Raw genomic sequence first — 72,089 nt, 5'->3', positions numbered from 1 at the left:
CAGCACATCCTTGTAGAACTTGTCATTGTAGCTAACTGGAAAGATGACCTGGTTTAATCTCTTCAACAATTTAATATTGTGTGGTGTCACATCTCCCGGCTCGATCTGGCCACCTTTCATCTTTCCTGCCTGCTGATGCCATTGTTCCCACTGCTCTCAACACTGCCGCCGCCGCCACCGCTGCCCTGAACTCTCGGCGCCCTCAGCCGTCCTCCTTGCCTCAGTCTGGGCGCCAAGCGGGTGATGGAGGCCTCGAGAGCCTAGCGCAGCCCTGCGCCTTCCTTGCAACTCGTCTTAATTTTATTCTGTTCTCAGTAGCTCTTACTCTGCCGCTGAGACCTTCAGTGATTATTACATTTCACCTACCAGGTTTTTCAGTTCTTCTATTTGTTTGTAGTTTCCTCATTTCTCCTCTCGTATCCTCTTGTGCTTTATTGGTAGTCTATTCCATTGTTTCTTTGAGCTCTTTATACGTCCTTAACACTTCCTCTCTTCAATCGTTTCAGAAAGGTTATACTGCTCATTATTATTGACTGAGCTTTCCGGCTACCATCTTTACTCACTAAACCTGCTGGTGTTCTTCATTACTTTCCTATTGTGAAGTTTACAGTTTGGAATTGCTTCCTCTGAGTTTTTATGTTGCTAGGTGACAGTTAGGAGCTTTTTTATTCACACTGTGAGTTATGGAGAGGTGATGAAATGTACAGCCATGGATTGTAGCATAGCAGCTGTGCTCTTTGCAGGCAGGGCTAATCCTCACCTGGGGTGTGGGGCAAGATGGTGATTCTAAGTGCCAAGCCAGCCCGGTCCTGTGTGCTTCTGGGCTCGCCTCAGTGTCCTGGACCAGGAGAATTTATCTTTTGATTGGTATCTTAATTACACGAAATCAAAAAAGAAGAAATCTCCATCCAACCCAACAGTTAGGAAATGGGATGTTCATACTAGAAGTTGCTTTCAAAACATGGATCAGTTTAATTAATTAATTATGGATTTAATGTATTTAATTAATCCATTAATTGTTGCATAAAATAAACATCTCTCTTGTGTTGTATGATAGTCATACAAAATATGTTTGTATAACCAAATCACAAAGGTACCTTCAGAACCAAAGTTCACAAAAATACATGTCTCAAAGGTTCTACTAAGTGCTAACATAAAATTCATGAAATAGAATGACTAGAAAAATTATGGTTTGAAATTATTTCTTTAAAAACTTTTTTATTGAATTACCATGAGATGCAGTTACAAAATTGTGTCATTGGGTTTCAGTCATACAATGTTCTAGCACACATCACCAGTGTACATTTCCTACCACCAATGTCTTCAATTTCCTGTCCCCCTCCCTCAGCTTGCCTCTATGGCAGGCACCCCTCTCTCTCTCTCTCCTCTTGGCATTATGATTTGCACTACAGGTACTGAAAGGTTATCATGTTTCTCCCTTTATCTACTTTCTGTTCTTATTCAAAGTTCATTTCCAATATCCTTGTTGCATTGGTCCATTCTCTATCCATATTGCCCTCCCCCCCACAACACTTGTGGCAAGCTTTCAACTGTGTACGAGTTCTTCTAGTCCTTGTTGCTTTGAAATTATTTTGAAGTATTTTAATATCTACTAGTATGTGCTAATATCATCTCTGTAGCTAAAGACCGAATTTTAATCAGAAATTTCCAGCTCTGTAAGCCTCTGGATCGAAAAAGTCCAGTACTTTTTTTTTCACCGTTCATGCTCTTACTGTACAAGATTCTGTTAACAATCTTTATTTCTTGTATTACACACACACACACACACACACACTCTCTCTCTCTCTCTCTCTCTCTCTCTCTCTTTGGCCAGAGAGATAATACAGCATGTAGGGTGTTAGCTCACAAACAACTGATGTGAGTTTGATCACTGGCACCACATATGGTTCCCCAAGTACCACCAGGAATTACCCCTGAGTACAGAGCCAGGAGTAAGCCCTAAGCACCAGCAGGTGTGCTCCTCCTACCCCCAATACCCATGGTTGTAGGTTAGCAATTATCTTACTCTGTTATTATTGCTACAACAACAAAACCATAGACTGGATGACTTAAAAACAATAGAAATTTTTCTCACAGTTCTGGAGACTTGGGAAGTCTAAGATCAAGGTGCTAGCTGATTTACTTTCTGTTGATGGCTACTTTCTTGTTCTTAAAGGATAGTCTTCACAGGGTGCGAGGAACTAGGGAATTTTTTTGGGCTCTCTTTCCTATAAATGCTATTCTCAATTGTGGAAGCTCCATCCTTATTACCTACTCCCCCCCACCAAAGATGTTACTTCCTACAACTTTCATTCTGAGGTTTAGGATATCAACATATGAATTATGGAGATGGGGTGATGCGTTTCATTAAAGTGGCTAGGCAAACTGTATAATCCCTTGGTGCAAGTCTGTGTGTGGCTCCTCAATTCAGTTTTGTTAATAATTAGGAGTTACCTAGAATGCCCATGAGTAATGTTTTTAAATGCCTAAATTCAATGGCTTGCTGTATACGGTCTTCAACTAAAAGTAGAATGGGAAGATTTTCACATTAAATCAGGAGGGGGGAAATCAAAACAGATAGTACCATTAATTAGAGAGAGATACTATAGTGGGTGAGGCATTGCCTTGCTTGCAGCCTATCCAGGCTCAATCCCCAGTACCCTATATGGTCCCCTGTGTCTGCCAGTAGTGATTACTGAGCACAAAACCAGAAATTCTTAGCAACACAGCTGGGTGTGTCAAATACAAACACACAGAAACTCAAATACAAAATAATATGCAGGAGTCGGTCCTTGATGTGAAATCAGATGAATTAGAATTCAGGTTTTTTTACATTTAAGAACACTGTATACACTTTCTCTTCATGTAATGGTGGATGGAATCATCTAAACCCTTACTCTTGATGGAGACAATAATGAGAGGAGTACTTGAATTTTGAAGAGTCTAGGATGACTAGATCAGTCCCATGTTTGCAACCACATTTTATTCTGGATAAATCTGTAGTTCCAGAAAGATAGTCAAAAGTCAAAGCCACAATGATTCTGGCTGGTTCTTAGTGATTTGATTTGGACATATATGTATTAAGGTCCCTTGTGAGAGCCACAGGTGTGGCAACTGTTATCCACAGTGAAATCAAGGCCATAAAACACCAGCATTGGTTTCATGTTTCACTCCTCACACATGTTCCCAGAGTCATATTACTAAGTGAACCGGATGCCTGTAAGTCTGGTGTCAGGGTCTGCTTTCAGTCAATTAAGCAAAGCAGTATGAGAGAGGAAAAAAAACTAGTTTGAAGTCAGAAGTTTGAATATCTGAGAAGCATGAGGCCCTCAAAATAGATTAGGCAAAAACTATATTCAAAGAAGATACTAATTTTTAAAACTGAAGAACAACTTCAAGATACACATCGAAGGAACCTTACAGAGAAACCCAACAAGAGAAGCACAGAGTCAGTAAAACAGCACTGCAAATATAAAAAATCACTAGTATTCAGAGAGCCAAGAATGCTCTATTGATTATTTGGTTGAATAGTGTTACATGGCAAAGATCTCCAAACAATAATAAATGAAAGCTTATATAAATTGGACTAAAGAAATTCATGACAGCAGCATAGAACCGCAGAGATGCCTTCAGACCCTGTGCCAGGTTTTTTATCTGGGCAACTTAGGGGTGGGTGTGTTCTCACCACCCCAACAGAGCCCCAGCAGTTGAAAAACTTCAGAACTCAATCGCCACCATGCTCACTGTCCACAGGCTCGGACAAGCCTCACCTATAAGTGAATCTGATGTATAATAGCATTTTAAATTTTAGAATTCCTTGAGCACACGATTGTTTTCATACTGTCTACCACTGATGTACCAAGAGTAGCGCACCAGATTGGATGTGTTTTAAAGTAGAAGGCAATAGATCTCATGAGGGAAAAATATCTATCTATCTATCTATCTATCTATCTATCTATCTATCTATCTAATCTTTCTACCTATGCACACAAGGCTCAACCTTTAACAAATGTGTTAGTAGTCTCTTATACAAGGGCTGAATGGCTCCAGGGTGAAATGCAACAATCTTCACACTCCTCTAAGGAAACTTTATCGGACCATTTTAGCAGGTTATTCATAATAAGCAATACAAAATTAATTATTTCGGTTCTGCTTTGGGGGCACAGTTTGGGACTTGGGGTGGAAACATTCGAAATGTGGTGGTAAGGTGCAATGGTGTTGGGGTTGGTATTTGAATATTAAATGTAATGAATTATTGTGAACAACTTTATAAAAATAAAATAATTTTTTTAAATTAGTGAATCACCGTGAGGTACTGTTACATGCTTACAAATGTTCGTATTTTTGTTTTAGTCATACAATGATCGGTTACCCATCCCTACACCAGTGCCCATTCTCCACCACAAATGATCTCAGTATCCCTCCCACCCCTCCCCCACCCCACCCCAACCCACCTCTGTGCCTGGGCATTCTCTTTTGTTCTTTCTCTCCTTTTGGGTATTGTGTTTTGCAATAGAGGTGTTGAGTGGCCATCGTGTTTGGTCTACAGTCTATTTTCGGCAGCTCCCAACCCTAGTGGGTCTTCCCAGCACTCAATACTTGGTGTTTCCTTCTATGTCTGAGCTGCCTTTTCCTCCAGCATGTGAGACCAGATTCCAGGCTGTAGGGCAAACCACCTGGTCCTTATCTCTACTATTCTTGCGTGTTAGTCTCCTATTCTGTTACTTTATATTCCACAGATGAGTGCAATCTTTCTATGTCTGTCCCTCTCTTTCTGACTCATTTCACTTAATATGATACTTTCCATGTTGATCCACTTATATGCGAATTTCATGACTTTATCTGTTTTAACAGCTACATAGTATTCTGGGCTGGAGTGATAGTACAGTGGTAGGGTGTTTGCCTTGCACGCAGCCACCCCGGCCGAGCTGGGTTCGATTCCTCCACCCCTCTTGGAGAGCTTGGAAAGCTACCGAGAGTATCTCGACCGCATGGCAAAGACTGGCAAGCTACCCGTCACGTATTCAATATGCCAAACACAGTAACAACAAGTCTCAAAATGGAGACATTACTGGGCCCGCTTGAGCAAAATCGATGAACAATGGGAGAACAGTGACAGTGACATAGTATTTAATTGTGTAGATGTACCAGAGTTTCTTTAACCAGTCATCTGTTCTTGGGCACTCGGGTTTTTCCAGATTTTTAATTATTACTGCCTTGTAGTAGAGTTTGAAGTTAGGGAGGTTGATTCCTCCCATTTTCTTTTTCCCAAGAATTGCTTTAGCTATTCTTGGGGGCTTATTGTTCCATATAAATTTTAGGAGTGTTTGCTCCACTTCTTTGAAGAATGTCATGGGTATCCTAATAGGGATTGCGTTAAATTTATACAGTGCTTTGGGAAGTATTGCCATTTTTACAATGTTAATTCTCCTGATTCATGTACAGGGGATATTTTTCCATTTCCTCGTGTCCTCTTATTTCCTGAAGTAGCGTTTTGTAGTTTTCTTTGTACAGGTCCTTTACTTCCTTAGGTGATTCCTAGGTACTTGATTTTCTGGGGCACAATTGTGAATGGGATTGCTTTCCATGTCATTGATTTCTGCTCTAAGTTTTATAATCTCTTTCCTTCTGCCTGATTTAGGCTCTTTCTGTTGATCCTTTTCTAAGATCTTGAGCTGTGAGGTCAAGTTGTTTATGTGCATCGTTTCTACAGACCTAAGGTATGCTTGCAGAGCTATAAATTTTCCACTTAATACGGCTTTCGCTGCATCCCATAGGTTCTGGTAGCTCGTGTCTTCATTCTCATTTGTTTCCAAGTATCTTTTGATTTCGTCCTTAACTTCATTCCTGACCCACTCGTTGTTCAGCATTGAGTTGTTTAACTTCCAGGTGTTTGATTTGGTTCTCCGTGTCTGAGTGTGATTCACTTCTATCCTCAGTGCATCATGGTCTGAAAAGATGGCTGATACTATTTCTATCTTCCTGATTCTGTTGAGGTATGTTTTGTGTCCTAGCACATGGTCTATTTTGGAAAATGTTCCGTGTGCACTAGAGAAGAATGTGTATTCTTTCTTTTTGGGGTGTAAAGCCCTGTAAAGGTCTATAAGCCCTCTCTCTTCTATTTCTTCTTTCAAAGCCAATGATTCCTTCCTGGGTTTTGTTTTTGTTGATCTGTCCAGAGGTGATAGGGCAATGTTGAAGTCTCCAAGTACTTTTGTGTTGCTTGTAATGTCCACCTTAAAATCTGCTAGCAGTTGTTTTAAATATTTAGCTGTTCCCTCATTCGGTGCATATACATTTAAGAGTGTGATTTCTTCCTGTTGTACGTATCCCCTGATGAAGAGAAAATAGCCTTCACTGTCCCTTCTAGTCTTTTTCAAGGTGAAATTAACGTTGTCGAATACTAGTATGGCCACCCCAGCTTTTTTGCAGGAGCTGTTTGCTTGCAGGATTGTTTTCCATCCTTTGACTTTGAGTCTATGTTTGCTCTGAGTGTTGAGATGAGTTTCTTGTAGGCAGCAGAATGTTGGGTTCTGTCTCTGTATCCATTTAGCCACACTGTATCTCTTAAATGGTGAATTGAGACCGTTGACATTGAGAGAGAGTATGGTTATGGGGTTTTGTGTCATGTTTCTGTGCGGGTGTGTTGTGGTTGTAGGGTTTGTCTTGTCTTATAGTAGCCCCTTTAGGCCTTGTTTTAGGTTTGGTTTTGAGTCTATGAAGTTCCTGAGCTGCTGTTTATCTAGAAAATAGTGTAGCGTTCCTTCGATTTTGAGTGAGAGTTTAGCCGGATAGAGTATTCTTGGTGAAGCATTCTTTTCCGTGAGTTTTTTTGACTATATCTCGCCACTGCCTTCGGGCTTGTAGGGTTTCCTCTGATAGGTCTGCTGTGAATCTAAGGGGTGCTCCTTTGTATGTGATTTCCTTTTTTGCCCTTGCTGCTTGCAGTATTGTGTCTCTATCGGCAGCATCGATCATTCTAACTATAATATGTCTTGGAGTGTTTCTGTTGGGGTCTCTTTTAGCTGGCACCCTTTGGGCTTCTTGAATCTAAATGGCTGTATTGTGGAGCTCTGGGAATTTCTCGGCGATGATTTGTTTAAGCGTGGTTTTTTCATTGGGATTGTTACCCTGAGCTTCTGGTAGTCCAATGATTCTAATGTTGTTTCTTTTGGAATCGTCTCGTAGGACTCTGATTCTCTGTAGAGCTATTTTGAGGTCCTTTTCCACTGATTGTTGTTGCTTGTTGGCTTGGTGCGGCTGATCTTCAAGGTCTCTGATTCTTTCCTCAGCTGTGGTCATTCTATTTTTGAGGGCAGAGAGTGAGTTTTTGACTTCATCTAGGGAATCTGTGATGCATGCCATTTCTGTGCGAAGCTTTCCAATTTCGGCTCTCATTTCTTGCTGTATTTTGTCGATTGTGCGATCGATTGTTTCTTTCATGTCCTCTTTCAATTTAGCTGATATCTGTCTACTGTTTCATCGAGTTGATTGAACATCTTAATGACTTCATATCTGAATTCCTTGTCAGAGAGGCCCACTTAATGACTTCATATCTGAATTCCTTGTCAGAGAGGTCCCTAAGGTGGCTAGCACCTAGTGAGGCTTCTGGACTTATTTCCTCGTGGTCTCCCTGTGGCGGAGATTTGCGTTGTTTCTTCATGTTGTTGTGTAGGTGTAGGGATAAGATTTCTTGATTTATGTAAACTACCTGCGGCTGCCCACCGAAAATTAGGCCACGCCCACTTTTAAAAAGCCACGCCCACTTCTAAAGTGGCCACACCCCTACAGCTAACTGGTATGTGTCCCGGGAGAAAAGACTGGGTGGGGAGAAGAGACCAGCTCAGCTTGGGCGGTGGAAAGGGAGAGGCAGAGAGGCTCTGATCAACTTTGTTGTCCGGCGTCCGGGGTTTGCGCGGTGCAATCCAAAGTCCCGGGGGTCAGAGAAACGGCGCCAAAACTGACCTGGGGATTTAGGGAGAGAGACCGGCTCGGCTTGGGTGGCGGAAAGCTTGCATCCTCTTTTATTTAGTTTTGTAGTTTTCTCTGTACAGGTCCTTCACCTCCTTAGTTAAGCTAATTCCAAGGTACTTGATTTTCTGAAGCATAATTGTGAAAGGGATTGCTTTCTTCATGTCACTTTCTTCTCTCTCATTATTTGTGTATAGGAAGGCCGTGGACTTTTGGTTGTTGATTTTATAGTCTGTGACTTTACTATACAAATCTATTGTTTCTAGGAGTTTCTTGGTAGAAGTTATGGGGTCCTGAAATATAGTATCATATAATCTGCATGGGCTGGAGCGATAGCACAGCAGTAGGGCGTTTGCCTTGTGTGCAGCCAGACTGGCCAAGCCAGGTTCGATTCCTCGGTCCTTCTCAGAGAGCCAAGCAAGCTACTGAGAGTATCTCGCCCTCACAGCAAAGCCTGGCAAGCTACCCGTGATGTATTCAATTTGCCAAACATGGTAAAAACAAGTTTCAAAAAATGGAGACATTACTGAGCTCGCTTGAGCAAATCGATGAACAATGGGGAGACAGTGTTTGTTTTTGTGTTTGTTTATAATCTGGGAATAGTGAGAGCTTGATTTCTTCCTTTCCTATCTGGATGCCCTTAATGTCTTTTTCTTGTCTAATCGCTATTGCAAGTACTTCCAGTACTATATTGAACAGAAGTGGTTATAGTGGGCATCCTTGTCTTGTCCCTGATCTTAGAGGGATGATCTTTTTCCCCACTGAGAATGATTCTTGCTATAGACTTGTGGTAGGTGGCTTTGACTATATTGAGGAAGGTCCCTTCTATACTCATTTTGGTGAGAGTTTTCATCATGAATGGGTGCTGGATCTTGTGTTGGGGTTGGTATTTGAATATTAAATGTAATTTGTGTTATTATTAAATGTATTTGTGTTTATATTAAATATTAAATGTACTTTTGTTGGGGCGATAGCCCAGCAGGTAGGGCATTTGCCTTGCATGCGGCTGACAGGGCCAACCCAAGTTTAATTTCTCTGCCCCTCTCGGAGAGCCCAGCAAGCTACCAAGAGTATCTCGCCTGCATGGCAAAGCCTGGCAAGCTACCTGTGACGTATTCAATATGCCAAACACAGTAACAAGTCTCACAATGTTACTGCGCCTGCTCGATCAAATCAATGAACAATGGGAGGACAGTGACAGTGACAGTGATTTGTGTTGGGGTTGGTATTTGAATATTAAATATAATGAATTATTGTGAACAAATTTATAAAAGTAAAACAAAATAAAATTTTTTAAAAATTCACAAAATCTCACATTGGTTCCCTTTGGGGAACCCTTTTGGATGGCCTAAGCAACAAGCAAGGGAAGATGGACATGAGAGACATCCTCAAGAAAAGCTTGTTTGGGGGTTGGAGTGATAGCACAGCGGATAGGGCGTTTGCCTTGCACATGACTGACCCGGGTTCGATTCCCAGCATCCCATATGGTATAATCACCTCTATCCCTCTAAAAATTACTATCTCCAGGAAAATTTTTTTACCTGGACTTCAGCAGCAATTTTCCCCTATCCACAGAGCTACTCAGAGCACAAAAGTGTGCTGCACTTGTTAGGCCAGGGTGATAACACAAGTAGGGCACTTGTCTTACATGCAGCCAATCCAGGATTCATCCAGATCACTACATATACTCCCAAAAGCTCTGTCAGGAATAAGCCCTGCGCACATCTAGATGTGACCCAAAAAATAAAGTAAAATAGAGTTTGTTAATGAAATCATAGGCTGAGCAGAGCAGGGAGTGGTCCCTGCTTTCCCCCACGCCATCTTTGTGGGAGAGATTCCTATAATGAATGAAATAATAAAATTAAGTCAAATAAGTTATGATGTTGAGGAGCCAAACCTTCAGTGTAAAGGTGAAGTCAGGGTACAGACTTGACCTTTGCCACTTCCTCCTCTTCTGGACTGTGGAAATAAAATATGCCTCAGACAGTGATGTGAAAATGAAATGGGGTTATGGAGGTGAAAATGCACCCCCCCATCAATAGGTAGTAGAAAAATTTCTGTCCTTGTTGCCAAAGTTGGTTATCACAAGGGAGGGTGGTGGACAGAGTGGTTGCAAGTCAGAATTGACAGTTCATGTAATTCCACAGAGGAGTCTCCACTAGTCCTTGGTACAAGCGGTGGGGAGGCCTTTCTTTACCATAAACTCAGCTTCTGTGGGCAAACCAAAATGAGAACATGCTTATTTAGCTCGGAATTTCCCTAAGGGTAAATACTGTGCAGCTTGACTCAAGGGCTGGGGATGTAGCTCAGTGGACGAGTACTCAGAGCCCTGTAAGTATAATATCCTGGGTTCATCTTCAGCATCCCCCAGAATATAATGAATAGTAGACATGCTATTTTATACTTACATGAATGTAAAATGTTTTATATTTATATAAATATGTGTTTCTCTTCTGGAATTATGTTAAAAGACTGCATCTTACCTTAGGCATGACAATTGGTTCTAGTCATTTTAAAGGAATTTTATTCTTCAAAGGTACCATCTAAGTGCAACTGCTTCTTTCTGAATCTAAGTATTGTTTGTCTGGAGATTTATGGTTATTACAAACTTAACAGGTCACACTTGCAGGAAAAGGTACACAGTGTTCCAGAAAACCATCTCCAAATTTCAGTCACACCCCTTCTCTGTGTCTCCTCGCCAAAAGAGATTCTCTGCCTTCTCTGCTTCTCAGCCACTTTTCGTTGGATCTTCATTGGAACATTTCACTCATGACCAAAAACCCAAAGCAGAAGTACAGGGGTAGGCAGGTCTGTGCAGCTTGGACAAGCCTCCCCGCTTCACCATTTCTTTTTGCCATTTCTTCAAGCAGCCTTGCCCCGAGTAAGTGGGCCACAATCTTTCCAGTGCTGTCTCCATGTTTGTTTCTTAGTGGCTCTGTGACATGACAACACCTTACATGTCACTTAGGCCAAAGACTGGGATCCTTGAATGACCATCATGAACCCTCTAGCAGAGAACGGTGGACCACTGACAGAGGGGACAATATGAGTATGGTTCTCAACAGAAATTAAGGTGGTGTTACTGAAAGAGAAGTTAAACAACCTGTGTTTATACGTGTGTTCCATCTGCTCCTGCAGACACACATTACAGAGGTGTGTGTGACCAGACTATTTGAGTTCTGCGCCACTTCTTACTTCTTTTACTTTTGGAGGCACAAAACCACATCTTTGGCTAGAAAGTGGCCTTCCAGCAAATTTACAATCTATCATAGAGATACCCCTGGGAGTCCCCCCAGCTTCCCTCCCCTTGTCCCAGGGGCACGTAAATGCTATCACTGGGAACAGTCATCCTGGCCCAGCTCAGGAGACAGATTCTGTGGGTGGCGATTTGGGCTTTCACCTCCTGTTGAAAACTCAGCACGTTTTTCTAAATCTTCTTCTTCATTTGTTGAAGGATATAGAAAATCTCATTCTCTCACTTCTCTTGTAGGGATAACCTGCGATCTGAAGTCTCTCCCTCAAACAAGCTGTGCTTTTCATGTCCCCAGGTGGTGGTGCTGCTTCTGACTGCCTTGGAGTCACTACTGTACCCCCATTTCCATCTGTGGTCCAAAACAGCACTGACAGTCATTGGTGGTACTGGGAATGTGCATCTACCTTGTCTATTGCAGTCACCACCTGGGCTGACTGAGCAGGTGGACTTCAGTTCTGCAATCAAAGAACTGAACATTTATCCTCTTATTCTTTATTTCCCACCTAGAACTTTATAGCCACACATGGCTGGTGTGTGGATGAGCACACTAATCTTGAATCAGGCAATTTTCAAAAAATATAGCCCAGAGAATGCTCTTCCACAGAGGCAGAGTGGGATGGGGGGATGGGGGGATGGGGGTGGGTGGGAGGGGTACTGGGATCATTGGTGATGGAGAATGGGCACTGGTGGAGGGATGGGTACTCGATCATTGTATAACTGAAACCCAGGCACAAAAAATTGTAAGTCTACAACTGTACCTCATGGTGTTTCACTAATAAAAATAAAAAAAAACAATAAAAGGTGACCTAAAAGTAACCATAAAATAAAATACTAGTAATAGTCAAAACAAAATAAAACAACAAAATATAGCCCTCAGAGAGGTGTGAACTGATTGAACTCCTATAAGAGGATAGATTTTTTTTCAAGTATTTTTCTTCTGAATGAACAGGCCCCTGCTAGATTTGTCTGAGAATTATATTTCACAAGAAAAGTGAAAAACAGCATTCTAAGATTGAAGACATTGTCGCACACAGAAGAGATGGAATAAAATAAAGCTTTATTTGAAGTGCCATAGGTATAATTCTGAGACCCTGTCACTCACATGATATAAAACCCATTTCACATATAGCACCATGCCCACCGACTGCTAGGCCCAGCACAAACAGGTAGGTCCTGAGGCTACCAAGTATCATAAGCACAGACTATGTTGAGAGCTGTGCCATAATCAATGCCACCCATCAATGCCAAAGGCATATTCAGTTACCTGGTAGACCAGCACTTCCATGGCCCTCAAAGTCGCTCAGCTCCCAACCCTTGTCCCATACTCCTAAACACCATTGCAGGGGCAAGGCCAGGGTGACGTTTCTCTGTCCACAGGAACCCAGCACAGAAGGCCCCCTAGACTCCCCCCACCAGCATGCTTGCCTGAAGAAGCTGCACTTTGTAACTGAACGACTTCTACCACCTAGCTAAATGTTCAGAGGAATTAAGGCACATTAAGACTGAGAGTGAGACTTGTCAGACAGATTCCAAGACTCACATAAAGGTGCTTACCACCATTAGGCAGGATTTGCAAGGACCATGATTATGCTCCACCTAATCACCTGATTTTACACCTCGACAAGCCCACATACTTGGAGCATGCTGTTCTATCAAGAGGAATCCAAGGTGGGAAGGGGGTTATTTATCCAGATAACAGCTTCTAGATCATAGAACAAGCAACTGGAGTCACTTAGGAATGAAAAGACAGTCATATTCATACCACAGTTTTTAGGTTATTAATTTCATGATAAACAAACCAAGGGAGGTAGGACTATACACCAAAAATGGTTGCCAAGAACTTCAAGGTTCTTTCCACAGTTTCCCCAGGTGCAGAGGCAAAAAAGAGGGATTTCCTTAATTCTAAATGTTACTTCGAGCATGTCTAAAATCACATTTTCCTGTGTGTGCTTGGACATTGTTCCTCTGAAATATAAAAATGCAAAAATAACATCTCTGCATTATCTACCTGGAAAATGACTGTGTGCCATTGAAGTCACTGATGCTAAGAAACGCTCTGCCAGCTTTCCCCTTGTTTGGTCAGCCGTGACACTCAGGTGGAGAGCAATGGCTTTTCATGACTTCTCATTTTAAGGAACAAGAATCAGGATCAGGGGAATAGTGTCAGCCATAGCTGACAGAACATCTCTGTCACTTCACAACAGAAGGGGAGAGGGGATTCTGGAGCAGACTTGGCATCACGGCAGTGTGGATCAGATACTGAAGACGACAGCTTCTGGGCTGCAGAGAAGGCCAGCCGCGGGGTACTCTCTGGAAGGGCAAGACAAAGGCATGGGCTTGCCGGTCAGTGGGTCTTCTGACGCTTGTCTTGGTACTTCTGGTAGGCATTCAGAATTTCCTTGATGACGCTGGGGTCCTCGAGGGTGGTGGTATCCCCAAGATCTTGAGTCCCGCCTGTCACTATCTTTCTCAGGAGCCTCCGCATGACCTTTCCAGACCGAGTCTTAGGAAGACGTTTCACGACCTAGCAAGGAAGGGTTGTGTGGGTGTGGCCTGGTGGCTTCAAGTCACCAGTGAAGGGTGAATGAGTGTGCCCACCCCAGAATGGGGGTGGGGTGGGGATGGGGCTTTGTGGTCTCTGGTCCTATTTTCATATAATTTGGATCCAAAGGATAGATTCAACCATGAGTCACGCTCAAACCTTCCACCCAGGATGGCCTCTCGTTTTTAACCTGCTCCTATCATCTCCCTGCCAATACTAGAGTTTCTTCCAGGGAGCAACAGAACCACTGGAATGCCAAAGTTCATCTCCACTCCTGGCTCTGGGGTGTAGTTGGTTTTGTCTTACCTAAAAGTTGAGTGTTCCTTCAGGGAAAAATGTCCTGGTGTTAATTAGCATTTCAAAATTTTACACTGAAGATCTTTTTGGCTCTTTGGACAGCAATGGCAGTGGCAATGCATTAAGAACTGCTCTGGGCTCTAAACTCTTTGGAAAAGCTCAGTTCCCCTGGGGGCAGGAGATGGGGTATCTCAGGTCTCCCTGAAATCTGAGCAACAGAATGTGCCTCTCTGCAGGACTGAACAGCTGGTGAGGGTCTTGCTGCAGCTGGATAGGCTCACTGCAGGGTCCAGCTCGCCGAGGGGACATCTACTTACCAACATCTGGTCAGGCACAGCATATTTGGCGATCTTGGTGGCCACTGCTGACCTGAGCTCATTCAACAACACTTCTGTGTCACCTTCATCATCTTTCAATACAATAAAGGCAAATGCAGCTGGAAGAAAAAGCAAAGGTTTGCCGTCAGCCATCACGGACATCTTCAGTAATCACTACAGACCCAAAGGTCTATTCATTCATATGGCCCTTGAAGCCAGTGGGATTCTCTGGTGACAACCTGAAAGGCCTTTCCCTGTTTCCATTCAAAGGGACAGTCATGCCCTGGGGGCAGGCATGTGGGACTGTGAGTGGAAACTAGGCCAAGTTGTTCTAAAGCCATGGGTGTGGGTCCAGTGTGCAGGACACAGCATTCAGACTGTTTAACTTGATGTGGAATGAAGTTTCAAATGGAGTCCTCCATCACAGAAGCCAGTCAGAGCCATGGCTAGCCAAGGAGAGGAGCCAGGCTGAAGTCAGGGTAGCTGCCAGGCTCTAGCCAGGGGGTTAGTGAGCCCAGGAGATGGGGGAGGAACAGAGCATCACTCAGACCAAGGGTCAGCAGAGGGACAGGACAAATAAATACATAGTGTCACAGTTGGCTCTGGAGTTTATCCTGAAGTGTTAACTTGTAATGTAAGCAGTTAACACAGAAATCAAGGAAATGTCTATTGCCATAGCTACAGCTGCTGAGGATGTGGGGAAAGGAGCCTGGGAAGGCCAGAGGAACAGGAGCAGCCCAGGCCCCTCCCCCTCTCTACAGCCACGCTCCTGAGCTCAGACAGAATAGCCCACACAAGGCACCCCAAGTTATAATTTTTCTCTCTGCTTTTTTTTTGTAGTAGAAGACAGATTTTCCCCTTCCCCCAGTTTAGTGCTCTTTTTCCTTTTTTAAAAATACAGATATTTAAACAAAGGTTAAATTTTATCATGGGTCAAATTAAAGAAAGTGAGAAAATCATGACACAAAAGTGTGGTGGGCAGGCAGATAACAGCTGAGACATGCTAGGATTGGCTGTCTCTGAGAGCAGGAGGAAGAACACACCATCTCAGGCCACTCAGGTGGGCTGTGAGTCCAGTCTCACAGGGCAGGGCAGGGCAGGGTGGGGAAGGGTAGGGCTGGGCAGGGCTGGGCAGGGCAGGGCAGGGCTGGAATGGTCAATAAGTACTTGAATCCGCCTGAGGGAGTGGACGCAGCTTTACAGCACACCCGCGCCTCCCCTTCCCAGGCAAACACATTCAGCACCAGTGAACTTGGAGTGGAGAATAAAGTTGGCAAAAACATTGTAACTGTGGATTCTCAGTGCCCACAGCACCTGACTGTGTCAAAGGACATCAGTTTGACTCCTTTCCAGGGCCCCAGTGCTTGAAGCCAGCATGTCAGTGGTGTAGAGCCGGCCCTGAGGGCTCTGGCAAGCACATCTGAAAAGGCTGTGTATATGGCATTCTGTTTCCATCCTCAGAACTGGGGCACCCAATGAAACTAGGCACAGACTATGGAGAGCCATTGGGAGGTTACTGAGGACCAAGCAGCTCATAGTTGTGTGTGGGTGCGTGCGCTTAACAGAGGACAGTGGCAGGGCTGGAGTTATAGTATAGCAGGTAGGGCATCTGCCTTGCACGCTGCTTATCTCGGTTAGCTCCGAGGTATCCCATAAGGTTCCCTGAGCCCACCAGGAGTGATTCCTAAGCTCCGATCCAGGGGTAAGCACAGAATGTGGCCCCCAAACAAATAAAACAAACCAAGAAAAAAAAGAGGACAAGTAGAGATTGCTCAGAAATCCAAGTCCCGGTCTAACAAGTGCTCTTCAGCATCCTAACCCCAGAGCTCCCCAAGAAAGAGGAGAAAGCCAATAGACTTCCCACGAAAAGCCTCAAGCACTCAAAGTCTATCACCAGTCAAGGTGCTCCCTGGGAGTGTGCTCACCTTCGCCTTTGATGTCATGGGGGTAGCCAATGACAGCTGACTCGGGCACCGAGGGGTGGTTTGCCTGTGCAGAACAGAAGCATTAGTCACAGTTTGATGGTGAGAGGATGAACCCAGGGCGCAGGCAGCTGCTCCAACCCCAAGGCAAGCAGCACCTACATGGATGCACTTGAGCTGTAAGGGACAAGGCTGGCCCATGCTCACCAACGCATCCTCGATCTCCGCGGTGCCCAATCGATGCCCGCTGATGTTGATGACATCATCCATGCGCCCTGTGATCTGGTAATAGCCACCCTCAGTGCGGTAGGCACCGTCTCCCGTGAAGTAGTAGCCTAAGTCACAGCAAGGAGTCTCAGTGGGAGCACTCTGATCCCCTTCCCTGGGAGGGGGCAGGAGGACTCAAGGCAGAACCCAGGGGCCACCCTTTCACTATGGAAGAAAGTTCTGGACCTTAGATTATAGAAAGGAGAAGCATAGGAAAGGAAAGAAAGGGGGGGGGGTGTAAGAAGAGGCGGATGAGAAGTAATAGGGGTAGGAGCCAGTGGCTGTAACATTGATGGTGTAAAGCTGTGGTGTAGGCTAACACCTGAACCATAGAGTCAACAGCACTGAAATCATGAGATCCAAACTGCAACAACCAACTTTAAAATGTGCTTGTCAAGGAGGCAGGCTGGCAGGTGGGAGGGCACGAGGCTGGTGGGGGGAAGTTCACACTGGGAGTAGGACTGGGGCTGGAACAATGTACATCTGAAGCTCAACTACAACTGTGTAAATTATGCTACCTTAAAAAATTAAAAATAAATAGAAATGGCAAGTAGAATAGTACTTACAGAGAATGTGGAAGAAAGAATGGGAAGTTATTGTTTAATGCGTATAAAATGAAAAATTCTGGACATAGATGATAGTGATTATGGCATAGCAATATGAATGCATTTAATACCACTAAATTTCATACTTAAGTTAATAAAGTATATTTCATAGTCTATGGGTTTTTAAAAAATAAAGACAAGAGCAGAAGACAGTTATGAAGAGCTAAAGTCCAGCACCTTGCTGTGGCCCTGCTGCCTTCTCCTGAAGTCCCCTGGTCCCAGGAGACAGGAGGCACCTTGAAACTGCCCTCCTGGCTGTGTGAGAGAGAAGGCAAATATTCTGGCAATTCAGCAGTGACACCAAGTAAAGTCCTGCTATGTAGGGGGGCATGTGCAAGGCCCCTCAAGCAAGGTGTCCCCACTGCAGATTAGTCTGAGACTGAAGGTGACAGTTCCAACAGGAACTCTGCACCTGCCAGCTCCAGGTCAGAGTCCAAGAGCCAATGGGAAAAAATCAACACCAACTGGAAGAAGACCACTGGCATCACGATCATGGTCAAACGTGGCTTCTTCACTTTTCCTTCTTAAAAGCTTAAGCACATGCCAGAATCCAATGCTAAAGGATGTTTGGGACACTTCCACTGAACCCCCCGGGGAGGCAAAGAATAGTGCTCAACTGGTGCCTCAAAGAGTCTGCATCTAATTTCCACCCTCCACTCAACAAACAGAATGTGTTAATGCATTTTCTCAATGACGAACACTAGCAGGGTGGGAAATAGGCCTGATGCATTCACGCTCACCTGGGTAAGCCCTGAAATAGGCATCCATGAACCTCTGGTGGTCTCCATAGATGGTCCTGGCCATGCCTGGCCACGGCTGGGAAAGGCACAGGGCCCCAGAGACATCCCCGCCCTCCACGACGTTCCCCTATAAATGTGGACACAGTATGAGAGCATAGGCAGGCTGGTGTGGAGCAGGGAAACAAGACCTCCCCCAAGGAGCCCCTAGAGCCTTCTAGAAATTTCCCCTCTGCAAGGACCTAGGCGCTGGAGGGTTCAGTGATGGCTCATGTGCCCCCTCCACTCAGGTGCTGAAGAGTTTCTCTGTTCAACTGTTATGAGGGGAGGGTGAGGCCCTGGGGAGGCTGGACACACCTGGTCATCCAGGAGAACAGGCACGATGCCAAAGAAGGGCCTCATGGCCATGCCGGAGAGGATCTCTGCCCCTTCTTCCGAGGGCCGAGGAGCAATGCAGATGCCGCCTGTCTCTGGGGAGGGGACACACATTGGACACGGGTGAGGACTCGTTTATGAAGAATAGTGCCCTCACAGGGGTTTGGACAGACACTCCATACTCTGTCTATCCAAACAGAACAGGACTGAACTGACCCTGGCTCTGGGTTCCCAGAGGCAAACTAGGCTGCCCCTCCACTGTGAGAACCAGAGAGGCCCACAGCAGCGGGCACTGGGGCAGGAGCTGAGATCCCCAGAGTCAAATGGTGCTTCCTACTTCTGGTTCCAGCTGACGTGGAATCTCTTCATGGGGGATGACACAGCCCACCACGCGCAAGAGCAGACAGAGGATGTTCACTGTTCCAAACCAACATTTCCTACGCTGACTAGATATGGTGCCCAGAATCATTCTCATTGCATTCCCTGGTGCTTGTCTCCACTGACCAGCATAGGCCTTCAGTGAGTCAGTCCTCCTCCTTCCTGACTGCAGAGCTGTGCGGGGCATCTGACTTTTGATTGCTCCAAGGAGGAGCCCTCAGAAACCTACCACTCTGATTACCTCAGGAGTGGGGTTTTCCCCCAAACTCTCTAGTATATCAAATACTAAAGAGAAAACAAAATGTCACACTAAGAATGTCCTTTCCCACTGAAAGTTAAATGTGGATTCATCATTTCTGAAACTATAGGCCCCTCTCTCAGAGGGACTCTCCTGGTTGAGAAAGGGGCACCTACGAGGATAATGCTGAACATCTTTACTCTCTTTCACCCTCAGCCAGAGCTCAGAGGTAGCACAACTCATTCATAATCAAGATCACAGAGGCTCAGAAAAGCCTGGGCACAACCCAAATCTCTTAGTAGGAAATGTGTCCAGCCTTTAAGCTATCTAATTCCAGATACCAGGCAGTCAATACCACATAGAGGACTTGAAGCAAAGGTGGTGATGGGTCTATGTAGCCTGCCTGGATCCATCAGCTAGTGTTGGTGGTGACTGATGATGTCTACACAGCCCCTGGAGCCAGTCAGCTAGTGTTGGTGGTTATCTATCATGTTTCCAAGCCCCTCCTGTTCCATAAGAAAGCATTGGTGGTGATGATGTTCTGCGTTCACTAACATGAAGCATCCAGCTGTCAGAATGCCCTCCCAAGTCAGCTCTTGCTCCCTCCTCCTTGGGGACTCTCACCTGTCTGCCACCAGGTATCTACTAGCGTACACTTGCTGTCACCCACCACCTTGTGCAGCCAATCCCAGGCCTCATGGTTGATCGGTTCTCCCACTGAAATCACACACAGAACACAAAAAAATGGGTTAGAAGGTCTCAATAAATCAGACAACCGAAAGGTATTTATGCCTGATAACTCAAGGGACATGGTTTTATGTCCTGAAGCAAATACAGGGAAACATGGACAACAGTTCATCATGTTTGTGTTCATCAAAAAATACACAATGCAATGAGATATTTTCACCATCGGAGAGTGAAAAAGAAAAACAACAAATAGTCGACAAAAATGGAGAAAAAGCAATATAATGCATGTTTTCATAAAGAAGAGTTTGGTATAGCAAATTGAAGTAGAGGGGCAACTCGGATATTTCAATACTTAAAAAGGGACATAGTCAATATGATTTTGAATGACTGTTTGGGAAAATTACCTATTAAAGGTAAATATATTTCTCCTATGGGCTGGAGCGATAGCACAGCGGTAGGGCGTTTGCCTTATAAGCGGCCAACATGGCCGACCAGAGTTTGATTCCTCCGCCCCTCTCGGAGAGCCCAGCAAGCTACCGAGAGTATCTCGCCTGCATGGCAGAGCTGGCAAGCTCCCTGTGACGTATTCGATATGCCAAACACAGTAAAAACAAGTCTCATGATGGAGATGTTACTGGGCCCGCTGGAGCAAATCGATGAACAACGGGAGGACCATGATCCGTGATCTGAACAAAAAATATAGCGATATCCTAAAGAAACTAGTGAATGTGTCCACTAAAAGCAAACATACAAGTATATTACAGCAGTTAAAACCAAATCTTCTCACCAAGACTGGAATGAATAAATAAACAGACTGGCACATGCTCATGGACCAGAAAACTTGATAGCACGAAGACAGTGAAACTTTGCCACGTATACTGTGATTAACACCAGACATAGTTCTGAACAAAAGCAACAGAAAGAAAGATGGCAAAAGCCATCCATGTATGAGGGATGAGGGAATGCAATATTTTTTTAATTTATTAAAAAAAATTTATTGACTCACTGTGAGAAAGTTACAAGCTTTCATGTTTGGGTTACAATCACACAATGATCAAACACCCATCCCTCCAGCAGTGCACATTCCCCACCACCAATATCCCCGGTATACCCCCCCTTTCCCACCCTCCCCCAGCCTCCATGGCAGACATGATTCCCCATAATCTCTCTCTACTTTTGGGCATTATAGTTTGCAATACAGACACTGTGAGGTCATCATGTTTTGTCCTTTATCTACTTTCTGCACACATCTTTCATCCCGACCAATTCCTCCATTCATCTTTTTCTTAGTGATCCCTTCTCTATTCCAGCTGCCTTCTTCCCTTTGCTCATGAGGCAGGCTTCCAGCTATGGAGCAATCTATCTGTCCCGCGTATCTACTATCCTTAGGTGTCAGCCTCATGTTACATTGTTTGATACGCCACAAATGAGTGCAGTCCTTCTATGTATGTCCCTCTCTTTCTGACTCATTTCACTTAGCCTGATACTCTCAATGTCTATCCATTTATAAGCAAAGTTCATGACTTCATCTCTCTTGACAAGGAATGCAATATTTTAAGGCTTGGGGATGCCTCACCTACTGGTGAACCATTGGTCCCATAGTTCAGGGAGAAGAAGGACAGAGAAGGATATAAATGGAAGGGGGAGAGATAGAGAGCAGGGGTCAAGGTGTGAGTCTAACTGTGGAGGAGTGGCTTAATTCAACTTTCAAATCATAGAGTCAACAGCACTGAAAACAAGAAATGTAAACTTCAACAGCCAAATTTAAATGTGTGTCAAGTCTCACACCCACACCCCACAGTCCAGCTTCATGGCTTCACTACTTATCTCAGAAAAGATGCAAGCCAAACTGCTAGGATTCATGAGTACACTGGTCTTTAGGCTTAAAACTCTGGGGTACCTTGAGAGGGCGAAGGAAAGAGTCCACCTACCAAAGTGCTGGATGCTGCACCCATACCTTACAGTTGCTGCCACGTAAACCACACAAATGACCCAACTTCACTGCTTCAAGATTGGTCTTGGGCTGGAGCAATAGCACACCGGGTGGGGCGTTTGCTTTGCACGTGGCCGGCCCGGGTTTGATTCTCAGCATCCCATATGGTCCCCTGAGCACTGCCAGGGGTAATTCCTGAGCGCAGAGCTAGGAGTAACCCCTGTGCATTACCGGGTGTGACCCAAAAAGAAAAAAAAACAAAAACAACAACAAAAAAACTGGTCTTTATGGAGATGCCACGTCAATGAATAATTTCGGGTTCACCGTTTTACAGGCTGAGAATTATGGGGTCATCTTGGAATGGGGACAGGCAGCTTCCTCTTCCTAACTCCCCCACCCCCATACTGCAGAAAGACCCAATAGCCATACTCATATCCCACTGCCATGTAAGTAGTAACCCAAATTCACAGTTTCACTACTAATCTTGGAAGAGATGCAAGTCAAGCCAAGCTGCTGAAATTCATTGGCCCAGTTCTACAGATCCTGGAGCTCCTGGAATGCCTCATCTCCAAATTCCACAACACTGACAGTCCAGCAGGAACAGAGCAAATTAGATAGGAAAGTAGCATAGAAGACAAATACACTCAACAAACAACACAGAAAGCTCAAAGAGCAACAAACAACTTAGTAAAAACTTAATGAATTTAATGACCTAATTGTGAAATTTAACAATTTTCAAAATTTTCTTTTACTAAACAAGTTTTTGATAATTACATTAGCCATTGGTTGTAATTAACAATATAAAATAAATTATTTTGTGCTTGCTAAGGAAGCAATAACCGATGGAGGCCTTTGGGAGATGATGAGACTATGAGGCTGGAGTTCTGATAAAAGGCATTAGCGCCCTTATCAGATAGCTTTTTATATTCTTTGAGGATCCGGTGAGAAGGTCTGCCCACGAACCAAGAAGGTTTCACCAGAGATCCACCATATTGGTGCTCTGATTTTAGATTCCAGCCTCCATAACCGTAAGAAATTAATTCTTTTTTAAATGAGAAATTAATTATTGTTGCTTATAAGCCACCCAGTACATGACACTGTTAGAGCTGCCCAAACAGACTGACATGACTTGATGCAATAGCCCTCAGCAGGAGCTCACTGGGTTAGACAGTGTCACTAATGTGCCATCTATGTGTAGCCATCCTAGAGAGGTCTCTTGAAAGTCCATGCTGCCTGCTGTGTCCTGTAGGTCAGTGTAGAATGTATACTGACTCAAAAGAATCTCCATGGTAGCCCTGGAGTATATGTTGGCAAAGAGCCCACCTATTAATGCTATTATGAAAAATCTTGAAAATCACAGTGTCTTAATAAAAATTAAGCCTAGTAAATCACAGAGGCATGGATGAGTCTCCACAGGAGGATTTGAACAAACTTTCAAATAATACAGCTCAGTGACATGCAAATCTCTGCATACTGATGAGTTCAAATATGCTCTTGGCTCCCCCCTGGCCTGCTGCATTCACTGGCATAGGGAGGGGAGGGGATGCAGAGCTGAGGTTGCAGAGTCTCACAGACAGCAAGACGGCCAAGAGAACAGATATCTGAGACTGCAGCTCAGGCCTCTCGTGAGACCCAGGACAGCTAAGAAGATTTGGCAGAAGACTTTAGGGGGTCAGAAAGTTCAGGACCTGATGGTACAAAGAGGGGGCAGCATAGCACTGCAGGCAAAGCACCCAGGACCCTACTACCTTCACCAGCGCTGTTCCCCACCAGTTCCCAGCAACATAGTAAGTGGATAAAGGCAATAAAGACACATTTCTGGGCCAGAGAGATAAGACAGGGATTAAGGTCTTGCATTTGGCTGGCCCAGGTTCCATCCTTGCACTGCATAAGGTTCCCTGAGTACAGAAACAGGAGTGAACCCTGAGCACCACTAGTTGTGTCTCCAAAACCCAAATCTGATAACTGTCCCCAGTTTCTTCCTCTGAAAAAACACTGAGCATATTCATGTCCTGACTAAAGAGAGCAAGGAGACTTGCCAGACCTCTTGTATTCAAGGTCACACCTGATAACAGGTGTGTGTGGAGGGCTATAGAGGAAGATCAGCAAGCAAAAGTAGAGAGAACAAACATGATGGCTTCTACCTCCCAGGAGAAACTAACCTTAAACTCACACTTCTTTGCAGAATGCTTCTATATGTGTTGGTGACAATAAAAATTCCAAGCAGGTATTTGGATGCCCAACTCTGCTTGGAAGTGTCCACAGCAAGAACAGCACCCAAGTTCATGTATCACAGTACTTGGGAGACAGAAGGAGCCCCTGATTGCAGTTTGATTCCATGTAGCTGCTCAGGTGAGGCCTTAACTAACTTGGTAAGGGCTTATAATAAAATAAAACCCAGGACCAGACAGACAGCCACAGCGAGCAGAGTTTCTGACTTGCCATGGTTGACCTCAGTTATATCCCTGGCACCACATAAGGTCCCCCAAGATCTGACAGGAATAGTCCTGGGTGCCACCTAGTGTGTTCCCAAAACAAATAAAACAAACAGACAAACAAACACGAAGCAGAGAATTCAGACAGCACCTCAGAGTTAGCACCTGTGGTCTGTGGGGGAACATGGGATCTTCTGATCAGTATCATCAGATGTGGCCATGTAGATTTCTTGACTAAAACCCCTTGTCCCTTCCTTGCCTCTGGCTGAGCACAGAGCTTGCTCTCCTGCTGCAGGGGAGGTCACCCACCTGAGCCCAGGGTACGGAGGGACGAGCGGTCATACTTTTTCACCCAAGCAGGACCGTATTTCATCAAGAGCCGGTAAGCTGTTGGGGCACCATAGAATTGATTGATTTGTAACCTCTGCACCGTCTCCCAGTACCGACCTACAAAAGTCAGAATTCCATGTTAGTCTGAGAGACAACCAGCATCAACTGTAAACTTACTTCAAAATCAGTCACCAGTTACAGCCTGCATATATGTGCAGTGCTTAAAATACCCACAAGGGCACATCCGAGTGCTCAGGAGCACCTGAGAGTACCCACATCCCTTGTGAGTGTTCACCAACAAACATCTAACACCGAGGCTACAGAGAGGAGGGGACGAAGTCGTGTATGTACCCTCTCACAGCTCCCCTGCAATATGGCATGTAATAGTCTTTGCCCAGCTCTGGACCATGGCACTGACGGGATGGACCCCACTTGGGAGAGGGGAGGAATCCATCCACAGCGGCATTACTGTGAATTAAGATGAAATATTGCAGGTAGCATTATTACCTGATATTCACATGGAGCTGGTCTCCAAAGAGGTGGCAGAGACTCCCCTTGAAACAGAGCAGCCACTATGCACAATTACCTCTCAGCCAAGCACAACTTCCTAGGAGCTCATACTCACTGCAGAGGGGCAGTGGAGCTCGGAGTGGCTGCAGTGGCTGCACTTCCTGCAAACCAGCTCCTCCCCCACAGAATCCCCTACAGAGTCTTTTTGGGAGCCTAGAAAGGAGGTGGGTAGGGGTGAAGACATTCCATACACATTGCTGCCAACACCCTGGAGCACATGGTTAGGGGCCTCTGGCAGACTTCCCAGCCTTAAGTCCCTCAAAACAGAGTGTTGGGGATGCTGACTCATGAGGAGGGGACCACCTCCTGAATGGGACATCTCACCATGGAGGCGACTTCAGGGCATGAGCAGCCGCTCCTACTAAAAAACCTGGTCCTGAAGGTGCAGGGCAGGGCTGGGAAAGGGCCTTCCTCCATCTGAGAGGATGTGGCAGGGCAGGGCTTTGTTCCTGACCCGCTGCTCTGCTCTGGCCCCAGCTCAGCCTCCAGGGTGCCCACAGAGGCACCACCCACCCTGCAGCCATATCCACCACCCTTATTCCCACCCCCATCCCCCAAGGGACACCACTGGCATCCCCCAGGCTCACCAGCATTAGGGTAAATCGGGGTGCTCTCAAAAAGGACACTGGTTGCTCCATTGCAGAGAGGACCATACACCACGTAGCTGTGTCCTGTGATCCAGCCAATGTCAGCTACACAGCCGAAAACATCACCAGGCTTGTGGTCAAACACGAGCTGTGGAGAGAGAGGAGTGTCAGGAGCCTGTCACGTGCTCCCAGAAGCCACTCGTGCTCTCTGACATGCACAGGGAGCAGAGCAAGTATGGGCACTGGGGGCTTTCTTCATCACAGGAGAAGGATGGTCCTGGGCCCCGCATTACCGTCACAGACATGGAATAGACATGGCACAAGCTTCAGGGTCACAAAAAGCAGGGCTCTTGCCCTGACTGCACCAGGTAGTCCTGCTGGGTGGCCTGAGTCCAAGTGGGGCGCCTCTCCCAAGCACAGGGGCTAAGTTGGCTGGCCAGCCTGGCACATCCCCTATTAGAGACGGGAAAGGGGCTCGCTTTGCTATTCATCTAATACTCGTGCTTACTTCTAGCAATAGGTGGCTGGGTGTTTCCGGCCCTCTGGATTTTTAGGGAAAAAAAATCGGTGATAGAAGTGGGGTAGGGCTGCTAGAGAGATGGGACAGTAGGTAAAGAGCTTGTCTTGCAAGAGATCAACCCAGGTTTGATACTGGGCACCCCATTCGGTCAAGACCTGAAAACATCCTAGTGTGGCCCCAGAGTAAACAAAAGAAATCAATGAAAGAAGGGAAGCTCAAAGATGTTCCCTCATCCATGTTTCCCTGCCTTTGTGGAACATGCAAAGAGTGTCCTGGTAACACTTTGAAAAACGCCAAAAATATCAAGAGCCTTCCACCTCCTTATAAAGTGATGTGAAATAAACAATTTGATCGACTTTGTGACATTTTAGGTAAACATTTCCTATAATATCCAGAAGCAGAACATTCCTAACTGAGAAACCAACATATTCTCAGCCTTGAAAGCACAAGATTCTCTCAAAAGCAGAGCCTGAGTTTCCTGCTCACCTGGCCCCCCAGTGTCCTTTGCTGCTCTCTGCTGAGCTCAGCTTAACCTCTGCAAAGGTCTAGTTCAAAGTGGCATTGCCAGTGCTTATACCACCTGGACAGGGTCCAGGGGTGCCACCAACATCACAATCTCCCACCTTGTAGATGAATACCAATGTCTTTACTGGCATACAGTGCCGTATTTTTCGCTTTATGTCCCCAACAGGATGGTGCACTATAGTGTTTCCTCACACACGTACTTGCCTTTTAACTTTCCACTTATATTTAACTTTTTCTTTTTGATTTTCACACTTTTAAAATGTGGTCACACTGCCCTCATTTGTGGAATATGAAAGAACATAATATGAGACTAACATCCCAAGGACAGTAGAGACAAGGGCCAGGAAGATTGCTCCATGGTTGGAAGCCTGCCACATAAGGTGGGGGTGAAGGCAGCTGGAATAGAGAAGAGATCACTAAGTCAATGATGTTGGAGGAATCGCTCAGGATGGGAGATCTGTGCTGAAAGTATATAAAGGACCAAACATGATGGCCTCTCAGTCTCTGTACTGCAAACCGTAATGCCCAAAAGTAGAGAGAGAGTAAGAAGGAAATTGTCTGCCATAGAGGCAGGGGGAGGTGAGGGTTGGGGGTAATACTGGGGACATTGGTGGTAGAAAATGTACACTGGTGGAAGGATGAGTGTTTGATCATTGTATGACTGAAACTCGAACATGCAAGCTTTGTAACTGTAGCTCACGGTAATTCAATACATAAAATAAAATAAAATAAAATGTGGTCAAAGTGACGAGGGCCTTAAGATGCAACGATATTAAGGATCCATGAAGATATTTTTCTTATTAAGGATCCATGAAGATATTTTCTTTTCTTTTCAAGAACAAAATAATCATATTTAGGCTCATGAAAATGTTTTGTTATGCACTAGTCATCTATTACTCCTAAGAGCAATGTAGTAAACAATATCATTTTAACAGTTTTTTTCTGAAGGAAGAAGGGGCCAAGCACCAGAATGTGCCTGCAGGCAGCAGGTCAGGCCCGGGAGGCAGGATTCCTCCAGCTTCAGAGCAGTGGACCACACACACAGGAGCGAGACTCACAGGCTACCAGTGAGATCCAGATCAGGGACCCCAGGTTCTTCATCGGAGTAAGACAGAGCCCTGTCTGCCTCCACTAGTCTGCTGCCCTTCTCTCAAGCTCTTGGTAGGCAACATCAACATCTTATTCGCACTCACAGGCACTGTCTGTAAATCCAGCCCTCGTGGCGGTGGTGCTGAGCGCCTACCTTGTGTGTCAGCGCTGCGTACAGCAGGTAGCCCGCCTGGGTGTGCACAAGCCCCTTGGGTTTCCCGGTGCTCCCTGAGGTGTACAGCATGAAGAGCATGTCCTCGCTGCCCATGCTCTCCGGGGCACAGGTGGGAGCCTCTCTGGCCATCTCCTGGAAGAGAAAAGAAACAAGCACACACTCGGCCTCCACTCTCTAGTGCCATCGCAGGAACCGGGTCCCCAAGGCAGCAGAATTCAGAGCTGATGAGAATTCCATTTTCTATTTGTTTTTTGTTTGGTGCCACACCCCCTGGGGCTCAGGACTCCTCCTGGCTCTGCATTCAGGGTCACGCATGGTAGGCTCGGGATCAAACCCAGGTCGGCCACATGCAAGGCAAATGCCTCACCCACTTATTATTTATTTGCTCTCCAGATGCAGAGAACTGTTAAGAGAAGGATCCAATAGGGTGTCAGATTGAGGGTTCATAGTATTTGTGGAACTTGGGTTCCACCGTCTCAAAAATGATGTTTCCAAAAGGAGAGAGAGAGAACAAAAGGGAATGCTCTGCCACAGAGGCGGGGTTGGGTGGAGGGGACCAGGCAGGGGTGGTAGGAGGAATGCTGGGACCATTGGTGGTGGAAAATGGGCACTGATGGAGGGATGGGTACTCAACCATTATATGATTGAAATGCAAGCGCGAAAGTTTGTAAGTCTGTAACTATACCCCACGGTGATTCACTAATAAAAATTGTTTTCAAAAATGATGTTTCCCCATCCCATACTAGCGGGAAACTCTTGACAGCTCTGGGGACCCAAATTGAGAATGGCAATAAAACTCATATCCAGTTAACCCAGTCACCATCTTCCACCCTTAAATTATAAAAAAAGCAAAGAAGTATCCTTACCTCCTCAAGGTGGATGTCCAGATCCCCCATGGGAACCTTGTTCTCCGTCCTGTGAGCCACCAGGACATGCTGAACTGTGGGGCAGTGCTTCACAGCTTCATCCACTATCTTCTTCAGCTCCACCACACGCCCTCCCCGAAGTCCTTGGTTGAATGTGAGAACCACCTTACACTCGGCTGGCAGAGACAGCACAGACATTTCTGGTGAGTCTCCTCTTATCCCAACCCTTGCAGCAGCCCAAACCGACAGCCACACACTCAAATCCTGAGTGTGAAAACCCCATCTTGAGAACAAGAATCAACACCAGAAGAGGAGTCAGCCTGCTCTGCTGTCTCTGTGTGAGGCTGGCGGCACTGGGCCTTGCTCTGGGGAGAGGCAAACAAGGGCTCTATACTCCATGGAGTGAAAAAGGGAGGATAGGTGAAGGGAGAGGAGATGAGTTACTCTGAGGTTTAATTCTTGAGACTCATTCCCCAACACCGGTCCTGGGATTCCTGAGGGGAAAGGGCCTCTTCACACCATGCCAGCAATGGCCACTACAGTTCAGAGCAGCAGTAGGAGGAGAGAGCAAGGCAGCTGGACAGTTAGAGGAAAAGCCTTGATGTGCCCATCAACCCCTACCTTGCCCAGTAAAACGCTGTGTAGCAAGACCATTTACTGCCACATTTCCCAGACAGATGTTTCCATCTCACCCACCTCCTCCACCTCACCTTCAGAGGAAGGGCTGGAATAGTAAAAAGGATATTTAGAATTATCCTAAAAGACTACAGGAAATAAAAAGGCCCCCACATTTCCTTGAGAAGATCTGGAGAGATCAAAGCTGCAATGGGTTATTATATGGTTTCCTAAGGAAGAGACAAGGGCACGTATCTGCTCACACTACTGATGGGCAAGGTTTCTTTCTAGAACAGGGCTCCTTAAACTTGTAAGGTTGTTTTTTTTTTTCTTTTTGGGTCACACCTGGTAACGCTCAGGGGTTACTCCTGGCTCTGCACTCAGGAATTACTCCCGGTGGTGCTCAAGGGGGACCATATGGGTTCCGAGGATCAAACCTGGGTCAGCCATGTGCAAGACAAACACCCAGCTGCTGTACTATTGCTCTGGCCTCAAGCCTCAAGGCTTCTTAAACTTGTTCCACTAACACCCCTTTTGCCCAAGAAATTTTCATGTAACCCCACATATATAGTCATATATAACTGCTATAAAAATCAAACATTTACTGATAATATATCATGAAGAAATACATTTTAAAGTAAGATTTTAAGATTTTATGAGCCCTCACATTCAGTAACACAACCCTGTATGGGGTCATGGCCCACAGATTAAGCATTAGGTTCTAAAATGATTTCTCCTGCTGATGTCTTTCAAGATTTCTAAGATGACCAGAAACCTTCCATGCTGTGGCTATTATATGAGATTCCAGGAGTTCTAAATTCCCAACTGCTAAACATGAAACTTAAACTTGTCAAAGAATCTTCACAGATATACTTGGTAACTATGGCAACACCAGCAAGAGAAGAAAGGACAGTCTAATATAATTCTAATGACCTCTCACAGTAGAAAGCCTATTTTCAAATCCTGGCTCTGTCACTTCTAGCAATGTGACCATTGGACAAGTAATTTAGTATTTCTGTGTTTCAGTTTCCCTGAGTTTAAAAATTGAGTAATAATCCTCCAAGAAGTAAAGTTCAGGACTTTCTTCAGTGACAAATTCTGCTAACCATTAAAGCAACCTTTTTCCAAAAAGAACTCATGGAGGAAGAAACAGATTGAAGCTAATTCTATGTGAGCAGCATTACTCTAATACCAAAACCAAACACATCACAAGAAAATCACAGACCAGTATTCCTTACAATCACTGATGCAAATGTCCTTCAACAAGTTTCAAATAAATTGTATTCAGCAGCAGACTGACAGAAGTAAATGCCAAGACCAAGTAGGATTTATTCCCAGAATGCTAGTATGGTTCAACATACAAAATGTAATCAGTGCATAATACCACATTAGTAGAATGAAGATCAAAGGGGTGGGAGAAAAACTGAGGGCATTGGTGGAGGGCGAAGGGATTGGCATGGGAACAACTCACACTTGAAAATCAATCATAAACATCTTTGAGACTTTGTAATTCATGGTGATTTGATTAAAAATAAATATCTGGAAAAAAAAGTAAGTGGGTGGGGTGCCGCCTTGCACAGGGCTGACCTGGGTTCAATCCCCTCCACTGTGTGTGGATTACCTGAGTTCTGCCAAACGTGGTGCCTGACCACAGAGCCAGGACTAAGCCTGAGCACTGTTGGGGTGGCTCAAAAGCTTAAAAAAATATGGACTAGGGTGGTGGCCCCATGAGCAGCACCCAATCCCTTCCCCCTCAGCTGTGGCTTAAGCTTGAGGCGTGCAGGGCCAGAGATGCTGCAGATCCTGGACCAGAGCAGTTAAGAGGCAGTGAACAATAGCTCTTACAGTCTGCAATAAAAAATAGTCTCCAACTACATTGCAAAAAAATGGGGAAGAACAGAATGGAAAGAGTAAAAAATCGAAGAGATAGAGCCTGAAGAATTTGTGGTGGAAAAAAGTACTGGACCAAAGTATAGTAAATGGGAAGGTGAAATATTTTCTGAATTGGAAAGGATTTACAAATTCTTTGATAATTTGACAATACTTGGGAACCTGAAAAAGATTTAGATTGTTCAGAGTTGACTGAAGCATTTCTTCTAAAAAAGCTGGTAAAGAAACAGGACTAAAAGAAAATCTTTTCTGACAGTGAATCTGTTGATAGAAAATCAAAGGAGCAAAGAAATGCCACTGACAAAAAGAGACTTCGACAGAGGTCTGGATCCTGAATGAATAATCAGTGACACAGACAGCAGTGGGGAACTGATGTTTCTCATGAAGCTGAAAGATTCAGATGAGGTCAACTTGGTGCTGGGGAAAGAGCCAAATATAAGGTGTCCTGAAATTGTAATTGCTTTTTAAGAAAAGAGGCTCAGTTGGCATTCATGTCTAACCCTTTGGAGAATAGACTGGGAAGGAAATAGGAGGTGGGGATTCTGAAACCAGAGAGAGAGAGAGAGAGAGAGAGAGAGAGAGAGAGAGAGAGAGAGAGAACAGCTGACCCACACTCCCAGTGTCCCTGTGTTTGCAGGAATGATTTTTTCTCTTTGATCTTTTCCTTAATCAACCACCTCACTCTAACTCCCAGCAGACTGTTTGCTTCCTTTATTTTTAAAATAAGCCTCGCGTTAAACATTTTGTGCTCTCCATGAAATCTCTTTGGGGAAGGCACAAGAATTGGGGATGGGGTGGGGAAGGAGGCTACGCATGCCCCTTCCCTCACCCCATCATGCATTATCAGTGGTACCCTCCCTTCCCATCTTCTCCCCTTACTCCCATTTCCCCTTGCTCCTTTCGCACATGCTAGGCTCCTCCATACTCAGCCAGAACCTGTGTGTTCTCACTACTAGACTCTTCCCTCTTTTTCCCACCTGCTTAAATTCAATACACTCAGGCTTCAGTTTGTGAAATAAATGTCCGTTCAGTTATGTGCCTTTCTCTGGTAGCATCCACCATTTGTCTGACTTTATTGTCTCTCTCCATCCCAAGTCCCTGTGAATCAAGCCCCACTAAAAAGACCCAATGCCCCTTCGATTGTTCCCTTGTGCAGCACATCTCACCGTCATTGATTCTCCCAGCCAGGGACTCTGCACTGAAGCCAGCAAAGACGACTGTGTGCACAGCTCCAATCCTGGTGCAGGCCAGCATCGCCGCCACCGCAAGTGGGGACACAGGCATGTAGATGGCCACTCGGTCTCCACGGCCGATTCCATGCCTCTTGAGGGTGTTGGCTAGGCGACAGGTGGTCTCCAACAGCTCCCTAGGGCAGGGAACGGAAGCCCATCAGAGTGAGGCAGAATGCTGAGTCTCTCCAGGTGCATTCATGCTGCAAACTGCAGGAACAGCACACCCAGAGTAAAGGGGAAAATCACACACGGGTACTGCAAGAAAATTCTTTCTAGAAAGCAATAAAATGCTTCAGTCAACTCTGGATAATCTAAAGCTTCTTCAGGTTCCCAAGTATTGTCAGTATTTTTAACTTTGTAGATGGCACTGCGAAGATTCACTGGCACACTGCTGAGGCAAAGGCCTGGGGACTAGAGAGATAGTGCAGTGGGCAGGGCACTTGTTCTGCAAATGCCCAGTGTTGCAGCACCCCATATGCTCCCCAAGTCCCCCCAAGAATCATTCCTCATGGCAGAGCCAGGAGTAAACCCCAAGCACCACCAGATATGGCCCTGAAAAAAAATTAAACAAAACTAAAATATTTCCTTGCATCCATTTAAGAGCAGGCTTTCTCAGAGACCAAGTTCCCAAGACTTCTGAGAACAATTCTTAGAAAACCCTTTTAATTTTAGCACATTTGGAGGGCAACCCCGGGCCCAGTTTTGTTTGGCTTGTTTTTATTGTTTGCTTAGATGCCACTGGGTGGCGCTCGAGATTACTCCTAGCTCATCACTCAGTATTACTCTGGGAGCCATGCTCTTCCTGCCAAACTTGCAGGCTTCCTAATCAAGCCATCTCTCTGGCCCAGAGACACCACCAATTTTCTGAATTAACAAGTGCCTGGTGCAATAACAACAACATATCATCTTACACCACTGACACACATACAAAAGAACAAAAGCATTGTGAAAATGGCAATACTTCCCAAAACACTGTACAAATTCAACTATTACGATTACCCATGACATTCTTCAAAGAAATGGAGCAAACACTCCTGAAATTTATATGGAACAATAAGCCCCCAAGAATAGCTAAAGCAATTCTTGGGAAAAAGAAAATGGGAGGAATCAACCTCCCTAACTTCAAACTCTACTACAAAGCAGTAATAATTAAAACAGCATGGTACTGGAACAAAGGCAGAGCTGCAGACCAATGAAACAGGATTGAATATACTGACATCTCCCCCAAAATATATAATCATCTAATCTTTGGCAAGGGAGCAAGAACTGTGAAGTGGAGCAAGGAAAACCTCTTTAACAAATTGTGCTGGCAAAACTGGATGGCTACATGCCAAAAAATGGGCTCAGATCTCTGCCAAACGCCATGTACAAAAGTAAAATCAAAATGGATTAAAGACCTCAACATCGGACCAGAATCCATAAGGTACATTGAAGACAAAGTTGGCAAAAGCCCTCCATGATATTAAAGCTAATGGTATCTTCAAAGATGTCACACCACTGGCCAAGCAAGTGAAAACAGAGATAGACAAATGGGACTATCTTAATCTAAGAAGCTTCTTCACCTCAAAAGAAACAGTGACAAAAATACAAAGACAGTCTACAGAATGGGAAAGGATATTCACCGAATACACATCCAACAAGGGGTTGATATCAAGGATATATAAAGTACTGGTTGAACTCCACAAGAAGAAAACATCCAACCCCATCAAAAAAGGGGCAACGAAATGAACAGAAACTTTCTCAAAGAAGAAATCCGAATGGCTAAAAGGCACACGAGAAAATTCTCTACATCATTAATCATCAGGGAAATGCAGACCAAAACAACAATGAGATATCATTTCACACTGCAGAGACTGGCCCACATCCAAAAGAACAAAAGCAAACTGCGTTGGCGTGGATGTGGTGAGAAAGGGACCCTCCTTCACTGCTGTTGGGAATGCTGACTGGTTCAGCCCTTTTGGAAAACAGGCTGATGATGATGATGATGATGATGATGATGATGATGATGATGATTTTTTGATGATCCTCAAAAAATTAGAAATTGAGCTCCCATTTGACCCAGCAATACCATTCCTGGGAATATATCCCAGGGAGGAAAAAAACTATAGTTGAAGTGACATCTGCCCTTGTTTATTCATTGCAGTACTCTTTACAATAGCCAGAATCTGGAAAATACCTGAGTGCCTGAGAACAGATGACTGGTTAAAGAAACTTTGGTACATCTACACAATGGAGTACTATGTAGATGTTAGAAAAGATGAAGTCGTGAAATTTACATACAAGTGGTACTACATGGAAAGTATCATGTGAAGCGAAATGAGTCAGATAGAGAGGAACAGACATAGAAAGATTGCATTGATCTGGGGAACATAAAGTAACAAAATAGGAGACTAACACCCAGGAGTGGCCGAGATTAGTACCAGGAGTTTTGCTCCATGGCTTGGAGTCCAGCCACATATGCTAGGGGAAAAGGCAGCTCAGATAGAGAAGGGAGCACCAAATAAAGGGTGTTGGGAGGATCCTCCCAGGATGGGAGAAGCATGCTGAAAGTAGACTATAGACCAAACATGATTGCCACTCAATGCCTCTTTTGCAAACCACAACACCCAAAAGGAGAGAGAGAACAAAAGGGAATGCCTGCCACAGAGGCAGGGTGGCGTGGGGGGGCTGGGGGGTGGGAGGGATACTGGGACCCGTGGTGGTGGAAAATGGGCACTGATGGGGGGATGGGTATTTGATCATTGTATAATTGAAACCCAAGTACAAAAATTTGTAAGTATTCAACTGTACCTCATGGTGTTTCACTAATAAAAATTTAAAAAAAAAGAAAAAGAACAAAAGCAACCAGTGCTGGTATGGATATGGGGAAAAAGAGATGCTCTTTCACTGTTGGTGGGAATGCCCACTAGTTCAGCCTTTCTGGAAAATAATATGGACAGTACTTCAAAAACTAGAAATTGAGCTTCCATATGACCCCACAATACCACTTCTGGGAATATATCCCGAGGATGCAAAAAAGCACAGTAGAAATGACATCTGTACCTATATGTTCATTGCAGCACTGTTCATAACAGCCCAAATCTGGAAACAACCCAAGTGCCCTAGAAAAGATGACTGGTTAAAGAAACTTTGGTACATCTACACAATGAAATATTATGCAGCTCTTAGGAGAGATGAAGTCATGAAATTTGCTTATAAGTGGATAGACATGGAGAGTATCAGGCTAAGTGAAATGAGTCAGAAAGAGAGGGACAGACATAGAAGGACTGCTCTCATTTGTGGAGTATAGAATAACATAACATGAGGCTGATACCCAAGGTCAGTAGATACAAGGGCCAGAAGGATTTCCCCATAGCTGGAAGCCTGCCTCATGAGTGGAGGGGAGAAGGCAGATGGAATAGAGAAGGGATCACTAAGAAAATGATGGCTGGAGGAATCAGTCAGGATGGGAGACGTGTGCCAAAAGTAGATAATGGACCAAATATCATGACCTCTCAGTGTCTGTATTGCAAACCATAATGCCCCAAAATAGAGAGAGAGTATGGGGAATATTGTCTGCCATGGAGGCTGGGGGAGGGTGCTGAAGGGGGGTATATGGGGGAGATTGGTGGTGGGGAATGTGCACTGGTGGAAGGATGGGTGTTTGATCATTGTGTGACTGTAACCCAAACATGAAAGCTTGTAACTTTCTCACAGTGATTCAACAAAATTAAAACAAAACAAAACAAAACAAAAACCAAGTCCCTGGTGCAAACCAAAGCTCTTACCAGGTAGGGCCCAGGTTCAACACACCCCAACTCTACAACATCTGTGTTTCGGGCTGAAGTGATATTGCAGTGGTCAGGTGCCTCTCTTGCATGCAGGTAACCCTGGCTGGATCCCTGAAATCCCATGTGGTCCCCAAGCACTGCCAGGAGTGATTCCTGAATCCAGAGCCAGGAGGAACTCCTGAGCATCATGGGTGTATCCTAGCTCCCCCTCATAAAACCCCAATCCCACAGTCATAGTCAGAAGGAAAGTGGGTCCAGGCTTGGGGGTCAGCATGAGCTGGAAGCTGAATCACTTTCACTGTGTGGAGTTGAGCACCAACCATCACCTCCCATAACTCAGGTCCCTGTGACTCTTTCATTTGGGTTTATTTCTATGTCCTTCCAGCCAGTCGAGATGCTGACTCTCACTAATTGGTTGAGGTGCTGGTATGTGACTCACTGTGGTGAGATCAGCACCAAGCTTGGCCTAATGCACCTGTCTCAAGTGATGCTTCTGAGAGGCAGGAGTTGCTGGGGTTCTTGCAATCAGGACCGATGGAACCCAGACTTAGCAAATAATTCACTGTACATGGTTTGGTTTTAGTTTCTCATAAAATGAACTGGCATGTAGGGACCGACAGGCTGCACCCCAGTCCCATCCTACATCCAAGCCTGCAGATCCGCACCCAGTCAGATGGCAGTGCCAAAGATCCCAGGAGGACTGGAAGAAGCAGTGTCTGAGAATGGCACAGGATATAAAATGAGGGTACCTCATATTAGGCAGACACCTCAGAATCTTTGTTTCTTTCCCAGGTCTTCAGTAAGAATAAGGTGCAATATGGGTTGGCTAGTTCAGTTTTATCCAAGTGCTTTGCCATAGGCCAGCAACTCCGCAGACGCTGGTTCTAGGCTTTAGTGTTGTAATTTGTCTTTTCTCCTTAAGGAACTTAGGAAGAGGACAAAAGTCCAGTCAGTGGTACCCCATCTGGCTGTTACCCCAATATATGATGAAACAAAAAAGCTTCCAAAGACTGAAGCAATAGGACAGTGGGGATGATGCCTGTTTTGCACATGGCTGACCCCTGGCTTTGATCCCTGCCAACCTATATGGTCCCCAGATCACCACCAGGAGTGATCACTAAGCACAGAGCCAGGAGCAAGCCTGAGCACCACTGAGTGTGGGGGGAAGAGAAAGGAAGGGAGGGGTGGGGAAAGGGGGGAAGGGAAAAGCTCTCACTACCAAGCTCCGAGTTATTTACTGGATGGTCCATCACAGCCCTGGGACTGGGGAGGAAGGCGGATGGCTGTGGCTGTGGCATAGGGGCACAGGCTCTGACATCCATGAGGACCCAGTTTAACAATCAGCAGGCATGACTGTTTCATTAGACAGAAACTCCATGAAATCTTGTTTGAATTTTTTTAAACTAGCCAACTCAGTTTGAATCACTGTGTCCTCTGCATTCCTCTGCCTCCAGTGATTTCCCTTTCACCTTGACTAAGAATGATTCAGTTCTTCCCTGTCTTAAAGAATGGTCAGATGGGGAGCAGAGACAAAGGGAGAGAGTGGTGGAGAGTTACTGACTCTTTTGGGGGAGATGGGTGGTCTGGGGTCACTCCTAGCTCTGTGCTCAGGGCTCACTCCTAGCTCTATGCTCAGGGTTCACTCCTGATGGTGCTCAGGGCTCACTTCTGGTGTTGCTCAGGGCTTACTCTCAGAACTGTGCTCAGAGATAACTCCTGGCTGTTCTCAGGGAACCATATGGGGTGTCTGGTTGGCCACATGCAAGGCAAGTGCCTTACCTGCAATATTATCTCTCCAGTTCCAGTTATTGGTTCTTCAGTAATGGGGGAAGGGTAGTAGAAGACTACTCAACTTATATTACTGCTCAAATTTGTATTCTAAAACTAGAGAAATGTATTCATTTTGCTGATACAGATTGACAAATAGTGATTATTCATTTTGCTAACATAGATGAACACATAGTGATTTATACTGAGATACAGGAAACATTGTTTCATATATGTCCTACTGCTATTTCAATAAAAGTTAAAAAGAAAATTAATAATAGCGGTTGTCTTTAAGAAGTAACCAGTTCTGACTGCCAATGGGGTATGATTTAGGGGGATAAGTTAGGGAAGGGACACTAGGACAATGGTAGGGGTTAAAAGTACCTGCCAGGAAGGAAGGCTGGAGGGTAGGAGAGTAAGTGGGGAAATTGGTGGAGGGCAGTGGGTAGGGAATTGGAGTTGCAACATTGTGTGCCTGAAACTCAATGGTATCTTTGTAACCTTGTAATTCATTGTGATTTTAAAAGTGAAAAAAAAGTAGCCAGTTATTATGCTATGAGAAGGATAAGAATCATTAGCTACTTTTCTTACTAAAGTTCTTTTTCATCTGAGGAGCACGTTAAAGCATGTAGTTAAGAACTGAACTTCTTGAACTGACTAATGTCCATAACATATAAATGCTAGAAAAATAATGAATCAATAAGTAAAATAAAAGTAGCAAATTCACGGGTGCATTCCCAACATGTTAAAAATTCCATGCTGGGTAGGATGGAAGTAAATGCTGATGGTGCAGTGTAGGGTGAGGAGGGGTGTGGGTCTGGGCCAAGGAACGAAGGCCTGAGTGAGAGGCATCCAGCACCTCATCTCAGGGATCAAAGTCTGTGATCACCAGAGGCTAGCAGGAAAGGGGGCGTGTCGGAGGAAGAACACGGTGACCACAGGGGAAGGAAGGAGTAAATTTTTTATGGGGCAGAAGATCACCAGGTGCTGAGCCGGGCCTTGACCTGCAAGCCTGGAGGAGCAGGCCAAGTGGAGGCAGTCCACATGTACCCAGTGAGGCAATGCAGTTCGCAGGTGTAAACAGGATGAAAGTCACTGCCCTTGAGGACCCAGGGCATACACCAGAGCAGGAGCTGGGTCTGGTGAATCCCACACTCTAAAGAGGGAACTGCTATAGAATTAGATACAGGAAAATTCTGAGCTTGCTTCCCTTCTGATCTACTCTATATCAATCAGGAAGACCCTTGATAGTCTGGCACTGGGGGATGAAAATACTGGGTATGGGAATCACTGGGGTAGAGGAATCTACAGTTCAGCCCCTTCTTTCACACTGCACTCTGGATGTCACTGCCTTTCAGCTACCTCTGTCACTTGAGCATAGTTGTTCAGGGACTAACCCTTTGGGCTGTTGTTGCAGGAACACTGGCTTCCTCCTAATCTGCAAACTCATTCCAAGTGTCAGTGACCAGCTGCTTTTTGAGAAATGAACACATTTAAGTAAATTACAGGAATTTATTTCAAGTGCAAAAACAAAATAAAACAAAAATGATAATAATGTTAATCAGGCAGCAAGCAGGAAATTTAAGTCCTTCTGCAATGTAGACTCCTTAAGACCACTTTTTTTGTGGGGGTAAGGGGGAAATGGAGTATGGGAACACTGATGGAGTTATGTGGAGGTAAGGTGGTGGGATTGTTGTCACTGTCACTCTCCTCCCGTTGTTCATCGATTTGCTCGAGCAGGCCCAGTAACGTCTCCATTGGAGACTTTGTTGTTACTGTGTTTGGCATATCGAATACATCACGGGTAGCTTGCCAGGCTTTCCGAGAGGAGCGGAGGAATCGAACTTGGGTCAGCCATGTTGGCTGTGTGCAAGGCAAATGCCCTACCGCTGTGCTATTGCTCCAGCCCAGGTGGTGGGATTAGTGTTGAAATATAATATTCCTAATACTCAACTATCTATAGCTTTGTAAATCACAGTTATTTAATTAAATTCAAAAAAATGTTTAAAAAGACTAAGCTTTCATTGTGGACATGCAAACAATGTGCACAGAACCACACCTTTGGCCTTCCTGTGTTTCTGGGGTTTGACACCAGTAAAATGCTGACTGGCCTTGGGCGAAGGAAGAGGATCTTCCTCAACCAACTCCTAAGCACCAACTGTGAGTAACCCATTGCTGACTATTCATGTGACCACAGTGTTTGCAACCAGCGAGACAGTACCCCAAAGTCAGAAGCAATCAGAATAATCCTGAGGCCTCCTGTCTTCTCTTAAGGCTCCCATCTTGTTTGTCCCCTAAACTTACTCCTTTTTAAGAAAAAAGCAAGGGACACTTTTTAATCTTCTCTATCTACCAGTATACATACTCCCTAAAACAAAGAGACAAAGAGATTTGAGATGAGAGTACCACAAAGCTTCTGGCTTCATTGTACTTCAAACTGCAAGAAACTCTTTCTGTGCCAGAAGAATAATTCAATGGCACGGAATACTTGCCCTGTAAGCAAAAGGTCACAAATTCATAATCACCAGCACCACCACAATTGCTGAGTGCAATTCTGACAGTTTTGAGCCTGACAGCTCTGCTGTGTGTGACCCCCAGTACTACAAGGTAATCTTGTAACCTTCAGACCAGACTGCAGCCAGACACATGTGAGCACCCAAACAAAAAAGGACTGTGATTCCCAACAAGCAACACAATTAAAAGATGTACAAGTGCCATGGCCAGGTGGTATGACTACCTGCCAAGCACTGACCAGAGCATGTGAGCATGACCTGATGTGAAACCCTTGGCAAGTACCACAGTCTGCTAAGTGTGTGTGCAGCACTCTCTCCCATAAGCTAGGGCAGGGAGCAGGAAATGCAAGAAAAAGAAAAGGTTTTTCTATTCTCACAAAAGCTGGTGTGACCATATTTTTTACTTTTTTGCTGCCTTGGGTTGTAACTGCTGTTAAAACAGAGTTAAGAAGAGAGGAAGAAATACCCTGCTAATCACTATCTTCCAGTCAAAGATGTTCTTTCATTGTTAGTATTTAAAAGTATGACTCCTGGTCACTTTCTAATAATTGTGCAGGGAAGTAAGATGAGGGGTGTGTGTCTGTGAAAGTACATACACATCCATACCATCTCATATTTGAGAATTAACACATTGAGAATGTGTTATTTGCTTACCCTCAGCTTTTGCTAGCCATTATATCATCACTAGCTAATATGAAATATCATCCAACTATTCTATTCATTTTAAGTTTTATTCAAGGAAGAACGAGGGTTTAGAGGCTGCTCACTGCTTTTCTTCCAGCACCTGGACCAAGACTAACTCTTAAAAGGGGCACTCAACTGCTATCTACAGAATGGACAAGATAAGCAAGTACACTGAGAAACCTGGCAGGTTCAGGATGACTGCAGCCATACCCTCTACCTTGAGTCTTTTCCACTATGAAGGTATCTTTGCTCTTCTAGCACCAAGAGAGAACATACACCTGGCTGATGATAACCTAATTGTTCCAATGGTGGGAAAACTACCTGCCCCTCTGAGAGGCAGGTGAGAAGCCCACCACAACGATAACCCAACCCACAAGCATTTTCATTTTCCAGATAATCTTGGATAGGTGTCTATAATGACACAAAGCAAGTCACACAGAATCACTTAAATCCAGACTGGGTGCTCACAAGGGATGAATTAACTTTGTGGTCTGTAAGCAGAACTTGAAAGTATACTTATATTGCCTCCATTGTCTGCCCTAGAATTAGATATTTACTCAATAGGCCCTTTATGGAAGGTGGACGTGCTCAGGGAAGGAAGGTTCGGCTTTAGGAAAGAGGAACATAGCAGGTGGTGGATAAATCAGGCATAAAATCCTTTACATGTCATTTGACTCTCTCAAAACAACATTTAGCAAAGGTTCCACCTGTATTGGAATAAAAAACAAACACAAGACTTCCCAAGTCACTATTTGCTAAGAAAGACTAGATATGATAAAGATTCACAGGCAATCCTGGTGACAGAGGTCACCTACTAAAGCTTCCTTGTCTTTGCATTTTTTACAGAAGAAAATGAAAATCCTGAGACAGGAGAATACAATAACGGGAATCTCTGACCCTAAAGAAGGACAGGTAGCCTATTCAAATCAACACACTCCCCAAACTCACAAAAACAATAGTGAATAAAAGAATCAACACAATCTTAATCTAAAAGTAACATCAAGTTCAGACCAAAGAATCCCCTGAGTCAGTGCTAGAGGTCCCACACAAGTCACACAGGAGCACCAAAGAGGAAAGTGATATCCTTGGATGGGAAAGAGGAGACCACCATCTACTAAGCTCCCCCAAGACCTACAGGCAGTGAGAGGGGGACAATGATAGTATACTGGAAGGATCCACTTCCATACTACCAGCATCATGGGAAATAGTGCAGATCCCCACCAAGAGGAGTGGATGAAGGAAAGAGCTCTGAGATCTGAACAAGGAATAACCACATACATAATATCTTTGATAAAGAATTCAGAGATGAAATGGTGAGGATGTTCAGTGAGCTCAAAGAAACAGTGGAGAGGACATCCCATAAAATACAGGAGGGTATGAGAGAAACAATGGAATGGACAGCCAATAAAATACAAGAGGAAATGAGAGCAGAAATAAGAAAACAACAAACAGAAATGTAATTAATAAAAAAATTTGGTAGATGAAATGAAATCCTCAATGGGTGCCCTCAACAGTAAAATAACAATAGCTAAAGACAGAATCAGTGAGCTTAAAGATGAGTTGCAGAAACAGCAACAAAAGAAGATGGAAGAAGACCTCAAAATAGCTCAATGGTGGGCAAGAGAACTATGGCATGAATTGAAGAGGAGCATAAGAATCAATGGAGTCCCAGAGGGACAGGTAGGCAACCCCAATGAGGTAGGAACAGTTAAAAACATCATTGCTGAAAAATTCCCAGAGCTGGAGAACAGATCAAAGAAGCCTGAAGGAACCAGCTTAAAAAAAAAAACCCTAATAAACAAGACTCCAAGACTTTATCCTAATCATAATGACTAATGCCATAGAGATACAATACTTCAAGCAGCAAGATCAAAGAAGGAAATTGCATACAAAGGAGAGTCTCTTAGATTTACAGAATACCTATCCAATGAAACCCTCCAGGCGCAAGGTCAGTGGCGGATATAGTTTAAAAACTTAATGAAATGAAGTTCTCACCAAGAATACTTTACTCACCTAGCCCCTCATTTAGATTTTAAGGAATGGCACACAATTTCCTCTATAAACAAAAGCTTGTAAACGTCATAGATTCAAAACCAAATTTTTTTTCTTTTTGGGTCACACCCGGCAATGCACAGGGGTTACTCCTGGCTCTTCACTCAGGAATTACTCCTGGCAGTGCTGGGGGGGGGGGGATATGGGGTGCTGGGAATCGAACCCAGGTCGGCCAAGTGCAAACACCCTACCCGCTGTGCTATCACTTTAGCCTCTCAAAACCAACTTTTAAAAAAGGACTGAAGAGGCTACTTTAAGGCAAGACAAACCCCACAAGCAAACCAAATTCAATGCCTATGGATTATATGCACCAATTAAGAGACACAAAGTGGCAAAATGGATTAAAAAACGGAATCCAATATTCTGCTACCTACAAGAAACACATTTGTATGGTCAGAGCACACAAAGACTCAAAGTCACAGGCTGGAAAAATTTCTTCAAGCAAACAATGCTTTCAAAAAGGCTGGGGTAGCCAGACTACTATGCAAAAACATAGATGTCAGGATGAAAAATATTAAAAGGGACAGTGAAGGACATTTCTTAATCAAGGGATATGTACATCAAGAAGAAATCACACTTTTGAACATATAGACACGCAGAGGGACCAGCATAATATTTAAAATATCTGCTAATAAACAGGCTGGAGCGAGTACACCACAGTGGGTAGGCCATTTGCCTTGCATGTGGTTGATCTGGGTTCGATTCCTCTGTCCCTCTCTGAGAGCCCTGCAGCTACCAAGAATATCTTGCCTGCATGGCAGAGCCTGGAAAGATACCCGTGGCGTATTTAATATGCCAAAAACAGTAACGAAAAATCTCACAATGGAGATGTTACTGGTGCCCACTTGAGCAAATTGATGAACAATGGAAGTACAGTGCTACGGTGCTAATAGACTTCAAAGAGGTCTTTGCCAGTCGTTCTCAAGCATTTTCAGGAAATTTCAGAGACAGAAATACTTCCAAACAGTTTCTATGAGGCACATATCACCCTGATACCAAAGGCAGACAGAGACTCTACAAAAACAGGAAAACTACACACCAATATCCCTGATGAACGCAGGTATAAAGATCCTCAACAAAATACTAGCAAATAGAATTCCATGACTCATCAGAAAGATCGTACACCATGACCAAGTAGGATTCATCCCAGGTACGCAAGGATAGTTTAACATTCACAAGTCAATTAACATAACACATCATATAAATAAAATAAAAACTAAAAAACATATGATTATACCAACAGATGCAGAGAAAGCATTTAATAAGATCCAGCATCGATCCATGATAAAAACTCTCAATAAAATGAAGTTGAAGGAACTTACCTCAATATAGTTAAAGCCATCTACCACAAGCCCATAGCAAGCATTATTCTTAATGGGGAAAAAATAAAAACCTCCCCTTTAAGATGGGGGACAAAACAAGATTACCCACTCTCGCCACTTCTATTCAATATAGTACTGGAGGTACTTGCCATAGCAGTTAGAGTAAAAAAAAAAATTAAGGGCATTCCAATAAGAGAGGAAGAAATCAAGCTCTCACTATTTGCATCTGACATGTTACTCTACTTAGAGAACTCTAAAGTCTCTACCAAAAAACTCCTAAAAATACATTTGTATATATAGTAGAGTGGCAGATTAAAAAATCAATATCCAAAAGTTCATGACTTTCCTATATGCAAATAATGAAAGATAAGAAAGTGATATTGATACACACAGGAGCTGAGGTGTAGAGCTCTAGTCACTTTATATCTCCACCCATGGAACAGGTAGACAATCAGAAAGTAGGATGGGATGGTGGAGGGTAGGGTTTGGCTACATATAAAAGGAGGCCCTGAATTCCAGCTCTGTCCCCTTCTTCCTTTCGGAACAGGCATCCCCTGGACCCACCCTTCTCTCTCTGCAGGTCAGGCAGGGCTGCATGAGCCTGGACAGGGACAAATTCAGGTGGGCATCTCGGGGCAAGACAGGGGCAGAAACCAGACAGGGCTTGGATGCCCAGGATGGGAGAAGGCACTGAGTACAGGACTCATCCACATGCACATGGCCATGGCCGGCGAGTAGGAACCTCAGACTAGACAACAGGAGCTAGTGGGGTCTAGTGTGGAGGCCCAGAGGCATCTGGAGCACAGGGATCTTGCCTAGGTACAAGGGGGCTGTGGCTGGACACTGGGAAGTTGCACATGGGATAGAGAGCAGCACAGAGGAACCTATACTTCTTTATGTACAATAAACTAACTTTCAATCTTCAAGTTTTGTATGCAAATCTTTCATATAATTCTCAAGAACATACCAGTGCAGTCACTTAGCCATCTCCCTGCCCACACCTGGTCACACCCACCACCTGGCCCCCTGGCGCCGTGTAATCCCATCAGCGGCCAAGACTCAGAGACTATAAAATCCAGATCCCGGACATCTTATCAGAACTTTTTTTTATGACATCTTATTGTCTCATTCCTACTTTGGACAAACTTGCAGGCTATCGAATGTAGCCTGCCCACAGGGCAGAGTCTGGCAAACTCCCCGTGGCGTACCAAATATGCCAAATACCAGTAACAATGATGGGTCTCATTCTCCTAAAGAGCCTTGAATATAATCTCAGGGCTAGGATGAAAGAGACGTTACTGGGGCCTGCTCGAGGCAATCGACGAATAACAGGATGATGAAATGAAAATACCAGTGCAGAAAAATCCGCTTTTGTACTAAAAATATTAAAAATAACAATCCTGTTCACAATTGTGCCTCAGAAAATCAAATACCTCAGAATCAGCTTAATTAAAGAGGTGAAGGATCTATACAAAGAAAACTACAAAACACCACTTCAAGAAATAAGACACAGGAAATGGAAAACATCCTCTGCTCATGGATTTGGAGACAATACTCCCCAAAGCATTATACAGGTTTAATGTAGTCCCTATAAGGATACCTATGACATTTTTCAAAGAAATAGACCAAACACTCCTGAAATTCATATGGAACAATAAGTCCCCACGAATATCTAAAGCAATTCTTGAGAAAAAAGAAGATGGGAGACATCACCTTCTCTATCTTCAAACTCTACCTCAAAGTGGTAGTAATTAAAACAACATTGAAATAAAGATAGACCTGCAGAACAATGGTATTCAGTTAAATATCCTGACACAGACCCTCAAATATATGATCATTTAATCTTTGGCTAGGGAGCAATAAATGAGAAGTGGAGCCAGGAAGGCATCTTTAACAACTGGTGCTAAGAAAACTGGACAGCTACATGTAAAAACTGAACTCAGACCTCTCTATAATGTCACACAAAACTCAGAACAAAATGGATTAAAGACCTCAATATCAGATCAGAATCCATGAGGTACATGGAGAAAAATGTAGGTACAACTTCCATGATATTAAAGTTAATGGCATCTTCAAGGATAAAACACCATCGACCAAGCAAGTAGAAACAAATATAAACAAATAGCACTACATTAAACTAAGAAGCTTGTGCACCTCAAGAAAAAAAACAGTGACCAAAAAAAAGAGAGAGCCCACAGAATGGGAAAAATTATTTACCCAATACCTATCAGATAAGGAGTTAATATCCGGATATACAAGACACTCGTAGAACTGTACAAGAAAAAAACACTCAACCCTGTCAGAAAATGGGGAGAAGAAATGATCAGAAACTTCCTCAAAGAAGAAATACAAAAGACCAAAAGGCACATGAAAAAAATCCTCTTCATCACTAATCATCAGGGATATGTGAATCAAAACAAAAAAGAGATATCATCTCATACCACAGAGACTGGCATACATCAAAAAGCACAAGAACAACCAGTGCTGGCGTGGATGCAGGGAGAATGGAATTCTCATTCATTGCTGGTGGGAATGCCGAATGGTCCAGTCTTTTTGGAAAACAGCATGAACATTACTCAAAAAACTAGAAATTGATCTCCCATTTGACCCAGCAATACCACTTCTGAGAATATACCCTGGGGCCCCAAGAACACACCGCAGAAATGCCATCTGCACTTCTATGTTCATTGCAGCACTATTCACAATAGCCAGAATCTGGAAAAAATCTGAGTGCCTAAGAACAGACGATTGGACAAAAAAACTAAGGTACATCTACACAATGCAATACTACAAAGCTGTTAGGAAAAATGGAGTAATGAAATTCGCCTATAACTGGATGAACATAGAGGGCATCATGCTGAGTAAAATGAGTCAAAGGAGAGAGACAGACATAGAATAACTGCATTCATTTTTGGTATATAAAAATTGTATAAGACTAATATCCAAGTCCGGGGAAAACAGGGGCAGGAGGACTGGTCAATGATTGTGTCCTACCACAAGTATATGGGGAAAGAGGGTAGGTAAGATAGAGAAGAGACCAGTATGACAATAATAGCTGGAAATGATCACTCTGGACAAGAACTGAGTGTTGAAAGTGGGTAAAATAATATACACGATAACTTCTCAGTATCTGTATTTCAAACTACAATGCCCAAAGAGAGAGTTGGGGGAAGGGAAGTGCCTGCCATAGATACAGGCTGGGGATGGGGGGAGTTGAGGGATGGTGGGAGGGGAACCGGTGCTGGGAAATGTGTACTAGTAGAGGGAAGGGTGTTGGAAACTGTATGACTGAATCCCAATGATGAATAGCTATCTCATGTTGATTTATTTAAAAAAAAATGAAAGACAGGCAGCCTTCTTTAGGAAAAATCAGGTTAGACAACAAAAGATACTAATTCAGAAACCGCTCTGCAGAAGCAATAAACAACAGTTGTCCTCTCTCCCTCTCTCTCTCTGTCTCTCTCTGTCTCTCTTTGTCTCTCTCTCTCTCTCTCTCATACACACACGTACACACACATGCAGCCCTTTCTTTCTGTTTGCCTTTTGCTTTTGCTTCACAGCAAATAAAGTTTAAGATCTACTGTTATAAAACAAACAAACAAGAAGGGTAAAGAAATTTATCATCAACCAGGAGGCTAGGTAACTTGATGCCCTCAAGGTTTGAAGATGGACATCTCCAGACCTTCCTTCAGTACAAATATTCTCTACAACTAAGGATTGGCTGATAGATACAAACATAGCCTGTAACTTTGTTGCATGGCTATTGCAATAAAAATTCTTTATCTGACAATGTTTGATTTTCTGGTAATCTAAGCAACAGGTCTATGTTCAGAAGGTTTTTTTTTTTTTTGTTTTTTGTTTTTTGTTTTTTGTTTTTTGGCCGCTTTTTGAGGGACTGGTAGCACACCCAGCGGTGCTCATGGCTTACTTCTGGCTCTGCAGTCAGGGATCACTCCTGGCTGGCTTGGGGAATATGTGGTGCTAGGGATTGAACTTGTAAGAAATAATAAAATCTTACAGTTTGGATGGAATGGGAGAATATCATATTAAGTGAAATAAGTTAGATGGAGATGAACAAATACTGGATAATCTCACTTATCTGTGGTATACAAAGACACAAGGAAATAGGGAGATCAGACATTTCCATGAAGAAGATATATGGTTAGCCAGTAAGCATATGAAAAAGAATACATATAACTTTTTACTGGGAAAATATAATCTAAATGATTATGAGATATCATCTCACCCCAGTGGGTTTGGCATATATCAAAAAATAAATGAAAGAAATCAGTGTTGGTGGGATGTAGTGAAAAAGAAACTGTTTGGGAAAATGGTGTCTGTTCTGCCACTGAGGAAAGCATATGGATATTTCCCAAAGAAAAATAAAAGAATTTCCTTATGACCCTGTAATCCCATATCTGGGCCCACTATTTTTTAAGTAACTGTTTTCCTTGGGTCAATTTTTTAAAAATAAAATCTGTTTTGGGCTGGAGTGATAGCATAGCAGGTAGGGCATTTGCCTTGCATGCGGCCGACCCAGGTTCGATTCCCAGCAACCCATATGGTCCCCCAGGCACTGTCAGGAGTTATTCCTGAGTGCAGAGCCAGGAGTAACCCCTGAGCATCGCTGGGTGTGACCCAAAAAGCAAAAAAACAAAAAAATAAATAAAATAAAATCTGTTTTAAAAATAAACTAGGGGCTGGAGAGATAGTACAGTGGTAGGGCTCTAATTCCCGAGCGCAGGGCCAGGACTAACCCCTGAACATCCATGAGTGTGGCCCCAAACAAAATAAATTTCTTTAAAAAAAACTAAAGTTTCTAAATCAAAGGTTGACTCTGCTTCAAAAGGGAAATTAGCAAGAGAGAAATTGAAAGCCAGATCACAGCAGGGAATTAATTACTTAGTCTATTACACTAATTTTTATTCCCTTTCTGGAATCAGAGTGCTGAACAGGGGCTGTGGGGCTCACTGGCTCCACAAGTATCAAGGTCCAATCCCAGAGCCCATCTTTCACTCTTGACACAGCCTGACATGACCCATGGAGCAGAGGCAGCAGGTCAGACCAGAGAGAGGCTCTGTCCTCTCCCTGAGTTCCTTCCTGACATCCTCCAGGGACCTCAGCTCTTGGCCAATGTCCAAGTCTTATCTCTGAAAAGAAGTTCCATCCTTTCCAGACTCAAGGTCCGGCAAGACTCAAGGCCTGAGGCAGCCAGGCCCTGATTCACTGAGCTCCACGTGTTCCTGTGAGCCTGGCGTGGAGAACCTAGTCCTGGAAACCTGCCCTGGACAGCTGTGTTTCCCGGATCGCCTCCTGGAGCAAGCCACACTAAGGATGTCCTTTCCCTGGTGGAATCTGGAAGAAGATACTGGCTTTTCCAGGAGCTACTTCATAAATATCTCCCGTGGTCTGGTGGGAAGTTTCTCTACTTTTCTCCATGCAGATCTGTGGGGCAACAGTGGCATCTCCCAAAAGCAAAGCAACACTATTCATTCGAGCCAAGATCTGGAACAAGCCAAGGGCCCTAGAACAGATGCCTGGATAAAGAAACTATAGTCCACATGCACAATGGAATACTATTTGTTTCTATGAAAGGGTAAAATCATTCAATTTTCTGCTTTGTGGATGGGTCTGAAGGGGATGATGCTGAGTGAAGCCAGCTGGGAGAGACAAACCCAGAATGACTTTTCTCACAGTGAGATATAAAGAAACACAGGAAGGGAGCAACAAGTGACCAAAGGGAACAGGACCAGAGAGATGATTTATGGAAATGAGCTTGGGGTGCAGGGAAGAGTGGGCACTTTGGGAGCAGCATGGCATTGTATGCATGTGGCATGCATGAAACTCATTAGCAGTATTGGAAATCATGGTATCTCAATAAAAATGGCAATAAACAAAACAAAACAGGGCAGCCATACTCACAAGGTGAGGTTCAGACAAGATGTGAACAAAGAGTCGCTCTACTTCTCAAGCTTTACTGGGAACCCAAAAACAATCCAAGTTAACAGCTGGAGGTAAAAAGCAGGCAGCAGAGCACTTCCCGCCTCAGCGGTAATTGCACTAAAGGCTGCCAAGGGTCTATCTCCAGCCCCGGCTACTCTCCTGGCCTTGGGGTCACAGCTTAGACAAACACAAAAGTGGAGGACAAAGAGGGGCTATAGAGACATACAGTAGGTAAGGTGGAATGTAGTGAAAAGGGAACTGTTTGTGAAAATGTTGTCTGTTCTGCCGCTGTGGAAAGCAGTACAGATATTTCCCAAAGAACAAGTAGTAACAGTTTCCTTATGAAATTTTTCCTTACACACCAACCTGGGTTTGATCCTCAGCATCCCATTGGTCCCCTGAGCCCACCAGGACTGATCCCTGAGTGCAAAGCCAGAAATAATTGGCTGATGTCCAAGTCTGAGCACTTACTGGTGTGACCCAACACCCTACCTCCTCCAAAAAAAAATAAACCAACCTGGTTAAAAGGAAAATTATGAAACAAGTATTGTAACAGCAACTATTTAGAAACCAGTTCTCTCAAAGGTTAAAAAAAAAGACAAAAGTATGACTCAAAACATCTGCCAATGATCTTGGGGTAACATTCCCACCATACTCATCCGCAGTAGCCTCAAATGTGAACAAAATAACACACACAACTAAATAAAGAGCTGAGAAGAACTAACATTAGTTATCCCAAAACAGCGTAGAACCTAGAACCTCTTCATATGGATATTCTCCTTAAGTCACATCAACCAGACCAGAGAGCAGAGAGGGAGAAGGATGACACTTGGCCGCAGCTATTTCAGTCCAATCCTGACACCACATAGGGCCCCTGAATCCCTTGAGGAGGAATCCCTATGCAAAGAGCCAGGAATAATCCCTGAGCACCAATAGAGTTGATTCCCAGTCTTCTAAAAAATATTTTTTAAATTACAAAATTGGGTCAGAGTGATATAATACAGTGGGTCAGCTTGTATTGCAAGGAGCTAACTGGGGTTCAATCCCCAACACTACATATTTCTTCTGAACCCTACCGGGAATGATCCTTGAGTGCAGAGCCAGTAATAATCCCTGATTACTGCTAGCTGTGGCCTCCAAACAAAAAAATAATTAAATAAAAGCCATAGCAATTAATAACTCCCTTCATAAAACAGTAATTATTAAGTATACTTGGCACATTCCAAATTCCCTTCTTTCCTAGGCCAATCATCCCCTGGACACTGGGTTTAAGGTGCTGAGTTGTGGGTAAGTTCAAACTCTCTTTCTTCTGTGGGTAAGTGGAAACTCTCTTCCATAAGCTATGTCACGTCCAGTGCAGAGAGTACACGTGTACACTCTCAGAGCAAGTTCTGACACAACAGCATTCGTTACAGATGGTTCCACTCTCGGCCCTGCTCAGAGGCACTGGTTCCACAATACTGGGGTATACACTAGATCTCAGACCTCTTTGGCAATACTGAGGCAGAAGAATTAGAGACAGAAGTAGGAAATTAGAGGCAGGACCTGTGAGTGATCCATTCTAGAAGCGAGGCAAAAAGTAACAGGTTGTAAATCATAAAGGTACAAGAACAGAGCAGGTGTGATTAGGCTGCTTGAGCAGAAAGAGAACAGTGTCACAGAGACAGCAAATGTCTATGTAAGCTAAAATACTATCAATCACTGAGTGTGCCAACTATGCATGTGTTAGCAATCATGTGTATATTAGATGAAAAATGTTTCCCTAGTTAGGACATAGCCTAGAGGAGAGCTCGAGTCAGCCTGAATTATTCACTGGTTGCCTCCTCATACTTCCTGGGTGTCACTGCCAGCTCTTTCGTGCTTAGATTTCAGGAACAGAAGAAGCTCCAGAGAAGATCCTCTATTTTTGGAGGTCGAGAGATAGTACAATGAATAAGGCACTTGCCATTCATGTGACTGTGCCCAGTTTTTTTCCCCCCAAGATTTTTTTATTGAATCACTGTGAGACAGAATGCTCCTAGTTTTATCCCTGGCACCCTAATAGGGTCCCTAAAACACCACCAGGAGTGATCCCTGAGCACAGAACAAGGAATAAGACCTGGGCACCACTGGGTGTGTCCAACAAAATCCACAACAAAAATACTTCCCTGCTCACAGCCGCTGTCAGTGTGCCAAATCCCTTCCCATATAAAACATCAGATTGGAAAACTGCCACACAATTTAGCGTCAAGTTCAAATGCTAATGGGTTCATACTGTGTGAAGAGTAGACTGGCCTTTGGCCTGGCTACAATGGGTGGACTCAACACCAGGGTAAAGACCAGCTCTCACAGACGACCATACCAGCAGTGTCCAATGGCCTTTGAAACTGGAGTGACTCAGAGGGGTTAGCCCAGACCCTCCCTGGTGAGCCTGTTTCCCCCATTCTGGAGCCCCCATCAAGGCACCAACGGAAACGGGTGTACCGAGCCACCACTGACTGCACCTGTCCCCTGTGGCTGCAGCCGCACTCAGGCCGGCCCAGGAGCCTCCCAGACTCCACTCAGGCTTCTTTTTGTCTCTACCTCAGGTCACATTATAGCTGTCCACAGAAAAGGGTAAGGCCGGCTGCTGCCCCACAGAGAGAGAGAGAGCCAAACTGAGGTCTTCCAGTAGTTCTGCCAGCTGCAAGAGGGCCCAGGGATAGCTCAGCTATAGCCTTCCCACCATCCTGACTCATTTGTGAGCAAGCTTGGCAACGGGCTCCAGCAGCCATGACTGTGCCAGAGGATGCAATGTTGGCTCCCTAAACATGACCTATAAACTACCTTCCTGCCAAATTGAGAGGCCGACACTGCCCTTTCTCATGACTGAGTCGTGATCAGCATAGGCTCTGCATGGTCAGAGATGCACTTCAAACACTGACCACCCCCTCAAGGCCTCATCTGCAATCCTGACCCAGCACAGCCCAAACTAAGGAGGGCAGGGTGCGGGATTAGAGCAACTGACATGTGGTTCTAGGGCACCTTCATACAGGAAACAGCTTCAGAGACCTGAGACTGAGCATTATGGGGAACCCTATGTTTGAGACCACCAGGAATGCGGCAGACATTTACATCTGCTAAGACCTTGAGCTGGGGTGGCCATACTTCTATCAGACGAGATGGACTTCAAATTTTAAAAGGTCATAAGGGATGGGGACAACCATTTATTGATAATCAAAGGATCTCACACTTCTAAATATGTACGTTCTAAATGATGGTTCCATTCTAATATTTAAAATGACTGTTAACAGACATGAAAGAAGACATTGATCGCAATGCAGTAGGAGGAAGAGACTTTGACATTCTATCACTGCTGAACTGATCAAAAACTCAAGAAGGAAACACTGGTTTTGAAGGAAGAAATGGAACAGATGGGAGCCACAGACATACATATGATTTATGATACTTCTAATAGGCTCCTACACCCCCAAAGTTGAGGACATATTCTTCTTCAGTGCACATGGATCATTCTCCAAGCTATACTACATGCTGGATCACAAAACCTATTCCCATAAAATCAAGAAGACAAAAAGTGCATCAACTATCTCTCAGATTATGAGGCTTTGAAAATGGAAATTAATCAAAAAAAGAAACATGAAAAAAACTCAAACATTTGTAAGAGAAAGAAAAAAAATGAAGAAAAAAGAAAGAAAAGAAAGAAAGAAAAGAAAGAAAAAGAGAAGGGAGGAAAGAGCAATAAATGGTCAAAGGCAACAGATCTTGACAGTTGGTTCAGTGCTTAACTGGCAGTTGGTGGTGGTGGGGTGGATGGGATGGGTCTCTGGAATATTGGTGGAAGGAAACAGACACGCAGGTGTTGGGTGTGGTGTTGGAACCATGTATGCATTAAAGTATCATTAGCAGTATCATAAATCATGGTGCCTCAATAAAAATGGGAGGAACATGGAAAATTTTAAATAGAGATGCCAGAAAGATAATATGGCCGGTAGATAATACACATGCCTTGCATGCATCCAACCCAGGTTTGATTCCCAATACCATAAATAGTCCCCCGAGCCCACCAGGAGTGATCCCTGAGCACAGAGCCAGAAATAAGCCCGGAGCACTGCTGAGTGTGACCCCAAACCAAAATAACAACAAAAACTAATGGGAAAAAATAACATTGTTAAAATGACCACCCTACCCAAAGTACTATACAGATTCAATGCAATACCCACAAAAATTCCAATAATTAACTTTTTTCAAAGATGTGGAATAAGCTCTACTAAAATTGGTATGGAACCACTAAATTCCCCCAAACAGCCAAAGCAAGGCTAAGGGAAAAGAAGAGAAACACTGCATTTCCCACTTTTGAACTATATTACAAAACCATATCAATCAAAAATGCATGATACTGCTGTATGCAAACCATAATGTTCAAAAGTAGAGAGAGAGTAAGAAGAAAATTGTCTGCCATAGAGGCAGGGGGTGGGGTGGGGTGGGAGTGGTGGGAGGGATACTGGGGACATTGGTGCACTGGTGGAAGGATGAATGTTTGATCACTGTATGAAACTCAATCATGAAAGCTTAGTAATTGTATGTCATGGTGATTCAATTAAAAAATTTTTTAAATTCATGATGCTGGAATAAAGATTGACTTTCAGACCAATGGAACAGTATTGAGAGTTCTGAGTTAAGTCCTGAGACTTATGGGCAGATAATTTATGACAAAGGGGCTACATATATTAAGAGGAGTAAAGAAAATCTCTTCAACAAATGGTGCTGCATAGCCACATGTAAAAAAAAAATCTAATTAGAAGTTATGTCACACCCTTCACAAAAGTAAATTCAAAGTTTATGAAAGATCTTGGGATCAGAACAAATTCCATAAAATACATTAAAGAAAATACGGCAGAACTCTCAAGGAAATTGACTCCAGAGGAGTCATCAGTGAGAGGACCAGAATGGTGAAAACAATAAAAATAAAGTAATGGGACTACATCAAATTAAAAAGAACACTAAAAGAAACTCAAGCTCTAATAAAATGTCATCCTACTAAATGAGAGAAAATATTTGCCCAAAATCGAGCAGATAAAATGTTGGTATCTAAGATCTATGAACACTCACAAAATTCAATAATAAAAATTCAATGATTCCATTCACAAATGGGGCAAGGAGATGAACAGACACTTTCCCAGAGAAGATAAACAGATGGCTGATAGATATATTAAAAATGCTCATTGTCACTCATGATTAGGGAAATGCAAATAAAAATAACAATGAGATGCATATCACACCTATAAGAATTGCACACATAAAATAGTCTGGAAACAGCTATTGTTGGCAGGAATGTGATAAGAAAAGTACTCTCATCCACTCCTACTGGAGATATCATCTGGCTCAGCCTCTATGAAAAGTAATATGGGAATCTATAAAAAAATAGGAATAGAGCTACAATACAACTTGGTGATATCACTTCTTGGCATCTATCCTCAAATTCAAAAATGTTAATTTGAAAGGATATACACATAACTTATTAGTACAATAGCCAATATAGGGAAACAACCCCAATTCCCAACTACAGATGAATGAATCAAGTAGTCATATGTGTACGTACATACATGTATACATATGTATGTACATATACATATATACACACACAATGGAATGTTATTCAGCTTGAAGAACAAAATCATGCAATTTGTAGCAACATGAATGAAACTAGAGAGTATCATGTTGACTGGAGACAATCAGAAGGAAAGAAAAAGATGCACAATGACCTCTCTCGTATGTGGGATTTTTTTTCCCTTTATTTTTTGGTTTTGAGGTCACTTCTGGTTGCGCTCAGGGTTTCTTACTGGATCTGCACTCAGGAAATCGCTCCTGATGGGGCTCAGAGGAGCATATGGGACACTGGGATTGAACCCAGGCTGGTCAAGTGCAAGGAAAATGCCTTCCCTACAATCCTATCACTCTGATCCCTCTGACCTGTGGGATTTAAAGACACACAACAATGATGTGACAAAGGTCTAAAGGCAATATAATAAGAGAACTGATCCATACAATTGAGTTGTTGTATATGTCGGGGCGGTGGCGGGGGGTGGAGGGATTCTGCTGAGAGGGAGGGGCCCCGGGGTCCTTCAGAGAGGATATGCATACACTGATGGTTTTGTGGTACTGGAATGATGTACATGAGAAATAATTTTTGTATTGAAAACCACAGAATCTCAATTTAATAAAATAAGCATTGCCAAAATAAAAAAAAAACCCTGAAGGTCCTCTTCTCAAGCCTGTGTTCATGTTGTCTTATTGACACTGCCAAGGCAAGCAGAGCCAGCAGGGAGTATGGGGCTGTTATCCAGAGGAAACAACTCATCTCATGGCTAGAAACTGCCCGTAGCTGTCTCAGGAAAGTCGCACAGCATCTGTGGAGTGTAACCTGTTAAGCCCCTCACCTATCCTGATTCCCCTGCAAGCCTGAGACACTCTGCTGTAGGGTTAAAGACTGAAGGGCACCAGACTGGCAGCCCTGTTCTGGCCAACAGCCAGCTCCGGGTCTTAAATGATAGCTTTCACTGGTGCAAAGGAAGCACAAAGACAAATTCGACATTTCCCAGCCTCAAATTTATGTCTACTTGTTCCAGGAGGCAGGGAGAGATCTGGAACACGGCACAGTGGGCAGGGAAAGGATTAAACATCCACACAGCTGAGCTTGGTCTATGCATAGGCATGACACTTCACTGTGCTGCTTTCCCTGCATGCAGACAGCAGGTAGACTCCTCAACAAGTACACCCAACCCAGAAGAGGCTGATTCAGGCCCTACTGCTGATCTGTCCAGGGGGCTGAGCTGGAGAGCCGCTGAAGTTCACAGGACAACTGGTCCTGGGCTTGAGAACTGATACAGCCCCATGGACATGCACTAAAATCACTAGTGTTGGCTGCTTCCCCAGCCAGAAGCTGTCCCCAGGCAACAGGTGCAGAAGCAGAGTATGTGTGCCCCATCCTACGCTGGAGGCTGGCTCGAGTAATCCTGGCACCCTTTACTCCCATCTGGTTGGCATTGGGCTGGGACCAGGCCAAACAAATGGGATGGACAGCATAAGTCCAGGGTCATCCCCCCTTCCACCCCCGTCTGAAACCAGCACACCCAACGGGCCAGGTTGCCATCCGGGGGCAGCAGGAGATTGATCCAGCCTCAACTTCCTCCAGGCAAGGGGTGCTGAGATCAGGGACTTGCTCCTACTGAGCAGTGGCTGGGTTTTAAAATCCACCTAAAACAAGTACCTCTTTGCTCTGAGTTTCACTTGGTGATACAGTAAGAAGTAGGGAAGGGATGCAGGGGTAGGAAGGGGTGGGTGGGCGTGGGGGGGGGTGGGCAAAGTGTTTGAAGACAAAGATGCACCCTACTGGGCAGAAAGCCAAGAGGTTTAAGGAACCAGCCCCAAACTCATGCTGGAGACCTCAGCCTTCTCAGGGGTCCTTCCCATGACCAGCTAAACCCTCCAACAACCCCTGAACAGCAGAAGGGGATTAAAATATGAGACCCCTGTCTCCTCAAAGGGAGGCTTTTCTTGGACAGGCTCTTCCAAATAGGCTCTTCTATTTCTGACCCTGTATGCCCGAGACAATTCTTAGAATCTAAGGCTTCCCCAGAGGTGATTCTCTGGCATCAGGATAAATTCTTGGTCTAGGTTAGTGCGCCTGTGGGAATTCCAAAACTGGAGATTCTTGGAGCTTTCACTGGCGCAAAGGAAGCACAAAGACAAATTCGACGCTTCCCAGCCTCATTATCTGAGTCAGAGACCTAAGCAAAAGTTAGTGTTGGCTCAAGGCCAGCATGTTCCAAGCAACTCTGGTTTCAACCAGACTGCGGGAGTCAGGATGCAGATTCCTGCCCAGGTTTTGCAATCACAGTCAGAGGTCAGCAGGGTAAAGAGCTCTGTCCACGGCCCCCCTGCCTAGTGAGGAGGTCACCCCGACTTGGATCTGGACACTGTCCATGCGTCACTGGCCTCTCTTTCCGAATCAGGGAGCAAAGAGATTTTCCCATGCATGCCAGGCGGCCCTGGGCACTGGGAGTCTTGCAAAATGAATGCATCAACTGAAAGCTCCCCACCCAGCACCTCAGTATTCCAGTAAAGGATCCTTCCCACCATCTGCCTGAATACTTCACTAAGGGAGTTTGCTTACTAAGTCATTAGTTTGGGGTTGAGCAGAGCACCACGGTACAAAGGTCAGATGTGATAATGAGGCCAGAGGCCACCAATTTTAGCTGACTCCGGTGCCCCCACCAGGCAGAGTTCTGCTCTGTGAATCTGAAATTGTGTCCTCAAAGTCTAGGAACCACAAGGCCACTGGGCCTCACCCATGTCAGATCTGAGATTTCCCACTGCTCTTCCCTCATCCAGTCCCGATCTATGGGCAGAGGAGATCCTCAGGCTTCCGGATTCTACTTGGGCTCTCACTGGGTGAGACACAGGCTTCCATTTTGCAGATGACGTTGAGAAAACTCAAGGAAGTGCAGAGATTTGCTCAGCCAGCTCACAAAGTGGGCAGCAGAGACACCCACCCTCCCATACTACACAAGATTTCTCTAAGCCTGCTTCCTACCCTTGGAGTCCCCGTGAGACATCATATTGCCAGTAAATGGTCCAGTCTTAAAACAAGCTTTTCTTTCTTCCTTTTCTTTTTTTTTATGTTTTTTTTTGGGTCACACTCAGTGATGCACAGGGGTTACTCCTGGCTTTGCACTCAGGAATTACTCCTGGTAGTGCTCAGTGGACCATATGGGATGCTGGGAATCGAACCTGGGTCAGCCACATTCAAGGCAAACACCCTACCCACTGTACTATTGCTCCAGCCTCCAAGCAAGCTTTTCTCAAAGGTGTCTCTCATGTCTGTCTTCCCTTGCTTGTTGCTTAGACCACCCAAAAGGGTTCCCCAAAGGCCTGTCTCCTGAACCCAGGCTAAATGATGGCGATTCCTATGACTGGGCTGCTAGAGACTTCATGTCACAGGCTCTATACATCACCTGACGTGTGTGGCACATCAGGAACCAAGCCCATAAGTTGGACCTTGGGGACTGAGGGCACACTGTGTGGTACCCAGGGCATCTGCAGTGGTGGCTCCACCCAAGGGCATTTGTCCCTAGTCAGATCAATTTCCTCATGAGCAGTTCACTGTCAGTGTGGTTGGAAAAAAAAATATCATACCTCCGGGTAAGAAAAGCAGGTCTATAGTTGCTTCCAGAGATAGAGATGGTGAGTGAGAAAACATGCAGGAATTTCCTGGGGCACCAAGACAGGGGTTGGATTAACAGAAGTGCTCACACTGATGAACATCTAGAACTGTGTGCATCCCCTTTCCTCATACATAATATTCCACATACACAAATTTCACAGCAAAAGAGAAAAAATAAAACACTCAAAGGGAAAAATATGCACCCAAACAACCATAGAAACATTGATGTCCACAATTCACGGAGAAATGTCCCCCAAAATAAGTCCAAAGGACTGAAGAAGGGTTGGATGAAAAATTAGAGGTGATTGAACATTGTAAAAGCCAGAGATGGCACAAAGGCTGCGTGCCTGAGTCCCTGATTCAATCCCCATCACCCTCTTGCCACCCCCCCACTGAGCCCTAGAGGTCCCTGAGCACCGAGTGTAGCCCTGGTGGGACTTCCGCCATAGCTGGGGGAGCATTTCCCTGCTCACACCCCAGAAAGACATGGTAAAACATGGAAGGATGGAGTCTAGGTGGGAGGCAGAGAACACCTGCCCTACTTAAAAAGTGTCAAACTAAAAAATATAGGTAAAGGTAAAGGCCCTCCCGTTGATCGTCGATTTGCTCGAGCGGGCCCAGTAACGTCTCCATTGGAGACTTTGTTGTTACTGTGTCTGGCATATCGAATACTCTCGGTAGCTTGCCAGGCTCTCCGAGAGAGGCGGAGGAATCGAACTCGGGTCGGCCATGTTGGCCACTTGTAAGGCGAACGCCCTACCCGCTGTGCTATCGCTCCAGCCCAAAAAATATTAAATAAACAAAATAAAATTAATCGATCCATTAAAATAATAAATAAAACATAACTAGAATAACTCAGGTATAACATTTCTGACACCAAATAAGTACTCCCTAAGTTGCGACTGTCTCAACGATGACTGTTTATAGTACTTTCACTTTCCCCCTTCTCTTCTTTCATCCTGCTACACACAAGGACTTGGTTTATAATTATCATCCTGGGTTTACTGATGGCATATTATGTGGCCTCACATGATCACCCAGGCAGCAGGAGGTGCCCCTGGAACTAAAGTACAGAGACCCAAGACGTGCAGGCTGCTGAATGCAGTGCAAACAGAGCCAAGGTTCACAATGCCGGTCCTCAGGGTGGGTCCTGGACCTGACAACCGTTACCTCCTGTCCCTGAGGCCACAGGGAGTAAAATGGGGCGTTTCCGCCTCTGGTCATCATCTAGGGATGGTGTGGAAAACCTAAGGGACTTGTTACCATGTAGACCTGAGGCCACCCTAAGCTCTGGTACACAGCAAGCCTGGGCTCTGGAGACGGCAGCTGCCAGCAATGTAGTCTCTGAGCATCACAGCCCCACTGGGCCCTGGGAACAGCTCGGCCTCTGAGCCCAGGCCTTCGGCGTTGGGGCACCTACGGTGCTACTGCAGGAGACTCAGCGCAGAAAGCACCTTATTTTCATAATGATCTGAATACTGGACCACCAGCACCAAAAGTGAAGGAGAGTGGCTTTCCTCTGAAAGGGAGGAGGAAAGACTCAGGTCCAAAGCACCCAGTCTATAATTAGTGACCACCAGCATGAATTATTTTTATTAAAATGGAAAACAGAAATAGTCATCTGGTACTGAGTCCAATAAGATCTGTAAGACCATTTCAGGCTAAGTCTGTCTTTGGAGAGACAGCCAATTCTGTGCCAAAATAAATCGCACCCGGACCCCTTAGCTTTCTCCTTGGCCAGGGCTGTTTCAGTACTGGGAATTGAAGTGGTTCTGAATTGCCCATGCCAGCTGCAATCCTGTGATCCTGAGGACAGTTCCTGCATGGTCAACACCTAAGCACACACCTCATCAGGCTCCTGTCAAACTTCCCAGCAGCATCCAGGTAAGAGGCTCTGGAGCCCTCCATGCCCGACATTTCATCCTTTGTCCTGCCTCGGTACTTCACTGCTTTCGTGTCTCACTCAACAGCTGAGCTACAACAGTGAGACCAGAATGTGCCAGCTGACAACTTCAGTGTCCCCCAGACCTCAGTGTGCACAGGTCCCAGTATCTGGACTCCAGAGTCTCCAGCTGTCAGCTGCTGAGGGTGGATCCTCGTGGAGAGACAGCCAGGGAAATAGTGACACTAGAGGCTGGGGTAGAAGGGAGGAGCTGCAGGGTAGTGACACGTGGCACTTCTGTATCTCAAAGACAAGCCAACAGCAGTTTATAATTATGGGCGACACAAAACTGAGCTGGAATAACAAACACAAATTAAGAGGTGCTATCAGCCACCAAAGGGGCAGGAGGATCAGTGGCTCTCGGGGCACGCAGGTGACCCCGCAGTAGCTGATTCTGCATCAGAGTTGGGTGGGAAGGGCAGGAAAGATAACTGGGGTCCTGGGAGAGCATTTTCTGTTTGCCTTCTGAGAGAAGAGAGTTTCTAGGTGGAAGGGAGCTGAGCAAATATTTTCCTGAAAAAGAGGTGTCAGTGCAAATGAACTTGGGAACGTCCAGAGCCTATCTATCACAGCCTGGGTCTTCATGTTCCCATCTCTGGGTTGGAGAACATTTCCAAAGCTGAAATGTGAGCTCTGGTTCTCAGAGAAGCCCCTCTCTAGACACAAGCACTTGGTCTGAGCAAGAGACTTTCTGTGTCACAAGACGTGTCTTCTCTGTTTCCAAAGACCTTATTCCTTCCCTGTGGCTCTGCAGACCCCCAGGATTGCCCACAGAAAGCCAGGCTTCCTCCCGATGGTCCCGCTCCCAGAGGTGACAGGTAACCTTGTTAGTGCTGGCAGTGGCATGGGACCCAGAAAAGACAGGGTGCTGATGCTGGCTGTCACAAGTTACCTGTAGGTGATACGCACTTCAGTTCCAGGCTCATCCCGCTCCCAGATCAAAGCAATGCTCTCTGGAGCTGTCTGCACGTGCCGGTCCAGGCAGTTGACTGCATGAAAACAGGGTGATTGGCGTTACATGGGGTGCTTTGCCGTGGGGAGCAGCGCAGGGTCTGGCTTGCTATGACTCGGGTACTCTGTGATTAAGAACACACTTACACAGAGGTGAGGCTTCAACCTCCGGAGAGAAAGGGTGATTGTCAGGGTTAATGCCGCATAGTCAGAGGGTCCACTGGCTGAGCCTAGTCTGCCAAGTGTCTTCCTGCTGGGTTTCTCCACTCTGCTCTGGGATCAGCCTTTTCCCAGGCTCCCACCTATGCTTTCTCAAGTACTCAATGTGCACACCCCTTTCTGTGGACCCACAGGCCCACAGCCTCTAACACAGGGGCTTCGTGTCAGCACCTCCCATCTGGCCATGCCACTGGCCTCAGCTGGGTTGCACCCAGCAGGAACATTGACCCACCTGACCATGTGGCTTCCAAGGTTCCCTGGGAGACATAACCCAGGTTAGAACCCCTGCACTGCACAGGGTTCTAGGAGTACCACCAGGAGAAAGCCCTGAGCAAGAGTGGAGTGAGTGAGCCCTTAGAACCATGGGTGGGGCCCCTAAATCAAACCAAACCAAACCAAACCCAAACCAACCAAGGCTCCCTGCAGAATGAAAAGGTGCACCTGGGATTGGCACTGTAGCCTGTGGCTCTGGAGGCACCTTGAATGCCAACAAGACACCCCCCCACACACACACGCAGCTGTGAAGGGCCCACGTATATGGTGGGGTCACAACCTAGCAAAAGGGTAACAGACCATCTTGGGCATCTGTAAACACCCACAAACCAGCGTCTGTGCCATGGAGTGACGCAACTGTCAGTTTCCTTTTCAGCTGACTTTTCAGGGAGAAGTTTCCTTCCCCTCCCACTCCTGTAAGTTTGCTCATGTGACTGCTAAAGAAACTGTTCCAACCTGCTGCTTACTGGAATCTGAAGATTAGTTGCACGTCTCTGCTGTGGCTTATGCTGCACAACTGAGACGGGAGGTCCATGGGCTGCTCTGGGTTATGCCACACAGCCTGGGGGTCCACTGGCTGAGCCTAGTCTGCCAAGTGTCTTCCTGCTGGGTTTCTCCACTCTGCTCTGGGGTCAGCCTTTTCCCAGGCTCTCACCTATGCTTTCTCAAGTGCTCAATGTGCACACGCCTTTCTGTGGACTCTAAGCTGTGCAGCAAAAACCCAGAACAGAGATGTGAAAAGATCTAACCCCGGGGATAGGCTATTTTAGGTAGGAATAGCACCAAGTTATCCCAGACCTGGAGGAGGGAACATCTCATTTCTCAATCCACAGCCTCCCTCCGAAGCAAGTCGGTTTGCTTCCTGAATACAAATGTCTGTGTGCCCCAGCACCCAGAGGGCTTTCTGGCCCAAGTGAGTTTGGGGAATGTGTCTGAGTGCTCCCGTGAGCAGGTCTGTCTGTTTCCAAACATTCCAGGCCCTAAAAGAGTTCCAGCGAGCCTGGAGTGTTGGGGCTGTTGGGGTCCGAGCTTCTCTGGAAGGCTGATGTCTGCTCACACTTGCATCTGTGTTTTCCAAATTTTGGGCTCAGGCATGTTTTTCTCCTTGAGATACAGGAGTAAAGACCCTCACTAGCTCCCTAAAACACCAGCTACATTCTTGCAGAATGGAATCTGGAGTCATATTTGTTTGTTATCAAGCATTACATAACACACCATGTGAAACCTAATATACCACTTCTTAGCAGAGGTGGGGAAGCTTAAGTTATTTTTCATCTATCAGGGAAACACTTCCTCAATCACTTCTCTCCCATACAAGCCCTTTATCACAGAATAACTTAATTACAGAGATAAACCTCTACTTCTAGGAAAGTCCCTTCTTTCCTGCACCATTAATAAGCTCGTTGAAGGCCCTCTGAAACCCCTCTGGGATGAGCACGGCCTTTGCAGGATCCTTGGGAAAAATCTTGAAACTATCTCCCGGACAAACACTTCCTGACAAACAGCTGGAAGTTCTCAAGTCACCAATGAAAGTCACACTTCAGAGTTAGGGGGGCTATTCAACCTCACTATCCCAACACAGCACATTTGTTTTTTGATCTAAATATCTCTTTCCTAAACCTAATCATGAAAGCTTTGTAACTGTATCTCATGGTGATTCAATAAAAAGTAAATTAAATAAATAAAATCCCTTTCCTAATCCTAGAGTTCCCGACCTCAGGAGGGATTGCGAGTATCAGACATCATCTGAGAGTTTCCTGCTCCCTGGTAGAGTGATGTGGTAGCTTGGCTCTGGTCACAATTGCAGCCCTAACAACTCTGATGACACAGGTCCTAGAGAAAGCACAGTGAAGGTCACTGTGCTTTCTGGGTCAGTGACCCAGAAAGGCCACTTCTCCATGGACTTTAACCTTCATAGCAATGGTTCCTGCTATGGTCACAGGTGTCGGGAAAGAAAGGAGAGAGGAGGGACAGAAACAGGAAGAAATTTCTGGGATTTTGTTTGTTTGGGGAGTCTACACCCAGTGATGCTCCTGGCTGGGGTTACTCTTGGCTCTACATTCAGGAATTACTTCTGGCAGTGCTTCGGGGACCATGTGGAATGCCAGGGATCCAATCGAGATTAGCCACGTGCAAGGTGACCTGCTCTATAATCCCTCCAGCCCCAGGATTTTGTCCAAAGGCATTTCCGAGAAGAGCTGGGCAAGGACCTGGCACAATCCAATGTTTACTCAAAGTGTACAACCTATTCCAAATCTTTTTCAAAATCCCAGCACATGGAGTTCCTACTTTCCTCTCAGTGACTCACACCCAAACTGTTTAGGGTTTAGCCCTCTGTTGTCTGGCGTCTATTTCAGGAACAAAGGGCACCTCTGCTTGCCTTACCCTCCCCCTCAGTTGGGCCTCAAGGTCTGTAAAGCTAGGGTCCATGTCCTAAGATGCATTTTCCAGAGGACAGGGGAGAAGGAAAGGAGCACACTTAGCAGCTGGAAAGGCCCAGAAAGTCATCCCAGTGAAGATCTGCACTTTCATAAGCCTGGGGGTCCAGTTCCTGTGACCTTGGAAAATCTGTTTCATGGGTCAAAACCTTCATGTCCACATCAATAGGCCCAGCCCTGGGTTCCTACAGTGCAAGGATGGTCCTAATCACTGCCCCAGGCCTGAGCAAATGCCTGCTGGTAGCTTCTGTGCTCAGTGTCTCTGAAAAAAAAAAAAAAGACACGAGGCCTATGGTTTTTATTATAAAAGTAACACAGGCCCATACAGTCATTTTCAAGGACTCCTGTTTAAATGTCTGCCCCCTTTCCAACTTTAAGTGAACCCTCATACCAAAAAATCAGTTTTGATCAAAGGAAACTAGGAAGTTAATATTCACAAAAGGATTCTCCATGGGCTTTCTTTAAATAGAAAGTCTCCCTGGCCCATTTTAAGATATTACATCAGTCACAAAAATTGTATCTGCCAACTTGCCAGGAGCATTTGCTATTTAAAGTAAGTTATGCTATGGACAACTGAGGGGCCTTCAGCATCCCTGGGGAGGTCTCTTCTCCAGAGACCTGGGTTTGGAGGGTGTGAAGGTCCTTAGACAATGATTTTAAGCATCAAGAAAAAGGAATGACACAGCAGCATTGTACCTGTCTTCAAAATTACTGTTACTAAAAAGAAAGGCTTCCACAGCTGCAGAAAAAAATTCCAGTAAGCAACCAGGTTCAACAGTAGGTGTAAAATAGTTTTCTCCACCTTTGCTTGAGGTGTGGAATACTCCCACTTTAAATAAGAATCAGGCTCAGAATGTGGTGCTTAAAAACATTTATTTATGAGTTTCAAAAGCAACCCTAAGATTTCACATTTGCAACTGCCAAATATCTTGAGTGTATATAACCATCTGAGGGGGAAAATTATCTGTGGAACCAAGGAGTGCAGTGTCGATTTTTAAAGATGAGAAAGAATTCTTTGCAGAAGCTGGCTTTCCAAAGAGCCTTCGACAAAAGCAGTTTTATGTCAGAGACATAAAAGTCTCTGACAAGAGTGGGCTTGAGGAGTCAAGTCAGCAGCCACCACACTGGCTAGGGGCGAACCGTGCACCTGGCTCTGCAAAGAAGCACTGAACTCAGTAGCATGGCTGAAGGTTCCAGATCACAGCTGTCTCCCGGCCTCCCGGATTTGTCAATAAGTAACAGTGGCTGGGTGCACGCCTCATAACACAGAGTGCTGGGTGCTTTGCAAGCGCTTTCTAGTTAAAAGCTCAAGATAGCGCTGGCTTTCCCCAGTCAAAAGGCGTCTGAGAACTTTGGGCCTATTCTATGGGAACTTTCCTCCACCCGACCAGCAGATAGAGGCCCAATAGCATCTGGGTCACAGTTCAGAACCACTGTAGATGGCAGAGGGTAACTGATGGGCCAATTTCCGGCTAAGGGTAACCATGAAGTGGCTATCCCTAGGAAAAATAAGCCAAAGGAGGCAGAAATACTACCTGCTGACCACACTCACCCCTGCTGGTGATCAGACCTCTCTCTAGGAGCTGAGAGGTCCAACCACACCCCCTTATCTGACTATGGCTGTAGCTCAGGGTGAGGCAGCCAAGAACAAACGCCCCCCACCCTGCCACCTCACCCTGGCCACACAGAGCTGATGCAGCTGCACCTCTGTCTGGTTTCGAAGTGCCTCCTCGCCTGGGTTTGAGATAGACGGATCGGTGGGTCTCAGTCCTGAGCATGCACGAGACACAGGCCCAGTTCCTGCGTTTCTGGGGCACAGTTCTGGTTAAAGACCAATCTTGAAGTCAGCCCAGCCCCAGCCTGGTGTAGGAAACAGGCAGATGACAAGGGCCCCAGGCCCCGGGGAGCTAGAGAAAGAGTTGCTGCCAGGCCCTGTCCAAAGTCCTGAGTCACAGAAACCCGAGAGTAACAAAATAGCCGTTGTCTTATCCCAAGGAGCTGTGGGGAGGCTGGATCTGCAACCATATTACAGAAATGCATTACGTGCTGCCCTTATTTTCAAATAAGGGAACTCAAGCCAAGTAGAGTAAGGGAAGACAGCAAGGCATGAAAGCCCGTTGTGATCCCAAAGACACCCAGAATCACCAAACCTTCCTAACTCCCCTCTGCCCTGTGTTGGGTTCATATTATCTCCCAATTCCGCCTGGCTCAGAAGTGCCTTCTCATCTGGGTTTGAGGTAGGTTGATGGGTCTCAATCCTGACCAGGATTTCTGAATTCAGTCATCTGGGTTAGGGCCTTTGAAGCTGCCTTTATAGGCCCCATGCTGCTGTTCCCATGCTGTGCTGGAACGATAGCCCAGTGGGTAGGGCATTTGCCTTGCATGACTGACCTGGCCGACCCAGGTTCAATTCCTCTGTCCCTCTCGAAGAGCCCAGCAAGCTACTGAGAGTATCTTGCCCGCACCACAAAGCCTGGCTAGCTCCCCGTGGCGTATTTGATATGCCAAACACAGTAACAAATCTCACAATGGAGACGTTACTGGGCCCGCTTGAGCAAATCGATGAACAATGGGAGGACAGTGCTACAGTGCTACAGTGCTAAGCTGCTGTCCCAGGAACCACACTTTGAGGAGCACTGAGTAGCTACTCAGACTGTGGATAAGACCACAGTCGCATCTTTCTGCGGGAGATGGGAGTTAAGGATGCTTTGCAGCAAGCTGTCATCTAGCTGCCACACCACCTGGCCAGCACACCTGGTCGATTTCACAGATGGTTCTAATTCACACTGTCACTTCAGTGGTTTGCAGCCACTGTAGAGGACAGAGGGTCTTTCTCTGGCAGGGAGCTGGACACACCCCTTGACCCGAGGGTGCTGGGGAAGCTATTTTCATCCAAGGCACTTCCTGAAGTGCCAATTTCTGGCTGAGGGTGACCATTTCTTCTATCCCTAGAAGAAATAAGCCAAAGGAGGCAGAAATATTACCTGCTGATCACACCCGCCCCTGCTGGTGAGTCTCCCTGGGAGCTGTGAGGCCCAACCTCACCGTCTTATCTGACTATGGCGGCAATTCAGGGTGAGGCAGCCATGAGCAAGCCCTGACACCGCCATCCCCACCCCTCCACACACACCCCCTCAGTGCCAAGGCAGCTGCATAGTAGCCCACAAGCTCTTTTCCTCATCCTCCTCCCCTCAAAGGGCAGGTTCCACCAACTCAAGTTTTACCATGCAACTCATCTGGATGAAAGCGGCAGAAATAAGTACAATATGAACCCCTCCAAACTCCTCATAAATGTCTTTATTGAAAAACAACTACAATACCACTTATTCTGGCTATTGCTGAGCATAGTAATTTCCAGGTACTGCTATTTATTGGTTACTAGTAAACGCTAGGCCTGTGCCTTTGGGCATTCTGCTCTCAGGATCAGCCTGGCCAGGAACACTGTCAAGCCATTTTATGGATTAGGATATTGAGGTTCAGTGAATGATATATTTCTGTGAGACTCAGAGCTTACCTCCAAGCTCAGGGCTTGGGCAGGGCACCCCTGGAAGACAGAGCAGCAGGTCTTGACGTCAGAGGTAGGAGTTTAGGGGCTTGCCTTGCACTCTGCCATGCCTGCACCACATACGGTCTCCTGAGCATCTCCAGGAATGACCCCTAAGCACAGAGGCAGGAGAGAGCCCTGAGCACAGCCCAGTATGTCCCAAAAAGTAAAAAAGTAAAAAAGCGAACCTGGAGCTTCAGGTCGTCTTCTTGAACACCCCGACCCCACCTAACCTAGACCCCATCTGCGGTTTCTCCATCCCCCCTAACCACACGTGCAGCTCTGACCCTCACTGGTAGTGGCCCCAGACGTGCCCACGTGCCCAGTCAAGGCCCTCATTCCTCCGGTCCCCCTCAGCCTGCCTGGAGTCCCGCTTGCGTGTCAAACCCTAACGGAACTGCGGGCACAAGGCCAGGTGGGCGGGGGTGGCCCTGGTTTCTGGGCTAACCTAGGGGCGGAGTCCTCGGGGCCAGAGAACCGAGCGGAGAGGCCCGCTGGACACAGGGGGCCTGTGAGAGAGGCTGGGAGAAGACCCACCATAAGCAAACCAAGCCGGCACCCAGATGAGTGTGCCCGCGGGCGCGCGCCGGCATCCCCAGGCCGCCGGCGACGGGAGCAACAGGCGGATGCTGGGCGTCGGGCGCTGCCCCCGACTCCCCGCGACTCCCCCGTACTCCCTCCTCAGGACGCGACCCCCGACAACCCCCCACCCCCACCTTTGCAAAACTCAGGCGGCAGGACCCGGGGCCTGGCATCTAGCTAGGTCCTTCAAGAGTGGGGCTGAGCCGAGGTGGACTGGGGTAAGGGGGCAAGGGGCAGGGGCGGCGCTGGGGGACAGGGGACAGGGGCAGGGAAGCGCTGGGCGTAGACGGGGTGCAGGGTGCAGGGGCAGGGGCTGCACCGGGGTGCAGGGTGGGGGGGCAGGGGGCAGCCGCGGCGCTAGGGTGCAGGGTGAGAGTGCAGGGGCAGGGGGCAGGGGGCAGGGGGCAGCGGCAGTACCCGGGTGCAGGGTGCAGGGTGCAGGGTTCCAGCGGCGGCGCACGGGAGCAGGGTGCGGGTGCGGGGGCCGGGGGCCGCTTGCGGCTCCCCTCGGGTCGGGGCCGGGACTCACCCGACACGTTGAGGCGGCCCCCCAGGAACCAGGCGATTCTGCCCGCGCGGAGGTCGCAGTCGCACACGCTCTGGTAGGGGGCGTCCCACTGCAGCGCCTCCCGCGCCAGCGGTCCCCAGAAGGCGGCGGGGTCTCGGGCCGCCTGGGCGCGCAGCTCCGGGTACGGGGCCCGCGGGACTCCCGAGAACGCCCGCAGCCCCACCAGGCGCCCCCGCACCAGACGCCCCAGCACGCGGCTTGCCGCCATCCCCCGCACAGGCCTGACGGGCTCCGAGCCCGACACCCACCACACGGTCGCCCGGCCTCCCGGGGCGGCCCCCGGCACCGCCCCCGGCGCCGCCCCCGGCACCCACGCCCCCAGACACGCGCGACGCGGCCCGCCCGGGGCCACCCGCGGCACCGCCCCCCGCACCGCCCCGGCCCGGCACCGAGCGCCAGTCGACACCCCGGGGCCCGCCCCCTGCACCGCCCAGACCCCCGGCCCGCCCGGGCGCTTCCCGCTCCGCCCCCAGCTTCTCGGGCAGGGCCCCGGGCGCTGACAGCCTCTCCCCTGAGCCCCCGCTCCCCTTCCGTCACCGTTTCACCCTCCCGGGTGCTCTTAGACCCAGTCCAAGAGAGTGTGGCTTTACGCCCACCCCAGGCGCGCTCGCGCGTGCAAGCACTTCCCCCCACCCCCCCACACACACCACACTCACACGGTCCCGACACAGGGGGGCGACTCCCAGCGACCCCCACCCCTGCGTTCCTCCGTCTCAAGCCCCACGCTGGGCCGCCTGGGGAAGTGAAAAGGTGTCTTGAACCCTCAGCCTTGCAGTCCCCTCAAAGCCCAATGCTGGCAAGGGAAGGAAGGTTCCCCAGCACTCAGTAGGGACGCGAGCTGGAGGGGGGAGGAGGACGCCCTTGGGTTTGAGAGTCCTTCCAGGCTTGCAGTGGGTCCTGCCGGTCAGAGAACACGGCACGTTGAGACTGACGATGACCTGTGCCGGACAGGACAGGTGGCCCGCTCTGCGCAAGGCACTTGAGCTGTACTTTTGACTGAGTTTAAAATCCCAAGCTTATTTCACCCGTTTGGAAGTGTGCGTGAGGGGGCTGATAATAGCACTCAAGGGGCCAGGGAGATGGCTCAAACGGCTGCAGCATATGACTCCCCGTTGGACCCCCAAACACCTACGCAGAAGCAGACTCTGAGCACTGTAGATTGTGGCCTCGGCAGAAACAATAAATTCCTCCCCTCTTACGGGAGGCTGCTACCCCCTCTCGGATCATCCCAATGCCCCCTTCACAAGGACTAGTATCACCCACTTTGAGAAACGCTGAGCTAGTCTACTCCACTCCAGCCCATTTATCAAGCTCCTAGCGGGACAAACCAGGAAACAAGCTTTGAGAAGAACCCAGCTAGTACAAGAGCAACACTCCAACAGCTCAGTAGCAGCGATCAATGGGCCTGAACCCCCATCTGTAATCATATATGTAGAAAGAATTGCAAAGAAAAATCAAAATCAAGTAAGGGTGTCATTCCAGCCAGAGAACGGGACTGTTTGCTCCCTGGACATTGGGTCTGCTGCACTGCTTTTGCAGACCTAGTGGCTGCCAGTGTAGCCAGGGGCTGCGCCCTGCCAGGGTGCCTTTTGCAAAGTTCCTGCTTTCTGGAAACCTCTTGCCCGGTGTGAAGGAGAAGGTCGAGCTTTCTGGGGGAAGCCACCCCATGAAAAGAACAGTGAGGATGCGGAACTGACCTTTTAAAAATAAAGGGGAACAGGAGGAGAACTCAAAGGACTGGAGGACATGCCTTGCCTGAGTTAGACCCTTGGGCCCTTTGGGGCCCCCTGGGCATTGTTTGGGTGTGTCCTCTCCCCACCCCAAAAGAAAGAAAATGAAGGACATACGTAGCTCTGTAGTAAAGTACATGCTTCACATATATGAGGCCCTGGGTTTGCTCAACCCCAAACATATAAAATTAAAAGAAGGAGGGTTGGAGAAACAGTGCAGCAAATAAGATGCC

The 72,089-nt window shown here is 45.9% G+C and overlaps 1 protein-coding gene and 2 pseudogenes across 1 annotated transcript; 1 reads left to right on the top strand and 2 right to left on the bottom strand.

Annotated features, from left to right (window-relative positions):
* Positions 1 to 143, bottom strand: part of LOC130045418 (N-alpha-acetyltransferase 50-like) — a 588-nt pseudogene extending 445 nt beyond the window's left edge.
* Positions 144 to 12,264: 12,121 nt separating this feature from the next.
* Positions 12,265 to 70,362, bottom strand: ACSS1 (acyl-CoA synthetase short chain family member 1). The gene is made up of 14 exons (XM_056138226.1): positions 70,088 to 70,362; positions 62,444 to 62,540; positions 32,291 to 32,490; positions 28,620 to 28,795; positions 27,733 to 27,885; positions 25,445 to 25,592; positions 24,267 to 24,404; positions 19,527 to 19,619; positions 18,269 to 18,381; positions 17,915 to 18,041; positions 16,510 to 16,637; positions 16,306 to 16,369; positions 14,381 to 14,499; positions 12,265 to 13,748 (listed from the first exon to the last, which is right to left on the bottom strand). Exons 1-14 carry the CDS (start codon positions 70,332 to 70,334, stop codon positions 13,569 to 13,571), a joined length of 1,983 nt encoding a protein of 660 aa, XP_055994201.1. The 5' UTR covers positions 70,335 to 70,362; the 3' UTR covers positions 12,265 to 13,568.
* Positions 30,069 to 31,670, top strand: LOC130045456 (chromobox protein homolog 3-like; annotated as a pseudogene).
* Positions 70,363 to 72,089: the final 1,727 nt, after the last annotated feature.

Source organism: Sorex fumeus, unplaced genomic scaffold, assembly GCF_029834395.1.
Source record: "Sorex fumeus unplaced genomic scaffold, SorFum_2.1 ptg000128l, whole genome shotgun sequence".
Taxonomy (NCBI): Eukaryota; Metazoa; Chordata; class Mammalia; order Eulipotyphla; family Soricidae; genus Sorex; species Sorex fumeus.
Note: the sequence above shows the minus strand (reverse complement) of the source record. Positions and strands in the feature narration are given on the sequence as shown.

What these genes read in the sequence shown, in the direction of transcription:
- ACSS1 (XM_056138226.1), bottom strand. Translation starts at nt 70,334, where the DNA reads ATGGCGGCAAGCCGCGTGCTGGGGCGTCTGGTGCGGGGGCGCCTGGTG. An exon ending in ACGCAGCGCTGACACACAAG is followed by an intron (nt 25,593 to 27,732) that starts GTAGGCGCTCAG and finishes CTCTCTCCACAG; the next exon opens with CTCGTGTTTGACCACAAGCC. An exon ending in CGGAGATCGAGGATGCGTTG is followed by an intron (nt 16,370 to 16,509) that starts GTGAGCATGGGC and finishes TGTTCTGCACAG; the next exon opens with GCAAACCACCCCTCGGTGCC.